This window comes from Staurois parvus, unplaced genomic scaffold (genome assembly GCF_062004578.1).
Source record: "Staurois parvus isolate SC_StPar_1 unplaced genomic scaffold, SC_StPar_1.0 ptg002082l, whole genome shotgun sequence".
In the NCBI taxonomy this organism is placed as follows: domain Eukaryota; kingdom Metazoa; phylum Chordata; class Amphibia; order Anura; family Ranidae; genus Staurois; species Staurois parvus.
Genome location: NW_028319878.1, coordinates 25001 through 75530, shown reverse-complemented (window position 1 = coordinate 75530; position 50530 = coordinate 25001). Strand labels below are relative to the sequence as shown.

General features: G+C 51.0%; 2 protein-coding genes across 2 annotated transcripts in view; one reads left to right on the top strand and one right to left on the bottom strand.

The window, feature by feature from the left end:
* Positions 1-2181: 2181 nt before the first annotated feature.
* On the top strand, positions 2182-38545 carry SPIRE2 (spire type actin nucleation factor 2). The gene is given in 15 exon segments (XM_089664869.1): positions 2182-2233; positions 5947-6291; positions 6864-6932; positions 11049-11213; positions 13898-13984; positions 14071-14194; positions 15975-16138; positions 17980-18193; positions 21568-21683; positions 22194-22328; positions 24200-24267; positions 27236-27263; positions 30998-31040; positions 31043-31112; positions 33161-38545. Coding segments are annotated over 14 exon segments (1836 nt in total). The 5' UTR covers positions 2182-2233; the 3' UTR covers positions 33369-38545.
* A 4253-nt stretch (positions 38546-42798) lies between these two features.
* DEF8 (differentially expressed in FDCP 8 homolog) overlaps positions 42799-50530 on the bottom strand; it is a 32448-nt gene continuing 24716 nt past the window's right edge. Inside the window, exon 10 of the mRNA XM_089664868.1 lies at positions 42799-47738. Within this exon, the coding sequence (XP_089520994.1) occupies positions 47648-47738 (91 nt within the window). The 3' untranslated portion in view covers positions 42799-47647. The remainder of the gene's footprint in view (positions 47739-50530) is intronic.

Here is a 50530-nt window from a genome sequence, read left to right as displayed (position 1 = left end):
TTCAGGGAGGATGCAGTTGGTTCAGGGGAGGATCCAGTTGGTTCAGGGGAGGATGCAGTTGGTTCAGGGGAGGATGCAGTTGGTTCAGGGGAGGATCCAGTTGGTTCAGGGAGGATCCAGTTGGTTCAGGGGAGGATGCAGTTGGTTCAGGGGAGGATCCAGTTGGTTCAGGGGAGGATGCAGTTGGTTCAGGGGAGGATCCAGTTGGTTCAGGGAAGGATGCAGTTGGTTCAGGGGAGGATCCAGTTGGTTCAGGGGAGGATGCAGTTGGTTCAGGGGAGGATGCAGTTGGTTCAGGGGAGGATGCAGTTGGTTCAGGGGAGGATCCAGTTGGTTCAGGGGAGGATCCAGTTGGTTCAGGGGAGGATGCAGTTGGTTCAGGGGAGGATACAGCATTTATACAGCATTTATACAGCATCTTATTGTCCATCAAATTCCTCCCCACAAATGTATTGAGAATCCCGGCTGTCCCGGACGGAGGATAAATATATCGATAGATCCGGTTTTGCCTCATTTGTATTTGTAAAAGTCGCCCCTTTATAAGTCATGTGACCCCCCCCCCGTCTTCTTTTGTATCTCTTTTTTGTGGTCGCACCGGATGACGTATTCAGAGGTTTTCCAGCAAGATACTTCATACTTGTCATTTCTGTGTTGTATTCCGAGATTTCTGTTCATTTTGCTGTGAATGTGACGATGAGAACTCCTGAGGTTCCCTGTGCACTCCGTGCCTGTGCGTAGGGCAGGGAGCTCATTACCAATGCAGGCTCGGCTTGCTGCTCTGCAGGGCTGCACAATGGTTGTACTTCATGTCTTCGTCTTACGATGCAAATCGATGAATCAGCAAATTCACAGAAATCAGCGCGTCCGCGTGCAGCGATCTCATCCAGCGACTGTTACGTGGCGTAAATCAGCAGAAAAGTCAGCGCAAGGAACGATCGTTGGATTTTGCGTGTGTGCGCGACTCTCGGTATCTGATTCGGAAATTTCCGGAGGGACAAACGCCAACATTACTCTCGTACGCGACCAGAACGAACGATTTTCCTGTAATATGTTTGGCGTTATAACGATCGATCAGCTGCAGGCAGGGCTGCGGTTCGAAACCACGGGGGCCCCATATGGCCAACCTGACATGTCCCCCCTCAAAAAAAACACAGATTACTAGGCGTCCGTTATGAAGGCACACAGTAAGTGATTGGTATCAATCACTCATTGTGTTCATTCAGGAAAGGAAGGGTGTGCTTGCAGCCGCTGGTGGAATGGAGAGGAGGGAAGCTGGCTGCACTGGGAGGGGGGGAGCACACAGGGGGAACGTATGGTGCACAGGGAGTGAGGTGGGTATAGCGGGGGGAGGGGGGGGCAATTACTGGAACCGATCCCCTGTATGGATCTCTCTGCAGCAGCTGAAAGCCAGCGGAGGGAGAGGAGAAGAAGCCGGCTACCAGCTGCTGCAGAGAGAACGATACAGGGGATCGGTTCCAGTAATTGCCCCCCCCCCCCATGCAGATCACTGTCCCTGCCCACAACTGCTTGACCCAGCTGCTTGCCTGGGCCCCCCCTACTGGCCAGGGCCCCATACAGGTGGACTGGTGGTACCCCTTCCCCCTCCCCAGTGCATTGTATCCCCTCCCCCCTTCCCCAGGGCATTGCATCCCCCCCATTCCTAGGTAATTGTATCCCCCCCCCTCGCAATGCTCTGTTGGCTTCATGTTCTAGATTCCACGTTTTATGTCAGTACTGTTGCTGTATTTATTACTTTTTGCCCCCCCCCCCCCCCGGCTGTAGTTAGGTAACCATGGCGATAATAACTGCAATATCTTCTCACTAATACAACCAATCAGCGGTCCCTGTAAGAGGGTCTGGTGTAGTCGGGGGATGCGGACGCTCCCTACAGCATAGGGAACAATAGAGTCCTGGTCAACACATCCATGTTCAGGGCCCCCCCCCTCCTCCTCCATCTTCAGGGCCCCCCCTCTTCCATCTTCAGGACCCCCTCCTCCATCTTCAGAGCCCCCCTCCTCCATCTTCAGGGCCACCCCCCACCATCTTCAGGGGCCCCCCCTCCATCTTCAGGGCCCCACCATCTCCAGGCCCCCTCCCTGGGGAATGGAGGGTCCATATGCTGCGTGGCCCCGGGGCGTGGAATGGGCTCAGTGTTCCTCTCTGTAATGTACTTTGTGTTCTCTCTCCAGGGACCCCGGATGGCGCCCCCAATTCATCGCTCACAGAGACGCAGGTAAGAGCCAACATCAGATACCATTGAATAGACGATTTTCGGGGTAATGAGGGGGGCGGGGGTGAGGATGGTGGGGGGGTGGGGGACGGTGGGGGGGTGCTGGTGTTAGTTCCATTCCCCATCTTTATGAATGGATGGGTGTTCTTGGTCTGGTCAGGATTACGCAGCATGTGGATCGATTGCTGTAAATCTTTGGGGTCGGTGAGGACGGTTGGGGGGGGGGGGGGGTGAGGACGGTGGGGGGGGTGTTAGTTCCATTCACCATCTTTATGAATGGATGGGTGTTCTCGGTTGCATGACCTGGTCAGGATTGCACAGCATGTGGATCGATTGCTGTAAATCTTCGGGGTCGGTGGGGGGGGCGGGGGTGAGGACGGTGTGTGTGTGGGGGGGGGGAGCGGTGGGGGGGTGTTAGTTCCATTCCCCATCTTTATGAATGGATGGGTGTTCTTGGTCTGGTCAGGGTTGCACAGCATGTAGATCGATTGCTGTAAATCTTTGGGGTCGGTGGGGGGGGGGGGTGAGGACGGTTGGGGGGGGGGGGGTGATAGTGGGGTGGGGGGTGAGGACGGTGGGGGGGTGTTAGTTCCATTCCCCATCTTTATGAATGGATGGGTGTTCTTGGTCTGGTCAGGGTTGCACAGCATGTGGATCGATTGCTGTAAATCTTTGGGGTCGGTGGGGGGGGGGTGAGGACGGTTGGGGGGGGGGTGATAGTGGGGTGGGGTGGGGGGTGAGGACGGCGGGGGGGTGTTAGTTCCATTCACCATCTTTATGAATGGATGGGTGTTCTTGGTCTGGTCAGGGTTGCGCAGCATGTGGACCGGTTGCTGTAAACCTTCGGGGTCGGGGGGGGGGGGGGGGGTGAGGACGGTTGGGGGGGTGAGGACGGTTGGGGGGGGGGGGAGGGGGTGAGGAAGGTTGGGGGGAGGGGGGGGTGAGGTGCAGTTCATGCGTCTGCAGATACAGAAATGTTCCTTCGATCCGAGCGGCAGAGGAAGGATTCGGTTGCATGCGATGGGACATTATAGGGTGGAGCTGGGCGGTTGGTGATAACATGAGAACACAGAGCCCTGCGACCGTCAGATACTGTGAATCAGGAAAGAGTCTCACTTTGTTACTTTGTTGCGATGAAAGGTTACAATGGAGCGGAATTACGGCGAGAGGACCGGTGGAAGGCAATGCAGGCGACCGCCGAGAAGTGGCTGAGCTACACGGGAGTGTTCAGCAGCTCAGATGTCCTCAGGCTGGTCACATGACCCACTGCGTCTTCTTGCCCTTTGCCAGGGGCCGTCCTCTGTTGATGCCCCTCTAGGGAAAAGGATGATTACCCCCCCCTCCCCCATCCCCCCTCCCCATCCTATTGATTCATAGTGTACCTTCAGCTGAGACTGAGGGCATCTTGTGGCAGAATAGAGGTACTGCATGGACAAGTAATATAATAATAAAACATAAAGCCACTAATAACGCAGAGCGCAGACCACAGAGCGCAGACCACAGAGCACAGACCACAGAGCGCAGACCACAGAGTGCAGAGCACAGACCGCAGAGTGCAGAGCGCAGAGCACAGACCACAGAGTGCAGAGCACAGACCGCAGAGTGCAGAGCGCAGACCGCAGAGTGCAGACCACAGAGCGCAGACCACAGAGCGCAGACCGCAGAGTGCAGACCACAGAGCGCAGACCGCAGAGTGCAGAGCGCAGACCGCAGAGCACAGACCACAGAGCGCAGACCACAGAACACAGACCACAGAGCGCAGACCACAGAGCGCAGACCACAGAGCGCAGACCACAGAGTGCAGAGTGCAGACCACAGAGCGCAGACCACAGAGCGCAGAGTGCAGACCACAGACCGCAGAGTGCAGACCGCAGAGCGCAGACCACAGAGCGCAGACCACAGAGAACAGACCACAGAGAACAGAGTGCAGACCACAGAGTGCAGACCACAGAGCGCAGACTGCAGAGCACGGAGCGCAGAGCACGGAGCGCAGACCACAGAGCACTCAGAGACAGGCGATGGGGGACTTACAGTACTAATACCTAAACCAAGGGAAGGGGTGTCAGAATGCGGCACTTACCTGCAACAGCCTCCCAGACTCTGCCATTATGCACCAATCCCAGGGTGCCCCAATGGGCACAACTCCAATGGTTCAGGGAAGGGTTGAGTTGGCCCCACACTCCTTCCATCTCCCAAACCTCCATTACGGCCCGGCACTATATTGGCTGCCATGCTGGCCATTTGCAGTTTACAAGGAGCACCTCAGTACTCAGGATGCAGGCCTGGCCTGGGGTCCAAGAAAGGTCCTTGGGACAACAAGATCCATAGAAAGTGGTTATAATCCCTCTATACTCCCAGTGAGGTGATAGAGATGTAACTCCTCCTACATAAGTTGTACCTGTTTATCGATAGCCATCTGTCTCCTAATGCCATTTAAAGTACAGAATATATACAGCTTGCCTGAGCTTTCAGAAAGCAGGCAGCGGGGAGCTAAAGTTTCACTCTGCAGAGCTCAGTGAGAGCTGATTGGAGGGAAGGGACATCCCCCCCTCCCCTTCCTCACAAAGGAACAGAGCTGAGGCTGTCAATCACAGGCTGTGTGCTGGAGCTTCATCCCCTGTCACCTTTTTATTTCTTGGTGTCAGAGACGTGACTCACGCAGATAGCAGACAGAAATGACACTGAGTGCTCTGGACTGAGACAAGTACACACTATAGAGGGATGTGCTTTGTTCATATTTCATGTCTGCGGTTTACAACCACTTTAAAGCGGAGCTCCACCCAAAAGGAGAAGTTCCAATTTAATGCTTTGACCCCCGCTCCCCATTAAGGATTGGAACCTTTGGGGAGTGGGGGAGGGGAGCGGGTACCCGAATTTGACAGGCACCCGCTCCCCCCCCCCCCCCCCCCCCGTAGTCTTCTGGGACACGTGACAGGTAAGTGGCTGCATTCTAAGAGTCGGCAGATACAGATTTTGTACAGAGTTTCTAGCTGTTGACTTTTCATTTTTTTTTCAGCTGGAACTCCACTTTACTGTAAAACTTTAATTTCCTTTTTTCATATATTTTTGGGTGGAGTGGAGGGGGATTAGAGCTCCTGTCGGGTTTTTATTGCCGTCTGTGTCCTTGGTGGGGAGAATCACCTTCCCTCTTTTGTCCTTTTTATCAGTTTTATCAAAACTAGAAGAAAATCCCAAATTTTGGGTTGACATCAGAACAGTGATAGAGGGGAGATCTTCCAGCGGGGACACTGGTTCTGGTGGGGATTCCCTCATTTTGGAGGGCTTCCTCTCTCTTCCTGCCTTGGCAATATCACGGGAAGTGACTAAACGCACGGGTGTCAAACTGGCGGCCCTCCAGCTGCTGCCAAACTACAAGTCCCATGAGGCATTGCAAGATTGACAGTTACAAGCATGACTCCCAAAGGCAGAGGCATGATGGGACTTGTAGTTCCACAACAGCTGGATGGCCGCAGGTTGGACACCCCTGGGGGAAGGACTGACATTGGGTTCGCCTGGATAGGGGGCATCAGTGGTTCTTCTTGATGGACAAGTTGAGGATTCCAAGTTGCTGGAGAACACAGAAGTTAGGTGAATGTTCGCTCATGTTTTAGGGGGTGGGGGGCGCCCTGTATGCGAAGTGCGCCTTTTATGCCCCGCTTCAGTCAGAGAGGACCAAGTCGTAGAATATCTCATCGAACATTTCTCTCCTTCCACAGATGGTGCAATGTCTGGGCTTTGTCATCTACCGAGCGCTGGACTGGGGGCTGGATGAGAGCGAGGAACGGGAGCTCAGCCCGCAACTGGAGCAGCTCATTGACCTCATGGCGGCCAGCGACTCGGAAGGCTCCATGGCAGATGAGGGCTATGAGGGCACCGAGGATGAGGATGAAGAAGGACCTCCTCGGGTGGTGCGCAGCTTTTCGGCAGTCATGCGTTTCTGCGCCTCCCACCTTCCAGAGCCCAAGGAGGCGCCGATCCACTACCAGGCGGTTTGCAGGGCTCTGTTCGCAGAAACGATGGAGCTTCAAGCCTTCCTTCATAAAATACGGGAGGCCAAGGAGGTAGGAGAATGGAAAACACTCAACGCCAGATGACACCAGAGGACACCAGATAGCGGCAGATGACACCAGATAGCGGCATGTAGTGCCAGATGACACCAGATTACTCCAGATAGCGGCAGATGACACCAGATAGCGACATGTAGCGGCAGATGACACCAGATAGCGGCAGATTACACCAGATTACTCCAGATGACACCAGATAGCGGCAGATGATACCAGATAGCGGCAGATGATACCAGATAGCGGCAGATGATACCAGATAGCGGCATGTAGTGCCAGATGACACCAGATTACTCCAGATGACACCAGATAGCGGCAGATGACACCAGATAGCGGCAGATGACACCAGATGACACCAGATAGCGGCAGATGACACCAGATAGCGGCAGATGACACCAGATGACACCAGATAGCAGCATGTAGCGGCAGATGACACCAGATAGCGGCAGATGACACCAGATAGCGGCAGATGACACCAGATAGCGGCAGATGACACCAGATAGCGGCAGATGACACCGGGCTTTTCACTTTTTTTAGTGAACACAAAGCTAACGCAGATTTTGCTCCTGCAGATGCTGATGAAGATGAGGGCGGAGGAAGCTGAGCCAGACGGACTGGTGAACCTCCAGAACACGGACTGGGTAAGGAGGAGGGATGGATGTCTGGAACGTGGTGAGATGTGATGGAGCTCTCAGCATGGATTGGCCCCCATTTAGGAACTTGGCACCCGGCACGTCCTCATCACTCCCACTCCGCCATTTCTACGTATTATTGGAGGATAAGAGATCCTTCTGCCACCTCCCTCCCCTCCCTGCCCACCGTGCTGAACTGGCCCCCCCAGATGACAACTGACCTTGCTATCATACCACCAACCCCCATTCACCCACCCAACCCTCCTTGGGCCCTCCACCTCCACTCTCTACCACCAACCCCCATTCATCCCCCAACCCCCCGGGCCCCTCCACCGCCACTGTTCACCATCAACCCCCATTAACACCCCAACCCCCCTGTGCTGCCTCTCCACCACCAACCACCATTCACCCACCAGCCCCCCTCGGTCCCTCTGCCACCACCAAGCCCCATTCACCTCCAACCCCCCCCCCCCCCCAGGCCCTCCACCGCCACTCTCTACCACCAACCCCCATTCATCCCCCAACCCCCCCTGGGCCCCTCCGCCACCACTGTCCACCTTCAATCCCCATTCATCCCCCAACCCCCCGGGCCCCTCCACCGCCACTGTTCACCATCAACCCCCATTAACACCCCAACCCCCCTGTGCTGCCTCTCCACCACCAACCACCATTCACCCACCAGCCCCCCTCGGTCCCTCTGCCACCACTCTCCACCACCAAGCCCCATTCACCTCCAACCCCCCCCCCCCCCCCCCCAGGCCCTCCACCGCCACTCTCTACCACCAACCCCCATTCATCCCCCAACCCCCCCTGGGCCCCTCCGCCACCACTGTCCACCTTCAATCCCCATTCATCCCCCGACCCCCCCGGGCTCCTCTTCCTCCAGTGTCCACCTTCACCCACCAGCCCTCCGCGGGCCCTATGCTGCCACTCTCCACCACCAACCCCCATTCAAACCCCAGGCCCCCCTGGGCCCCTGTGCTGCCACTTTCCATCATCAACTCCCATTCACACCTCAACTTCCCCCGGGCCCCTCCACTGCCACTCTCCACCACCAACCCCCATTCACACCCAACCCCTGCCCCCCCCAGGCCCTACCACCGCCACTCTCCACCACCAACACCCAAACCCCCCCCCCCCCCCCGGACCCTACCATCACCACTCTCCACCACCAACTCCCATTCCCGTTTTCCGTCTATTTACATCCTTTTTTTATCCGGGTTTTGTCCGTTCAAAAAAAATGGATGTTAGTCCATAGAAATACATGGGGGTCCATTCTTCATCCGTAAACAGACATACGGAACACCCGGACCTTAGGGTTCTAGAAGAGCGTCTCGGGGATCTGCCCCCCAGAGTAGGGATTGGCTGTTTGGGAGATTTTGTTGAACTTCCATCCCCAGAAACCCGAGAAGTGAGAAGAAATCCCCTCTCATATACTCGCAGCAAATTGTAGGCAACTCCTGCGGAATCGGCCGAAATTCGTTCCACGGGCGACCCTGTCAGCAGCACCCGGCGTGTTCCAAGTCAGCTCTTCAGAAAGGGGGCTAACCGCACTGCTCCTTGTAGCCGGGGGCCGCTGAGCAGCTGCTGAGGGTGCGGCTCGGATCATCTGGCCCTAATGACAGCTAATTGCTCCATCTGCTTCCACATCATTGATTTGTGGGCCCGACGCACACAGGACGCAAAATAAACTCCTAGAAGTCGTCCTGATAGCAGCGACTTTGCAGAAAAAACGTCACTTGCTCGCAAAAGTATCCAACACGTTTACCAGCGTTTACATGCGTCAAGCCCTTCATTTTATTGGCCGCAATGATCATTTATTCTTGCCATTGAAATGAATTATCGCCACTAGCGTTTAGGCACGTTTGGATGCGTTTAGTGATTCCATTACCAACAAATCAGCATTGCCATCGCCTTCATCTCTGTTGTCACATTTCCCTTCAAGTGCCGGTCATACCGCTGCGATTTCAGGTGCAATTGGCAAATTGAGATCACATCTGGCGAATGTGAATGTCGCTGTCTTCACGCGTGCGATTTGCTGCTGCGCAATTTCTAAAGTAGTTCTCGCGTGACTTTTTCTGCAGTTTTGTTGCGATTTCACATACATAGAATAGAATGGAAATCACGCTGCAAATTATTTATTATTATTATTAATTGCAAGAGATGTTTGAAAATCTTCACAAGTCGCAATAAATTCTATAGAAATCGCGCTGAAATTGCGCACAAATCGCAAGCTTTTAAATCGCAGCGGTGTGACTGGTGACTTAGGGGGGCTGGGGCAATCCATATCCCTGCCAGGGGTGCTGACAATAGCTCAATGCGTTTTTTAGCATTTTTTGCAGAAACGCACTACGGCTCGGTTCATACCTACGCAGTTTGCTTTTGATCCGTTTTTGCATTTCGCTTTGTATTTTTAAATGCATGTTTTTACCGCGTTTTGCGCTTTTTTACAACTTTTCTTTTTTTAAAGGGGAAATGTTTTTCTTGCTGGCAGGCTAAAAGCACAAAACGCAGCAAAAACGCACCACATTCGCTTTGTATTTTTAAGTCTAGGTTCACACCTAAACGTTTTCCATTGCGTTTTGCATTTTGTAGAGACGCACAGCAGTCCACTTAACATGATTTCCTATGGGACGGGTTCACATCTCCGCGTTTTGACCTGCTGCAGTTTTTTGGAAAGGGTCAGGGACTTTTTTTAATGTAAAAAAGTTGTATTTTTGGTTCTATAGACTAAAATGGAAACGTTGCAGAAATGCATGTATTGCGTTTTTTGTGCCTTTTACGTTTTAATCTGCCCAGCAACAAGTTAGCAAAAAACAAACAAACTGCAAAACGTGTCAAAAACGCACCGCAAAAAGCACTGCAGAGACAGATTAAATGCTAGCCCCCAGAAACACCGATCCGACTTTGAAATTGTGCGACTTCCAGTGAAGGGTAGCATTCTGACTTGCGTTACGACTTGGAAGACGCAGATTTCTATGTAAGTCGCACCGGAAGTGGTGTATGCACTACCTTAGACATTGGTGCTGAATTGGAACCGCACCAAAATGATCGCTGTACCTGCAGACAATGGGGTGCTACTTACCATGCGATTTCCAAGTCATATGGCATGCCGCGGCTCCGGCACACCCGTGTGTGATAGTCTGCCCCTCCCCCAGTCTTAGTTTTTTGGACAGCTTGGTGCGCATAGAAATATGCGGGTCAAAATGATAAAGCGATACAACAGTCATTGATGTTGGGAATATTATCACCGCAGTTATTAGACGGATGCAATAATTATGATGCAATGTAGTCCTTTGATCCCGCCCAAAGTTCAGTCCACGCTGGCCCTGCACGGGTTTTAAAGCTCTCTGGCAGCAGATGGTGGAGGAGTTGTGTGGGAGAGTCTCGGTGTGGGAGAGTCTCGGTGTGGGAGATGTTTGACAGCCTGACCTGTAAGATCCTCATAGCCAAGTATGAAGTGAGTGCCCCATAGAGGTGTACATGGAGCACAGCCTGCCCTGCCGACGGTGTACACAGCACTGAGCGCGGTCCTCCCTGCCGGCGGTGTGCACATCGCTGAGCGCGGACAGTCCTGCCGGTGGTGTGCACATCCCTAAACGCGGTCCGTCCTGCCGGTGGTGTGCACATCCCTAAACGCGGTCCGTCCTGCCGGCGGTGTGCACATCCCTAAACGCGGTCCGTCCTGCCGGCGGTGTGCACATTGCTGAGCGCGGACAGTCCTGCCGGTGGTGTGCACATTGCTGAGCGCGGACAGTCCTGCCGGTGGTGTGCACATTGCTGAGCGCGGACAGTCCTGCCGGCGGTGTACGCAGCACTGAGCACGGTCCTCCCTGCCGGCGGTGTGCACATCCCTAAACGCGGTCCGTCCTGCCGGCTGTACACATCGCTGAGTGCGGTCAATCCTGCCGGCTGTACACATCGCTAAGTGCGGTCAATCCTGCACACACCACCATGTCTTGTTGCGTCGCACACACGACGTCTTTCGGTCTCTGTTTTGCCGTGTGTTCCGTGCTCTGCGTCACGCAGTATTTTTTATGTTGCACGTGTATGACGCACATCTGCGCACGCGGGACCATGTACTCGGTGCTGTGCGCGTTACACTTGGTGTCCTGTGCTCTGCAGGCTCGTTTGTGGGTGCAGCTGATGAGAGATCTGCGACATGGGGTGCAGCTGAAGAAGGTGCGGGACAAGACCTTCAACTCTCTGCCCACCGAATACCAACTTACTCCCTTCGAGATGCTGATGCAAGACATCCGGGCGCGCAACTACAAACTGCGCAAGGTCATGGTGAGTGCGACTTCTGTGTTCTGGGGGGGGGCTCGGGGGTGGGGGGCTTGTCCCAGGAAATGTTGATTTATTATCAAAACTGATGGATCGTGCCAAAAAATTCCTCTGTGTGTTCAATGGAAACCTCTACTGAGAGCAACGAGGGAAATCACCACATTGCGGGGGAGGGTCAGCACTGGCCGCCCTGCATTGCTCTCAGTACAGGTTCTCTTTAGAGCTCATCTATCACATGTGAAGGAAGAAGATCTGATACTCCGACATGTCGTCATATTATATAGATGTGTGTGTATATATATATTGTGTGTCACCCTAACACCCGGTGGTTCTTAGTTTCGGGGATTTTGGTTGCCCCCCCACGTCCTGAACCCTAACTTTAAAGGCTGACCCCTCCAGTCCTGCATAGTCGGGGGGGGGGGGGGTCCTGGGAGGTATTCCGCTGTGCAGCTTTTACAAATGCTGAATAATGTTCATGCAATACCTGTAGGCCACCATCTGCATCCCCCAATGACTCTCATGGCGATCTGCGCCCCCCTCCTGTCCCGTTGCTAGGACACTGTAAATGTAGGGGACGCGGCGCATGCACAGCAGAGTGCACACTGGCTCCAGTGGTGGCAGGGGCAGGTTTTCAGTAGCTGGAGTATCCCAGCAACAGGATAGGGTGCAGTTATCCTTGAGAGTTTTTCATCCAGGCTTTTGGGGTGCAAATGGACTGTTGGTATTGCAGTTTTATTACCTCCTAGGGCCCATTGACTGCATCGGATGGTTTCTTTAAAATTGAACTCTTTAAGAGCGGAAATAATCTCATTGATTTAACTGTTTCCCAAAACCACTACAGTCAATGCCGTGAATGTCACAGTTGCTCGTGCATTAAACTGAACTGTCAAACCATCGAATGGCTGGTGTCATAACTGATGTCTTCTGTGCAGCATCATGGCAACTGTAGGTCAACTGAGTCCAAGATGGCCCCTTCCTTGGCTGTATAACAGGAGTGTCAAGCTCAATGGACCACTCAGTCTTTTTCCTGCCATCACTTTTCTATGTTTCTACCAGTCTGGAAAGGGTTACAAAGCCATTTCTAAGACTTTGGGACTCCAGCCAACCACGGTGAGAGCCAAATGGAGAAAACTTGGAAGAGTGGTGAACTTTCCCAGAAGTGGCCAGTCGACCAAAATGACTCCAAAAGCACAACGACGACTCATCCAGGAGGTCATAAAAGAACCCAGAACAACATCTAAAGAACTGCGGGCCTCACCTGCCTCAGTAAGTCCATTGTCATGATTCAACAACAAGAAAGAGACTGGGCAAATATGGCCTCCATGGGAGAGATCCAAAGCCACTGCTGACCACAAACAACACAAGGGCTCGTCTCACATTTGCCAAAAACATCTTGATTATCGCAAGACTTTGGGCTGATGAGACAAAGGTTTAACTTTTTGGAAGGTGTGCGTCCCGTTACATGTGGCGTAAAACTAACAGCATTTCATAAAAAGCACATCGTCCCAACTGTGAAACGTGGTGGTGGTAGTGTGATGGTCAGGACCTGGACGACTTGCCATCATTGATGGAACCATGAATTCTGTGCTCTACCAGAAAACCTGAAGGAGAATGTCCGGCCATCAGTTCCTGACTTCAAGCTCAAGAGCACTTGGGTTATGCCGCAGAAAATGATCCGAAAACGCACCAACAAGTCCACATTCTGAATGGCTCAAGAAATCCAAAATGAAGGTTTTGGAGTGGCCTTGCCAAAGTCTGGACTTCAATCCAATGGAGATGCTGTGGAACAGGCTGTCCATGCTGGAAAACCCTCCAATATGGCTGAATGAGAAAAAATCTGAAAAAAAAAAGTGGGCCAAAATTCCTCGACAGCGATGTTGCCAGTCATGGATCAAACGCTGGATTGCAGTGGTTGCCGCCAAGGGTGCCCAACCAGTTATTCGGTTCAGGGGGCAATTACTTTTTCACATGGGACCAGGCAGGTTTGGACAGCTTTTTTTCCCCTTTAATGAAATCCTCATTTAAAAAAAACTGCATTTTGCATTTCCTCGGGTTATCTTTGTGTCACATTAACATTTGTTTGATGATCGGACCAAAAAAAAAAAAAAAAAATCAGGAAGGGGGCAAATACTTTTTCATAGTACCATACATTGCACATCTACATGGCACCTTGCATTACAGTCCCCTCTGCAATAAAGAGCCGTCTGCTCGCAGGTTTATTTATTTTCCATTTTAGTTTTGGTTCAACACAATTCTTACCTGTGTTTCCTGAAAATAGGATAGTAAATACCTATCTCTTACTTGCCCGAGAGATACTCTGCAGAGTATTGATTTCTTAGCCCCCCCCCCTCCCGCTGTGCTCAGTGGTTCCTTCTGTAGACCTCTATATCACTACAAGACACAGTAGTAATGTAGGGGTCGGCAGATTAAACCACTGTGAGCATCGTGGGGGGGGGAGGAAATCCAAGACTCCAAAAAGTGCATTCTGAGTTTTTTGTTTTATTGTTTTTTGGGGGGGGGAAGGGCAGTTTTTCTTCATTAAAGAATCATTCACTCAGCACAGCATCCCTGCACATACATGCTAATGATCTTGTGGCTGATTATTTATTTTTTTATTATAGGTACTCATAGAGCATAGAGCGCTGTCATTTTACGCGGGGTGTTTAATGATGTATTCTATTATTTGACAGGTAGGGGGAGACATCCCTCCAAAGGTCAAGAAAGATGCACATGAGCTAATCCTGGACTTCATCAGGTCCCGTCCTCCTCTCAAGCCAGTAAGGTCTTCTCTAGTTCTCTCTCCAAATGCATTCTGCACTAAATAGGAACTGTAGATGGGCTTAGCATGTTCTCTTCTCTGTAGGTGTCCAGTAGGAATCTGCCGCCATTACCTCTCCAACAGAGGAGTCTCCACGAAAAGATTTTGGAGGAGATTAAACAAGAGCCAAAGCTGCGCCCTGTGGAGACTCGGCAAAGAGGGCAGAAAGGTAATGTGGTCTGAGAGGGCTGGTCTCCTCTGTGCAGGTAGATATGTCAACCCACGACCAAACCAGTCCATTAGAGGTCATGATGGGGTGGGGCCTAGAGCCCATTAGAAGTCATGATTGGGTTGAATGGGGTCGGGGTCTAGAGCCCATTGGAGGTCCTGATGGGGTGGTGGTCTAGAGCCCGTTGGAGGTCATGATGGGGTGGTGGTCTAGAGCCCGTTGGAGGTCATGATGGGGTGGTGGTCTAGAGCCCGTTGGAGGTCATGATGGGGTGGTGGTCTAGAGCCCGTTGGAGGTCATGATGGGGTGGTGGTCTAGAGCCCGTTGGAGGTCCTGACGGGGTGGTGGTCTAGAGCCCGTTGGAGGTCAATATGGGCTGGTGGTCTAGAGCCCGTTGGAGGTCCTGATGGGGTGGTGGTCTAGAGCCCGTTGGAGGTCCTGATGGGGTGGTGGTCTAGAGCCCGTTGGAGGTCATGATGGGGTGGTGGTCTAGAGCCCGTTGGAGGTCATGATGGGGTGGTGGTCTAGAGCCCGTTGGAGGTCATGATGGGGTGGTGGTCTAGAGCCCGTTGGAGGTCATGATGGGGTGGTGGTCTAGAGCCCGTTGGAGGTCAATATGGGCTGGTGGTCTAGAGCCCGTTGGAGGTCAATATGGGCTGGTGGTCTAGAGCCCGTTGGAGGTCCTGATGGGGTGGTGGTCTAGAGCCCGTTGGAGGTCCTGATGGGGTGGTGGTCTAGAGCCCGTTGGAGGTCATGATGGGCTGGTGGTCTAGAGCCCGTTGGAGGTCATGATGGGGTGGTGGTCTAGAGCCCATTAGAAGTCATGATTGGGTGGGATGGGATGAAGGTCTAGAATCCATTATATGTCAGCAAGTGAAAGCGAACAACACTAACTGAATCATCCATTTTTGGTTTGATTTGCTCCTTGGAAAAGCCATACTTTGTTTTCATTAAAGGTTACTTCGTCCTCATTAACATTTTGCATGAGATACACAATGACCAAACGTTTTGGACATCGCTACAAATTGAGAACTTTCCTTTTGAACGTTGAATGCAGAGACATTTTAGATAATTGTACTCTTCCAGCCTTGTGGTGACAGTTTGGTGAAGACCCTTTTCTGTCCCCCCATGACTGTCCCCCGTGTACAAAGCCAGCTCCATAAAGACATGGATGACTAGCTTGATGTGGAGGAACTCGAGTGTCCTGTACAGAGCCCTGACCTCAACGCTACTGAGGTCTTCTCATAAATACCTGACCTCACAAATTGTTCTTTTGCCTGAAAGGGCTCAAATTCCCACCATCACACTCCAAAATCTTGTGGAAAGCCTTCCCAGAAGAGTGGAGGGTGCTGCAGAGGAGGGGGGACTTCATATTGATGTCCATGGTTTCTGAGTGGACTGTTCAACAAGCTCCTATAGGTGTGATGGTCAGATGCCCAAAAACTCTTGGTCATATAGTGTGTAAGGGATTCCCTTTTTATACTTGAACCCGGGACTATGTGGCTTCTAGTTATACTTATGAGCTTGCATGCTTGGGGCATGGATACGCTTCCGACTCAAGACCCCCGAATGCCGTGTGCTTTTAGGTACCTCCTGGATGCTTTTTCTTGCTTTTTGAATTGTTTAGAAGCAACTGCTTCTGAGTTGCATCAAGCTGCTTCTCCATTCACGTTGTCTCGGGTGGGAAAAGCCGTTCAGAAGCAAAGTCCCATATGCAGAAGTGTTTCCAGTTCAGGATCGCCTTCATTCTAACGCTCTACCCTCATGTACACGTCCTCAGGTTTCGGGTCTCTCCCCTGTATCGTGGATGCGTGTTCCAGTGACCAGAAGTCAACGTCCTGCATTAACCTCTCCGTTCCGGATTCGGGAGCCCCCCGGCCACGCCCTCGTGTTCTGCTAAAAGCCCCGACATTGGCTGAGATGGAGGAGATGAATCTGTCTGAGGTAATACAGATATTTTGAATGGAACTTTAGCTTGGTCCTACCAGATGTAATGCAAATTCCTGCAGGCTTCCCCCTGTGATCATATTTATGTCACTAGTTGTCCCGTGGACGTCTGAAATCCCTCCGAAAGGAAAATGATGAGAATCAGCAGAAGTCTCTGTTTAAAACCATTATTACATCCCTTTTTTTTTTTTTTTTTTTTTTTTTTTTTATACTTACACATTAATATTTTATTTTTATATTATTATAATTTCATTATCTTTATATTCTAATTTCATTATTCATTTTTATATTCTCATTTTGATGTTTTCTGGCTGTTTGATTTTTTTTTTTTTTAATACTTATTAATATTTTATTTTTATATTCTAATTATATATTTCATTATTCTTTTAATATTCTTCTTTGATGTTTTCTGGCTGTTGAGGTCTTTCTTTTTTTTTGTTACATCTGATAAAATGAATACACAAGACAGTTTGTAATGAAATGCCGTCAATGACTTTTCCTATGAAATCTACAGCCAGTTCTGATTTCCTGTAACCGCCAATGAAGAAATGTATCCCCTTTCCTTTTTAATCCTGGTGACAATATGTGGTCTGCAAATCGCATTTCCCAAAATCTTCATCCCCCTGCTCCTGTAATTGACATGCTGCCTTTTTCCTTTTCCAGTACCGTATAAAATGTAAAATCCAACTCCACCTTTTCTACAATACATGTTAAAGCGGAGTTCCACCTTAAACCAAAAAAAAAAAAAGTCAGCAGCTGCAAAAACTGTATCTGCTGACTCTTAAAATACAGCCACTTACCTGTCCCTCGGTCCAGCGGTGTCCTCACCATGGCTGGTTTCACCGGCCGTCTTCTCTCCCTGGCGCCGCCATCTTCAGTGTGGGCACGCGGTGGGGACAGCTTGCGGCTTCACAGCTGGGTGCCTACTGAGCATGTGCGAGAAACGCTGCGCATTATGAATGGTCCTGTAGTCTTCTGTCACGTGTCCCAGAAGACTACGGGGGGGGGGGGGGGGGCAGGAAGGACAACTTCTGCTTCCGATCACCTAGGGCAGGGGTAGGCAACCTGTGGCTCTCCAGCTGTTGCAGGACTACAAGTTCCATCATGCCTCTGCAAGTCATAGCTGTAACTGTCAGTTTGCAATGCCTGTTAATGTTGCAATGCCTCATGGGAAATGTAGTTCCACAACAGCTAGAGAGCCGCAAGTTGCCTACCCCTGGCCTAGGCGATCGAAGTGGGAGCGGGTACCTGTCAAATTTGGGTTCCCCCCTTTTCCCAAAGGTGCCAATGCTTAATGGGGAGCGGGGGACAAAGGCTTAAAGCGGAACTTCCGCTTTTTTGGGTGGAGCTCGTTTTAAACCCGTATATAGGGTGCAACCTGGTGCAGATGGGACCCCCCTTCCCCCATGACAGCGTGCAGGGGTTCTTCTCCCCTGCAGCTGCTACTTTTGAGTCACCGAAAAGGGGAGGAACCAAGAAAATCGGTCGGTGCCATTGACCCACTAACAATGCGAAAATTGGACGATAATTCTTAGGTCCGATTTTCGAACGAAAAATCGGTTGAATTTCGACCCATGTATGGCCGGCATAACTTTCTGCCAGGGTAAGAAGTGGCGGGAAAGACTTTTGTAGTGTTCTGGGATTTCAGGAAATGCACCAGAATTGCCTCCATTGAGATCTATTGTAACGGAGCATTTTAGCTGCCAAAATCCTGATTGGTTTATTGGTCTGAAAGCATCACATGACCTGTGATTTGGCCCCCTGCGCTGAGAATGGGCGGAGTTTTGCTGATCATGATGGAAGCTGTTCGATGTGACACTCCCGGTGTTGTATTGCAGGAGGACGATTCCCCCAACTCTGAGCTGCGGAGGGTAATCAGCGCCCCGCTGCCTCTTAAACGTGACCGATCGTTCTCGGAGCAGGACCTGGCCCAGCTGCAGTGTGAGATGGGACACAAACCTCCACGAAGAGCGCCTCCGGAACCGCAGGAATCGGAAACACGAGCGCGATCCGGCAGCATGAACATCCCACACGGAGCCAATCGAAGTTGCTGTGAGTTGTCCCTGCGTTCTGACCAGTCATTTCCGGGGGTGTCATTACATGCTCAGGCTCTGCTTCCTGCCTTTGTAGTGCTGCACCATGGTTGTGCTTTACTGCTCCTTCTCAAATGGCAGCTCTGAGGCCTCCAACTTCAAGTGTTCCTGAACCCTCAACAGTGACCCCAGTCTGTAGATGCAGCAAAGCATGCTGGGTATACTCACTGTGGGACCTAAGGGGTTAATCCTTTGCATTGTGTAACAAGGCTGTTTGATCCTGTCTTCTCTGATCCTCCTCTTGTTCAAATGTCCACGCTGATAACAGACTGAACCCGCAGCCCTTCTGCACATGCTCAGTTTAGTGTGTATTGCTAGAGAGGTGTTTTTTTTTCTTGTCTTGGGAGAGTGCATATGATCAGCACAGAGCCAATCAGCGCTGTCCAGACAGGTCAGGGGTTCTGCATCCTCCTAGAGCAGAATGAAAACTCCTCCTATAGGCTTTAACCAGTGTTGTGCTGGATACTGATAGAAGTCACAAGAGTGGATATAATGAATGCGGGGTCCGGGGAGAGCGGATATAGTGAATGCAGGGTCCGGGGAGAGCGGATATAGTGAATGCGGGGTCCGGGGAGAGCGGATATAGTGAATGCGGGGTCCGGGGAGAGCGGATATAGTGAATGCGGGGTCCGGGGAGAGCGGATATAGTGAATGCGGGGTCCGGGGAGAGCGGATATAGTGAATGCGGGGTCCGGGGAGAGCGGATATAATGAATGCGGGGTCCGGGGAGAGCGGATATAGTGAATGCGGGGTCCGGGGAGAGCGGATATAGTGAATGCGGGGTCCGGGGAGAGCGGATATAGTGAATGCGGGGTCCGGGGAGAGCGGATATACTGAATGCGGGGTCCGGGGAGAGCGGATACAGTGAATGCGGGGTCCGGGGAGAGCGGATATAGTGAATGCGGGGTCCGGGGAGAGCGGATACAGTGAATGCGGGGTCCGGGGAGAGCGGATACACTGAATGCGGGGTCCGGGGAGAGCGGATATACTGAATGCGGGGTCCGGGGAGAGCGGATATACTGAATGCGGGGTCCGGGGAGAGCGGATATAGTGAATGCGGGGTCCGGGGAGAGCGGATATAGTGAATGCGGGGTCCGGGGAGAGCGGATATAGTGAATGCGGGGTCCGGGGAGAGCGGATATAGTGAATGCGGGGTCCGGGGGGAGCGGATATAGTGAATGCGGGGTCCGGGGAGAGCGGATTTAGTGAATGCGGGGTCCGGGGAGAGCGGATACAGTGAATGCGGGGTCCGGGGGGAGAGGACACAGTGAATGCGGGGTCCGGGGGGAGAGGACATAGTGAATGCGGGGTCCGGGGGGAGCGGACATAGTGAATGCGGGGTCCGGGGGGAGCGGATATGGTGAATGCGGGGTCCGGGGAGAGCGGATACGGTGAATGCGGGGTCCGGGGAGAGCGGATACGGTGAATGCGGGGTCCGGGGAGAGCGGATACGGTGAATGCGGGGTCCGGGGAGAGCGGATACGGTGAATGCGGGGTCCGGGGAGAGCGGATACGGTGAATGCGGGGTCCGGGGAGAGCGGATACGGTGAATGCGGGGTCCGGGGGGAGCGGATACGGTGAATGCGGGGTCCGGGGAGAGCGGATACGGTGAATGCGGGGTCCGGGGAGAGCGGATATGGTGAATGCGGGGTCTGGGGGGAGCGGATATGGTGAATGCGGGGTCCGGGGAGAGCGGATATGGTGAACGCGGGGTCCGGGGAGAGCGGATATGGTGAACGCGGGGTCCGGGGAGAGCGGATACGGTGAACGCGGGGAGACGGGATACGGTGAACGCGGGGAGACGGGATACGGTGAACGCGGGGTCCGGGGAGAGCGGATACGGTGAACGCGGGGAGACGGGATACGGTGAACGCGGGGTCCGGGGAGACGGGATACGGTGAACGCGGGGAGACGGGATACGGTGAACGCGGGGAGACGGGATACGGTGAACGCGGGGTCCGGGGAGAGCGGATACGGTGAACGCGGGGAGACGGGATACGGTGAACGCGGGGAGACGGGATACGGTGAACGCGGGGTCCGGGGAGACGGGATACGGTGAACGCGGGGAGACGGGATACGGTGAACGCGGGGAGACGGGATACGGTGAACGCGGGGAGACGGGATACGGTGAACGCGGGGAGACGGGATACGGTGAACGCGGGGAGACGGGATACGGTGAACGCGGGGAGACGGGATACGGTGAACGCGGGGAGACGGGATACGGTGAACGCGGGGAGACGGGAGACGGTGAACGCGGGGGTCCGGGGAGACGGGATACGGTGAACGCGGGGTCCGGGGAGAGGGGATATGGTGATTGCGGGGAGACGGGATATGGTGAATGCCGGGTCCGGGGAGAGGAGATATGGTGGGTGCGGGGAGAGGGGATATGGTGAACGCGGGGTCCGGGGAGAGCGGATACGGTGAACGCGGGGAGAGGGGATATGGTGATTGCAGGGAGACGGGATATGGTGAACGCGGGGTCCGGGGAGAGGGGATATGGTGATTGCAGGGAGACGGGATATGGTGAACGCGGGGTCCGGGGAGAGGGGATATGGTGATTGCGGGGAGACGGGATACGGTGAACGCGGGGTCCGGGGAGAGGAGATACGGTGGGTCCGGGGAGACGGGATATGGTGAACGCGGGGTCCGGGGATATGGTGATTGCGGGGAGACGGGATACGGTGAACGCGGGGTCCGGGGAGAGGAGATACGGTGGGTGCGGGGAGACGGGATATGGTGAACGCGCGGTCCGGGGAGAGGGGATATGGTGGGTGCGGGGAGACGGGATATGGTGAACGCGGGGTCTGGGAGGAGGAGATATGGTGATTGCGGGGAGACGGGATATGGTGAACGCGGGGTCCGGGGAGCAGAGCAATCTTTACATTTCTGCTATGGATCTGTCCTTTTCTTAGGATGACATGGTTGTCTGCAAACACGATTTTTTTCCCCCAAATCCCTACAATAAAACACACCAAACCTATACAAAACTCCTTTTTTTGGTTAGTGTTTGGTACAAAGTGCACATTTTATTCTGTCATTTCTCGGGTTTATGACGCCGCCGGGCGCTCGCTCATACTGGCTGTGGATTGCCACGACATGCAAGTTTCAAATCGCATATTTTTATTTTTTTTTTCCATAAACGCCCCCCTTTGTGTTTCTGGACATTTTTACAAGAATAGAGTAAGAATTGTGCAGACTGACGGGACAATCGCTGATGTGTATTATGGGATGTTTGATGCTGAAGTTGGGCGGCTCCATCTGTCACGTGGAATCATTTGTGTGTAAAAAATAAAGAAAATTAAAACCTGTCACAATGTTACGTTTTGTCCGCAGTGAGTTACTCGCGATGTGGAAGCTGCGGGACTCCCTCACCCAACCGCAGTACACTCGGCTCTGTGCAGGAGAAGACCGAACCCGACTCGAGTGGAGACAACCGGCACCGCTGGCTGGTAAGATTCCATCTCATACATTCTATAACGCCATCGATTTCCGCAGTGCTTAGATTTTTGTTAAAGCCGAACTCCGAGGGGAAAAAAACTCCCCTTTTTTTTTTTTTTTTATTGTTTGTAACTGTAAGAATAGGTCGCTGCCAATGATGTGTTTGCTGAAGCTCTTCGTTTCATCTCTCCCATACACTACAGTAAGCGTCGAACATCCAGCATGCCGATTTTTTTTTTCTTTCAAAAAGTCACATAACTGAGGTGACGGCGCAGCTGATCCTCCTCCATTCATGACACGAGCCCTGAGCAGCCCACAGAAAGGGCTTTCTATATATTGCCCACAAAGCCGGGATTTTCTTTCCGGAAAAAGAAGATTTTTCATAATGAAGAAAGCTTTGTGCTGATCGTAGAGACTCAGAGCAACCAATCAGAACACACCTTTCACTTTTATGAGTTGCTGCACCCTGCAGGGTGTCTGTTGTATTGCTGCCCATAATGAGCCTCGAAATCTTCCTGCAGGAATTCAGCCATCCGGTGGACACGTTGGCGCTCACCGTGGAGGAGGTGATAAACGTGCGGCGGGTGCTGGTGAAGGCCGAGATGGAGAAGTTCCTGCAGAGCAAAGAGCTGTACAGCAACATGAAGAAGGGGAAGGTACGGGGCCCCGCCGCTGTCAGGGGAGGAGCCTAATGATGTATATACAGCGTATTCTATTGTATACATCCCATATACACTATATTGCCCCAAGTATTATCCCCTATGTTACCCCAAGTATTGGGCCGCTGGCCTTTCCACGCACGTGACCTTTAATGGCCCCCCAGTCTCAGTCCGTAGGGTTCAATATTGAGTTGGCCCCACCCCTTTCCACGCACATGACCTTTAATGGCCCCCCAGTCTTAGTCCGTAGGGTTCAATATTGAGTTGGCCCCACCCCTTTCCACGCACATGACCTTTAATGGCCCCCCAGTCTTGGTCCATAGGGTTCAATATTGAGTTGGCCCCACCCCTTTCCACGCACATGACCTTTAATGGCCCCCCAGTCTTAGTCCGTAGGGTTCAATATTGAGTTGGCCCCGCCCTTCCCACACACATGACCTTTAATGGCCCCCAGTCTTAGTCTGTAGGGTTCAATATCGGGCCACCGGCCTTCCCACCCACATAACCTTCAATGGCCCCCCAGTCTTAGTCCGTAGGGTCCAATATTGGCCCCCCGCCTTCCCACACACATGACCTTTAATGCCCCCCAGTCTTAGTCCATAGGGTTCGATATTGAGTTGGCCCCGCCCTTTCCTCACACATGACCTTTAATGGCCCCCCAGTCTTAGTCCGTAGGGTTCAATATTGAGTTGGCCCCGCCCTTTCCACACACATGACCTTTAATGGCCCCCCCAGTCTTAGTCTGTAGGGTTCAATATTGAGTTGGCCCCGCCCTTTTCACACACATGACCTGTAATGGCCCCCCAGTCTTAGTCCGTAGGGTTCAATATTGAGTTGGCCCCGCCCTTTGCAGCTATAACAGCTTCAACTCTTCTGGGAAGGCCGTCCACAAGGTTTAGGAGGGTGTCTATGGGAAGGTTGGACCATTCTTCCAGAAGCACATTTGTCAGGTCAGGCACTGATGTTGGGGGAGGAGGCCTGGCTCGCAGTCTCCGCTCTAATTCATCCCAAAGGTGTTCTTTGGGGTTGAGGTCAGGACTCTGTGCAGGACAGTCAAGTTCCTCCACCCCAAACTGGCTCCCCCATGTCTTTATGGACCTTGCTTTGTGCCCTCCTAAACCTTGTGGACGGCCTTCCCAGAAGAGTTGAAGCTGTTATAGCTGCAAAGGGCGGGGCCAACTCAATATTGAACCCTACGGACTAAGACTGGGGGGCCATTAAAGGTCAAGTGTGTGGGAAGGGCGGAGCCAACTCAATATTGAACCCTACGGACTAAGACTGGGGCAATCTAGTGTGTCTGTGTCTGTGGGAGAACATGCAAACTCCAGGCAGGTGGTGCTGTGTTTGGAATTCGTACCAACGACCCCAGTACTGCCAGGCGGAAGTGCTAACCACTTAGCCGCTGTGTATACATGTATACAGTGTTTGTTTTACATATAAATGATCAGTTTGAACTGGTTCCCGGGGCTGGCTCTGCTCGCTTTAGGTTCAGTTTGTCTGATTTGAAACTTCAGACAGTCTCTCTGATAAAGAATAAGGGGACTTGCTGCTCTGATGGCTTTTTCAGCTTCATCTATTGAGGTCTGTAATCAATGGACTTGTGTCAGCAAAGCTGAAGATACACAACTATGACTTTGGCTTTTATCGTTCAGCTCAATAGGAGAACACAAAACCTTCATATGTAATATTTAGTATTCGCCTGTTTTTAAAAGTGCGCGTTCCTAATCCTGAACATGATATACACACAAAATACTTTAATTTCCTTTTAAGGGTATGAATACTTTTTGTTCCTTTCCTTCTTCTTACTGGACTTGTACAAACTTCCCCCTGAATATTCCCCATAATACATTGAATGTTCTCATTCTCAGGTTTGCTGCTGTTGCAGATCGAAGTTCCCTCTCTTCTCCTGGCCGGCCAACTGTTTGTTCTGTAAGAGGTGAGTATTGATCGCTCGGTTATATACACTCACCGGCCACTTTATGAGGTCCACCATGCCAGTGCCAAGAAAATCTCCCCCACACCATGACACCACCAGCCTGAACCATTGATACAAGGCAGGAGGAATCCACCACACTATGACACCTCCACCACCAGCCTGAACCGTGGATACAAGGCAGGAGGAATCCACCACACCATGACACCACCACCACCAACCTGAACCATTGATACAAGGCAGGATGGATCCCCCACACCATGACACCACCACCACCAGCCTGAACCATTGATACAAGGCAGGATGGATCCACCACACCATGACACCACCACCAGCCTGAACCATGGATACAAGGCAGGATGGATCCACCACACCATGACACCACCACCACCAGCCTGAACCATGGATACAAGGCAGGATGGATCCCCCCACACCATGACACCACCACCACCAGCCTGAACCATTGATACAAGGCAGGATGGATCCACCACACCATGACACCACCACCACCAGCCTGAACCGTGGATACAAGGCAGGAGGAATCCACCACACCATGACACCACCACCACCAGCCTGAACCATTGATACAAGGCAGGATGGATCCACCACACCATGACACCACCAGCCTGAACCATTGATACAAGGCAGGATGGATCCACCACACCATGACACCACCACCACCAGCCTGAACCATTGATACAAGGCAGGATGGATCCCCCACACCATGACACCACCACCACCCAGCCTGAACCGTGGATACAAGGCAGGAGGAATCCACCACACCATGACACCACCACCAGCCTGAACCGTGGATACAAGGCAGGAGGAATCCACCACACCATGACACCACCACCACCAACCTAAACCATTGATACAAGGCAGGATGGATCCCCCACACCATGACACCACCACCACCAACCTGAACCATTGATACAAGGCAGGATGGATCCCCCACACCATGACACCACCCCCCCCCAGCCTGAACCATTGATACAAGGCAGGATGGATCCCCCACACCATGACACCACCACCACCAGCCTGAACCATTGATACAAGGCAAGATGGATCCTCCACACCATGACACCACCACCACCAGCCTGAACCATTGATACAAGGCAGGATGGATCCATGCTTTCATGCTGTTTACACCAAATTCTAACCCTACCATCTGAATGTCGCAGCTGAAATCCAGACTCATCAGGCCAGGCAACGTTTTTCCAATCTTCTATTGTCCAATTTTGGTGATCCTGTGCGAATTGTAGCCTCCATTTCCTGTTCTTAGCTGACAGGAGTGGCACCCAGTGTAGCCCATCTGCTTCAAGGTTGGACGTGTTGTGCGTTCAGAGATGGTATTCTGCATACCTTGGGTGTAATGAGGGGTTATTGGAGTTCCTGTTGCCTTTCTATCATCTCCAACCAGTCTGCCCATTCTCCTCTGACCTCTGACCTCAACAAGGCATTTTCCTCCACACAACTGCCGCTCGCTGGATATTTTCTATTTTTTTGGACCATTCTCTGTAACCCATAGAGATGGTTGTGCGGGAAAATCCCAGGAGATCAGCAGTTTGTGAAATCCTCAGACCGGCCTGTCTGGCACCAACAACCATGCCACGTTCAGTCACTTAAATCCCCTTTCTTCCCCATTCTGACGCTCGGTTTGAACTTCAACAAGTTTTCTTCACCACATCGAGATGTCTAAATGCATTGAGTTGCTGCCATGTGATTGGCTGATTAGCAATTTGTGTGACGGAGCCATTGAACAGGTGGACCTAATAAAGAGGCCGGGAGTGTACATTGTATAATACATAACCAGGGTGGGAGAGCCATGATTGTGCAGACCAAGCTATTGAATACATTAACGTATCCATTTTGTGCTATGTTGCGTATACCCGGGGCTTTTTTTCAGCGGGAACGCGGGGTAATGCAGTTCCGGCACCCTCATCATGTAATGGCAAGGGGTGTGTTGGGGATCTATTGATACTGAGGGAGTCAGTTCTGTCAGGAAGGGATCTACTGTTGAGGGAGGGGTCTATTTTTTTTGCTGGCTGTTGGAAGGTCTATTGATTCTGGCTGCTGGGAGATCTATTATTGCTGGGGGTTATGTTGCAGGAGGGTTTGTTGTTGCCTGTGGGGGGGTCTACTGTTGGGGGGGGTCTATTTTACTGCTTTTATTGTTAGCAATAACAAATTACTTATCACCACAAAATTATACTTGGTTCTGTATTCTCTAAAAGGGGTGGTACCGGGAGGTGGGTAGGGGGTGGAACCAAGGGAAGGTGCTTGGAGGTGGGTAGGGGGTGGAACCAAGAGATAGGTGGGTAGGGGGTGGAACCAAGAGATAGGTGCTCGGAGGTGAATAGGGGGGGGAACCAAGGGAAGGTGCTTGGAGGTGAATAGGGGGTGGAACAAAGAGATAGGTGGGTAGGGGGTGGAACCAAGAGATAGGTGAATAGGGGGGTGGAACCAAGGGACGGTGCTCGGAGGTGGGTAGGTGGGAGGTGGAACCAAGGGACGGTGCTCGGAGGTGGGTAGGGGGGAGGTGGAACCAAGGGACGGCGCTCGGAGGTGGGTGGGGGGGGGTGGAACCAAGGGACGGCGCTCGGAGGTGGGTAGGGGGCGTAAACAAGGGGTGACTTGAAAGGGGGAGTTTCTGCACCTATTCTCAGAGGAAAAAAAAGCTCTGGATATACTAAATAATCATTGGGAACTGATGCCATATCTGGGAATCCCGGCCGTATCCTACATTCTGCCAACTATCAACTGGCCCCCTTGACTGAGCATCAACACCCATATGGGTACCTTCTCTCTCACCTGGTGGCAGTGGGAGGTATTACACAACAGCCGGATTATTTGGCAGCGAAGTTCGATCCGTTTGCAATATTTTTGATTGGTTGCTATCACTGTTATCCTATGACTGCCACATATTCGTTATAAACCTCTAATGAATGAATTTTCTTTTACTTCCCTTCAGGTCTGCCTGTGGCTCGTGCAGCGTGAAGGTGAGCGTCCATATTGTGACTTCTAGGGAACATTCAGCCTCAGCTTATCCAATCCCCAATTCTAATTGGTTAGCTGGTCATCCACCCAACCAATTAGAGGATGCATTTCAGAGGGATTGTTGCTGGTAGTTATACGGTCGATACAGAACGTTGCTAAAAATAATAAAAAAAAGTGTGTGTGGTCTTCATTAGACTTGTAAAGGTGCATTATATTGCCCCAAGTATTGTCCCCGCCCCCCATATATAAACTATTTTGCCCCAAGTATTGTCCCCACCCCCCCATATATACACTATATTGCCCCAAGTATTGTCCCCGCCCCCCATATATACACTATATTGCCCCAAGTATTGTCCCCCCCGTATATACACTATATTGCCCCAAGTATTGTCCCCACCCCCCCATATATACACTATATTGCCCCAAGTATTGTCCCCACCCCCCCATATATACACTATATTGCCCAAGTATTGTCCCCACCCCCCCATATATACACTATATTGCCCCAAGTATTGTCCCCGCCCCCCATATATACACTATATTGCCCCAAGTATTGTCCCCGCCCCCCATATATACACTATATTGCCCCAAGTATTGTCCCCCCCGTATATACACTATATTGCCCCAAGTATTGTCCCCGCCCCCCGTATATACACTATATTGCCCCAAGTATTGTCCCCACCCCCCCCGTATATATACACTATATTGCCCCAAGTATTGTCCCCGCCCCCCATATATACACTATATTGCCCCAAGTATTGTCCCCACCCCCCGTATATACACTATATTGCTACAAGTATTGGTCCGCTGGCCTCCCCACACACATGACCTTTAATGGCCCCCCAGTCTTGGTCCGTAGGGTTCAATATTGAGTTGGCCCCGCCCTTTCCACACACATGACCTTTAATGGCCCCCCAGTCTTGGTCCGTAGGGTTCAATATTGAGTTGGCCCCGCCCTTTCCACGCACATGACCTTTAATGGCCTCCCAGTCTTAGTCCGTAGGGTTCAATATTGAGTTGGCCCCGCCCTTTGCAGCTATAACAGCTTCAACTCTTCTGGGAAGGCCGTCCACAAGGTTTAGGAGGGTGTCTATGGGAAGGTTGGACCATTCTTCCAGAAGCACATTTGTCAGGTCAGGCACTGATGTCAGGGGAGGGGGCCTGGCTCGCAGTCTCCGCTCTAATTCATCCCAAAGGTGTTCTATGGGGTTGAGGTCAGGACTCTGTGCAGGACAGTCAAGTTCCTCCACCCCAAACTGGCTCCTCCATGTCTTTATGGACCTTGCTTTGTGCACTGGTGGGCAGTCCTGTTGGAACAGGAAGGGGCCATCCCCAAAATCCTCCCACAAAGTTGGGGGCATAAAATTGTCCAAAATGTCGCCTTAAGAGTTCCCTTCACTGGAACTAGGGGGCCAAGCCCAACCCCTGTGAAACAACCCCACACCATAATCCCCCCTCCACCAAACTTTACACTTGGCACAATGCAGTCAGGTAAGTACCGTTCTCCTTGCCACCGCCAAACCCAGACACGTCCATCGGATTGCCAGACAGAGAAGCGTGATTGGTCCCTCCAGAGAACATGTCTTCTCTGCTCTAGAGTCCAGTGGCGGCGTGCTTTACACCACGGCATACGATGCTTTGCATTGCACTTGGTGATGGAAGGCTTGGATGCAGCTGCTCGGCCATGGAAACCCATTCCATGAAGCTCTCTACGCACTGTTGTTGGGCTCATCTGAAGGCCACACCAAGTTTGGAGGTCTTTAGCTATTGACTCTGCAGACAGTTGGCGACTTCTGCGCACTGTGCGCTTCAGCATGCGCTGACCCTGCCCTGTCATGTGACGTGGCCTACCACTTGGTGGCTGAGTGGCTGTTGTTCCCAGTTGCTTCCACTTTGTTATAATCCCACTAACAGTTGAGCGTGGAATATTTAGTAGCCAGGAAATGTCACAGATGGACTTATTGCCCAGGTGGCCACCTATCACGGGACCACGCTTGGAGTCACCGAGCTCCTGAGAGCGACCCGTTCTTTCACCAATGTTTGTAGAAGCCGTCTGCATGCCTAGGGGCTTGATTGTATACACCTGTGTCCATGGAGGGGATTGGAGCACCTGAATCAGATGATATGGAGGGGATTGGAACACCTGAATCAGATGATATGGAGGGGATTGGAACACCTGAATCAGATGATATGGAGGGGATTGGAACACCTGAATCAGATGATATGGAGGGGATTGGAACACCTGAATCAGATGATATGGAGGGGATTGGAACACCTGAATCAGATGATATGGAGGGGATTGGAACACCTGAATCAGATGATATGGAGGGATTGGAACACCTGAATCAGATGATACGGAGGGGATTGGAACACCTGAATCAGATGATATGGAGCGGATTGGAACACCTGAATCACATGATATGGAGGGGATTGGAACACCTGAATCACATGAGATGGAGGGGATTGGAACACCTGAATCACATGATTTAGAGGGCGGGTCTAATACTTTTGGCAATATAGTGCTCAAAGACCACAGAATACCGGCTGTGAAGTCATTGTCCAACCAAACTTCTTCTGTCCTCCTAACTGATTTTCTGTTACTGAGGTCTGACTTTATAGCTAAGCTCTTCCAAATGTCCTTCTGCTGTTCAATGAGACACCTGAGCAGCCAGTGTGGGCACTCCTATTGGACGGTGGACTGGCAGTAGGCGGGGTTTAGTCTGTGAAGGTCATGCCCAAATAAAGTGAAACTAAATGAGAGAGCGGCGTGGCGGAGCCTGTTGTATAGTAAAGGTGATGGCGGACGTCTGTTCTCCTGGGCAGAACTTTTGTTTTAAAAGTTAAAATAAAGTGCAGATTAATTTTGATGATCGACTCGACCGAGACACACCGAGACCGAGACACACCGAGACCGAGACACACCGAGACCGAGACCGAGACACACCGAGACACACCGAGACACACCGAGACACACCGAGACACACCGAGATCTCACATTGTAGTTATGTGTAGTTGTTTATATATGTCAGCCTCTTATATCTCTCGGACTGCATGGGGAGTAATCCCTGCCGGGTCCCCTGGACTCTAGTGGGGGGGGAGATATCTCTGCCGGGTCCCGTGGACTCTAGTGGGGGGGAGTAATCCCTGCCGGGTCCCCTGGACTCTAGTGGGGGGGGGAGATATCTCTGCCGGGTCCCGTGGACTCTAGTGGGGGGGAGATATCTCTGCCGGGTCCCGTGGACTCTAGTGGGGGGGAGATATCTCTGCCGGGTCCCGTGGACTCTAGTGGGGGGGAGATATCTCTGCCGGGTCCCGTGGACTCTAGTGGGGGGGGGGGATATCTCTGCCGGGTCCCGTGGACTCTAGTGGGGGGGGGGGATATCTCTGCCGGGTCCCGTGGACTCTAGTGGGGGGGGGATATCTCTGCCGGGTCCCGTGGACTCTAGTGGGGGGGGGGGATATCTCTGCCGGGTCCCGTGGACTCTAGTGGGGGGGAGATATCTCTGCTGGGTCCCATGGACTCTATTGGGGGGATATCCCTGCCAGGGCCCCCATTTGTATATTGAGGTAAAGATCTCGGGCTCCTCTAGTAATGCTGCCGCAGCAAATCCGGTTTCAGTGACAGATGTTGTACAGCTGCTCATACACTGACAGATTTTTCCACAAACGTTCCTATGAGGTGAACACTTCTGGGTCGTCATTGATTCTAATTACCTGTCATTGATTCTTTCCCCAGATGAAGCTTCCCGCCAAAAAGTTGGGTCACATTCCAGTCTACAGTGTGGGTTTGAGAGCCAATCAGGTGTACTTGGCACAGTCGGACACACCCACAAAAAGAGGGACACCTTCCAGTGAGTATAGCCAGGTTCCCCATAGGAGGGGTTGTAGTAAATTGTTGTGGAGAGCGGATAGCAAATATTTCGCCTGAAATTCCAGGAAAATCCCAATTCTGGTGAACCATTAATGTATCATATAAACTGGACCAGATCCCTGTGTGATGTCATCACTAATGACCATTATCATCTACAGCCAGTTATGACCTAAAACATGAAATAAAAAGTGGATTTCAATAAAATCAACACCACGATGTACAGGGCACCCCAGAATATTGACCAGCCCCTCCCCCACTTGTGTGGATGTGTACTTTTTCTTGGAGTTCAGCGTTCCATTTCAGGCATCCCCGGCAATGTCTTGGGGTTCACTGCGCTGAGCGTTCCATCATTGGTGAGACGTATTCTGAACATCTAGGGGGGCTGGAGGGGGGTGGGGGTGCAGCACCCGGAACATTGTAAGGACGGATCTGCTGCTTTGTATTGTATTCCCGGTATCTACAGAACAGAAGCGGGTGGAGATTTGCATGTCTTGTGCTGAACTCATCACATTGCACAAAGTTAACGTGAAATTTATTAACCCCTCCCCCTCCGGAGGATTCCCCGCCCCTTTCTGACAGGCCACTTTTTGCGCTGCGGCGCCGCGTTACTTTAACTGACGATTGCGCGGTCATGCAACACTGCACCCAAACTAAATTTATATCCTTTTTTTTCCCACAAATTGAGCTTTCTTTAGGTGGTATTTGATCGCCTCTGCGGCTTTTATATTTTTCAAATTTAAACAAAAAAAGACCAACAATTTTGAAAAAAACTATATTTTTTTACTTCTTGCTATAAAACGTGTCCAGTAAGAAAATTTAAATCTAATTTCTTCATAAATTTCGGCCAAAATGTATCCCGCTCCGTGTCTTCGCCGTGACACCCCGCTCCGTGTCTTCGCCGTGACACCCCGCTCCGTGTCTTCGCCGTGACACCCCGCCCCGTGCCTTCGCCGTGACACCCCGCCCCGTGCCTTCGCCGTGACACCCCGCCCCGTGACACCCCGCCCCGTGCCTTCGCCGTGACACCCCGCCCCGTGCCTTCGCCGTGACACCCCGCCCCGTGCCTTCAGCGTGACACCCCGCCCCGTGCCTTCGCCGTGACACCCCGCCCCGTGCCTTCGCCGTGACATACCGATACGTGTAAATTAATTGGTTTACGTGAAAGCTATAGTGTCTACAAATGGCGGGATAAATAATGGGACTTTTTTCTTTTTTAACTAGTAATGGCGATCAATGACTTACAGCGGGACTGCGGCGGGCATTCTGACACTGGGGGGGGGGGGGGTTCTGACTGACTAACTGCCAGTGACACCAATAAAGTGATCAGTGGTAATAAAAAAGCTATATGCTACACTATACTAATGGCACTGGACAGGAAGGGGTTATCATGAGGGGCGATCAAAGGGTTACCTGTGTGCTGGGAGTGTTTTAGTATGTGCTGTGTGTTGGTACTTCACTGTAATCACACTGCTTTTGTATGGCTGTGCTGTGCAGAGCTATCCAAAGCAGTGTGCACGCCCTGATAAATAAGCACTGACACTGTCCTAATGGCACTGGGCAGGAAGGGGTTAACATGTGGGGTCATCAAAGGGTTAACTGTGTGCTGTGTTACTAGGGAGACATGCTGTGCAGAGAGATACAAAGCAGCATGTCCTTGCTGCCAGGAGAGAGGTCTGTATTGTTTACATACAGACCTCTCCGTTAGCTCCACCAACGATCACCAAGTCCCAGACGAGAATTGGCAGCTGGAATCCGGTGATTGACATCCCGAGGAGCCAATAGCGGCGTGGTAGGGAGCACTTTCAGCCCCCTATCCAGAAATACAAAATGATATATATAATGATTTAGCGCAGCCCTGCCGCCCTGTAGCGGTACTTCTTCTATAGGGCGGTCGGGAAGCGGTTACCATTTTGGAAAACGTTGTACAATCATCATTTCGAGGGAAAGTCCACGCGTTGTTTCATCCATGTAGTTCTGCCTCGTCTGCACCACCTCGTGGCTATAATGGGCTGTCTTGTCTTTGTTCAGGTCATGCGGTGGTCTGTCCTGGAAGAATGTGGAGGGCCAGTTCCCCCACATCTATGCTCAGGGTTCCACTCTGAAGGACGTGTGCTTGGACTGCTCCAGTTTCATCCGTGACGTGGTGTGCTCCAGCCGGAAGAGCGTGGACATCCTGAACACCAGGCCCTACGTGGGGACCTCCCAGCCTCAGTATCGGACAGTTAAGAAACTGTGATCTCTGCTGCACTTTCCCTGCCAAAAATCCACCCAGCACCTTACACCCTCCACCCATCCCCATGCTATAAGGTCACACGGGGGCAGAACATGTCATGACCTCATCTAAACCAGGCATTGCAGCTATGTATGTTACTGAATGGGACTAGTGAAGCAGATCATCACCAAATCCTGGGTACCATCCCAGTGTCTGGCCACTTACCCTGGACACTTACCATGGCCATCACTCGTTACATCTACCCAACACTATGGTCAGTTGCTCGTGCACGCTGGTAAACGTGTTGACCTACTGGTTACCTGTAGCTTTTAGTAACTGAAGTGGAGAGGTCTCCCTGCTGCAGCCATTGCGAAAACCATGCAAGTGAGTCTTACTCCTCCTGCGCCATTGCCCCGATTTTGTAATTACAAAAAAAATAGAGGGGGCAACAGCAAGCCCCTTACAAAGGGCGACAGCCAATGGGGAGGTTGGGATTTGGGTGCTGGGCTCTCACGGCTGCAGTTACTGAAAAGCTATACCTAACCAGTGGGGGACACAACTCTCGAGGATTCAAAATGGAAAGATCAGCTTTTAAGTGTTTGTACCTTTTAAAGAGGACCTTTCATGCTGTCGGGGGTATGTACAGATCTCTAGAGGAACATTCATTCCTTGATTCGTATCTGTCCTTAAAAGAGGATCTGTCATGGCATTTGATGTTTTGTACCCTTTAAATGGGCCTATCATTCCTTTGGGTTTGTAGACCTTCTGAGGACCAGTTATGCCTGGACTAAAGTCTGCTTTACAGAGGGACCCCAGCATTATGGACCTGGATGTGGTAGATGCAGATTTTTGGTTTGTTTTTTTTTTTACAAGTTTGTGTTTCCTCCTGGGAGAATTCCCCTTTTCCTTTGGGAAGAATTTCATGCCAAGAATGCGGTAGTCTTGGCTGCCTCTAGTATTCAGATCTGCCCTGTATTGCTCCTTGACCTTTCTTGTTCAGGCCATGGTGCAGCACTTCAGAAGAATGAGCTCATTTATGACAGGTCCTCTTTAAAGTTTTGGGAATGTTTCTGTATCAAAGACCACTTGTAATGTAGTTACCAACATAATGCTGTGAAGGAGAGAGGGGGAGGTAGATGGTTCTATCAATAATGAAGGTTTTAGTGTATTGTGGGAATGTCCTGTTGAAGGCCAACTCTGACCTATCATGGTGCCTCCTACAGCAGCCCCAGCAACCTCGATTACAAAGAGTTTGCTCTGCCTCCCTCATCTGTCCTTCCCCACCTCGAAATATTACTGTGATTGAAAAAGGACATGCGACCTTTTGACTTCAGAGCTCAGAAATGGTGGTGGCAGCCATCATGTGAACCATGAATTTCAAAACCTTCAGCAACCCGGACAGGAAAGAGATGGCAGTGCAGCCCTCAGATCGGGGAAATCCAAAACTTCACAAACACAGAGAAGGCGCAATCTCCTCGGGCATTATCTTCAGCACTTTATTAAAGGGTATAAGAAAACAATGTTCATCTACGTGCCTATCGCTCACTTGGCTTGTGGCTGTAACAAGGGCAAAATCAGGAAGTCCGCTCTCCAACCTCAATTAGAGAAAGGATGACTATGCCAGCTTACGTGTTTCGGGGTACTAACCCCTTCCTCAAAGCTATAGAACTAATTCAGATAAAGGGGGTTAGTTCCTCAAAAGGATGACTGTGCCAGCTTATGTGTTTCGGGAAACTCACCCCCTTTCTCAAAGCTGTGTTCAGAGGAAGGGGGTTAGTTCCCTGAAAGGATGACTGTGCTATCTAGCATGTCTCGAGGAACTATCTCCCTTCCTGAAAGCTATAGAAATAGCCCTGAGGAAGGGGGTTAGTTCCCCGAAACGTGTAAGCTGCCGTTGTCATCCTTTCTCCAGTTGGAGAGTGGACTTCCTGATTTTGTGCTTTGTACATCTCCATGCCTATAGCTTACTTGGCTTGTGCGTAGATAACGTATTTTTTGTGTGCCGTTTAATAACATGCTTAAGATGAGGCGCTAGGCATTTGTGTCCTCTCTGTGTTCTATTAATGTAATGGACACCAAGATCTTCCACAAGCTCACCTTCTTTCAGCTTCGCCTGTGCAGAAACGGTGAGGATCAAAGGAAAATTCACACAAGAGTCACCCAAGCTCTACTGTTAATAGGAAACATTTGAGTGGAGAGCCGGTGCTCAGCCTCGAGCGTTCACTTCACAATATGTAATAATGTAGCCGGCAACTCGGTCCCTTCTTCAAAGAATCGTTATTGCCACACAATGGAAAATATATGATCCAAAAACCTAACCAAAGCCTTCCTCATAGCATACCAGATCCAAGGAAGCCTTTCATAATGGACACGTGCTCTAACCTGACTGATCTGCAGGCTTGTTCCGTGTCCATACTAAAGCCAGAGGATCGGCTTAACAGCCAGGCAATCCAGAGTTCTGAATAAAAAGGTTTACTATGGGCAGTTGGGTTAATGGTCTGGGAGCCAATGAGTAACATTAACCTCCCAAAATACCCTACAACCTTTACAAGTAGACCAAGAACCAGGCCAGTGTTGCCACCTACCTCCTTTACAGCATATCCAGGAATACAGGTCCACTTTCCCAGTATTAGAGCAATGTGCAACACTGAACTTCCACTTTGATGTTTGTAATGTTCTGTGAGATCTACTCTATGATGGAAATCTTCTAAAATGGGAGCACTTTTCACCCTTGTGTGGAATCAGTGGGGACCTAGCTGGATCACTGGATCCCTCACACACAGGACGTTCCTCCACGGATGATGTCATAAGAACTTCTGTATTCTCACTTTGTTGGGTTCCTCCCGTCATCGGCTTACAAGGAACAAAACGCTCAGACCTTTGACTTTGGTGGATGAAAGACACTGACTGGATCTTGTGTCACAGTCCAAATTCATAACCAATGGCCAGTTAGACTTAATGGTGAACAGCTAAAGATCTGCAACCCGGTTGACCAAACTGTTGTCCTGAAGATGCCTTTAAGGTCGAGTACACCTGAGTATGTTTATTGTTAACGTGTCAATGTTCGGTTGAAGTGCATCATACATGTAGACATGTACTGAGGATTCTGCAAGCAGCTCAGCCTAGGAGAAACTCAGAACCTTCTAAGCACCTGCTGTAGCCAAATGGCTCATGAAAGATGGAACCAGCACATGGTCTCTACACGGCATTTAGACCGGAGCTGGAGGGTGTTTAGAGGGTTTCTGTGTAAGTTGCTTGGAAAATCTAAAAGGGCCCCAGTGCTCAGACAGAGGTACTCTCAATGGTGGTGTTACCTGTAATGCTTCTTCGGATGCAGCCCTCCTCAGATCGGGAAATCTGCAAAAAAACAGAGGAGGGTGCAAATTCCTAGTGCATTACCACCATTCACATTTCTTAGATCCCAAAAACAAATGGATACTCACAAACCTAAAAACCAGGCAATGTCAGCTGTCCATAAATCATGTGGTTGGAAGGCTGAGACGTTTCGGGGGACATGTTCCCTTCATCAGCGCTAAACCATCCTCAAACAATGTCACAACTTCAATGGTTGCATGTCGGAGACAGCCCTCCTCCATAACAAGCGAGTGGGCGGGGCTAGGGTCACAAGGGCAATAAACACCCCCCTCCCCCATCACCATACTGGCAAAGCACTGCACTGCAAATCCCACCTAGGAAATCTCCAAAAAAAAGCAACAAAGCTACCATGATATTGGTGTCCAAGCCAGAAAGACAATAAATGACAAGAGCCATACATTCCATCCCTGTACAAGCTCTCTCATACGTTAGCCCATGAAAAAAACAGGAAACCAGTACCATTGGTAATACATTTTGGAGATTTCCAGGCTGGGAGTTGTAGTGCAGTGCTTTGCCAGTATGGTGGGGGGGGGGGGTTATTGCTCTTATTGCCTTTGTAATCCTAGCCATGCCCACTTGCTCATGGAGGAGGAGGACTGTCTACAACGTGCGACCATTTAAGTTGAGACATTGAGGTTGGTTTAGCTCTGAGGAAGGGGGCATGTCCCCGGAACCCGTCAGCCTTCCAACCATGTGGTTTATGGACAGATGACCCCGCCTACGGCTGGACCTGTGTGATGCCTGATGTGAGGATCCGTTTGTTTTTGGAATTGAAGACATTTTATATGGTGGTTATGCACTAGCCATTTGTTCTTTTAAATTGCTTGGGTCTGAGGGGATAAAAGGTCCCCCTCTCAGGTGATTTGGCAGAGGTGTCCTTGGGATTCAGTTCCAGAGGGAAGAGAACTAAAGGAAAAACTGAGGAAGACCATTTACACTCGCATTTCATGGCACATCTATCTAGACAGTTCTTCAGGCCTGGTGCTAGAGATGTTCTTAAAGCTGCTATGATCCAGATCTCTACAAGAACGTCTCCAGTGCTAATCCTGACGCAGTGGCTTGGTGCCCCACAATATCATAAATATGTTCTTCAATAAAGCTTTGTTCTTTCCAGAGCTGGTCCTCCTGTCTCTTGAGAACCTGAAGACCCTTTTTAATGCTCTTCTCTTCATCCAGAGCACCTACAAGCCAGTCTCTACAAATGCCTTCATGTACTTAGCCTTAGGAAAGCCATAGACTGGACTGTTCCCGTTATTATCTGAATCACATGTTGCAGTGCTGGGGTATATATGGCACCTTTAGTGTGTTAGCGCACACGGGAGGTCACCAACGCTCACATTCTGCTCCCAAGCTTGGAATTGTATCCCTTTTGCATGTGAGAACCAACAATTTACTCTCCCAGAATCCCCTTTGGCAGTAGACTTCTTAGATGGGCAAGCACCCAGTAACCATAGTCCTCTTGTATTGACCCATGACCTTCACTCCCCTCGATGCATCACTATGGATCTCTGCTAACATATTGCATTACGGGCACAAGACCTCAATATGGAGAAGTGCGGGCGACCCGAATGAGATTTAACCCCTTAGGACTGGGGCAGCTGACTGCTTGTTGCAGGGCAACAATTCCCAGTCGCCCTCCAGACCTGCGGTGGTTCAACTCTTCCTATTTTTGTAAGAAAACAAAGAAAATACCAAAAAATGTAGAGTGGATGATTGTGTAAATATATAAATATGCTGTATATGTATATGAGATAATTGCTTCTCCTGAGCTGCACTCTGACTCATCCCGGAACATCTCACTGCAGTAAAGATTGTTTTTCTATAAACGCCGTTTTGTCTGGTTATTGCCGGCGTCACGCCTGTCTTCTGCACATTCCACCCAAATATAGAACGTTCATATGTCACAGAGAGGGAGGGTGACTTTTATCCTGGTATGGAGTTCATGTAGGCGGCCAAGTCTCTAAACCAAGATCTGTCCCCATTCTTCCTTTCTGAATGGCGTTTTGCTGGAGAAAATACAAAAATATTAGATGGGGTGGTTGCAAGCATCACGCCAACCAATCCCTAAATCAGGGAGGGGTCTCCAAACTTCCTTCGCAAAGGGCGACTTTACCGTCCTTCAGGCACCAGGGGGCACCAAATTCATAACCAGTGGCCAGGTAGACTTCATGGTGAACATCCAAAGATCTGCAACCTGGTTGACCAAAATGTTATCCTGAAGATGTCTTTAACCATCTCCTGTCTGGCCGTGATATATAAACGGCCTCCCCGCACCCTGCTTGCCAGCACCGCGATCCTCCGGACACAGTGGAACACCAATCGCTGTACGGGACCTCTGTGCGAGGTCCCAATCATGTGATCTCTGATTGGCCAATCAGTGATCACATGAAGAGTAGTAAGCAAGATGTCACTTCTGACATCATTGCTTACTACGTGTGAAATCTGTGAATGATCACAGAGATCACATGGTACCGGGCTATTCACAACAGCCTTGTACCATGTGACAAGCTGTGACCAATCACAGCTCACTCAGTAGTTCTCAAAGGCTGCAAGGATGCAGCCAGAGAGAAGGAGAAATAATTGCTTTTACATCCTTTATGGGTGTAAAAGCAATCAGTGTAAAAAAAAAAAAAAAAAAAAAATCTTCATCACCCCCCACAAGTAGTACAGTGTCACCATGGTGAGGGTGACAGTATGTAGAAAATAAATAATATTAAAAAAAAAAAAATGTTTCATAATTATAATTTTTGGTTATAAACTAATTTTGGTTATATTTTTTTTTAATAAAAAGATAATGGAATAAATTTTGGCCGAGATTTATGATGAAATATTATTTATTTGCAAAATTTTATAAGAAAAACACTTTTTTTCAAAATTTGGAAGGGGGGGGAAAGCGTCCGGACTGGAAGGGGGGGAAAGCGTCCGGACTGGAAGGGGGTGAAAGCGTCCGGACTGGAAGGGGGTGAAAGTGTCCGGACTGGAAGGGGGGGGAGTGTCCGGACTGGAAGGGGGGGGGAGTGTCCGGACTGGAAGGGGGGGGGGGGAAGTCTCCGGACTGGAAGGGGGTGAAAGTGTCCGGACTGGAAGGGGGTGAAAGTGTCCGGACTGGAAGGGGGGGAGTGTCCGGACTGGAAGGGGGGGGGGGAGTGTCCGGACTGGAAGGGGGGGGGGGGAAGTCTCCGGACTGGAAGGGGGGGGGGGGGGGAGTGTCCGGACTGGAAGGGGGGGGGGGGAGTGTTCGGACTGGAAGGGGGGGGGGGGAAAGTCTCCGGACTGGAAGTGGTTAAGGTCGAGTACACCTGAGTATGTTTATTCTTACCGTGTCTTTGGCCAGTGGGGGTAGACAATGCCCCGACATCGATGCCCCATTGTTGGGTTTTAATGGGAGGAATAGTGCCCATTGATGGTGGCCAGGGGCGGACTGACCATTTGGAAACTCGGGCACTGCCCGAGGGCCCGGGGTCAGTAGGGGGCCCCATGAGATGCCCCTGGTACCTTTTTCATAGGCTTTTTTGAGTTTGGGCAAGGACACAGGGGCCCCATGATCCCCTATTGCCCGGAGGCCCCATGAGTTGTTAGTCTGCCCCTGGCCCCGCCCCCTCTAGGGGGCGGGGCCAGGGGCAGGGATTGTAACACATTTTGTAGCAGATTCCTCCCTTTTGTTATCCTGAAGAAATATCTGTTTGTTTCTCAGTGTCCATGTGCAGAGTGCATGTGAATGGGAGGGGCTTTATAATAATCAATCAGCTGCTGCACCTACAGGGCTCTGAGGAAAGTGGCGGGGTCTGCATCCTTTTAGACGTGACTTCCCTTTGGGAGCATATCACCGAAAATTACATTTTGGTTGCAGGGGATGCCCAAAATCTGACGTGTATCTTAGTGCAGACTTCCGGGAAAATCAGTCAGCCAATCACACAAGCAGGAAATGACATTTCTGGGGGGAGCTCTGTATACCATCTGTGTACACAACACCTCCAGGCGGCCATATTGCATTTTACAGAAACTGACAGCGACCGCAGATTGAAAAGGAAAGATCATTTATAACATTCAGTTACAATGGGACTTGTGCCGCCATTGTATATGCGAATAATTTTTTCCCATGAAAGTGGAGTTACCCTTAAATGCGCCCATGGAAAGGATGAAACTGAAGAGCTGCAGAACCGCGTAAGAGAAGAAAGAGCCGTAGATGTTTTACGGTCCTTCACACACGGTTCCTGAACACATAGGACCCTACATGTGAATACCGTGTGGTATGTCATTCAGCCTGCCAGGCAGCTGGGTTGGATGCCACGCCTGTACCTCCTGGGTGCACTAAACCCCGGGATTGGATATGCAGGCGCTCGTCACCCAGTGTGCAATGGGCCTAAGGAGTAGCTGTTGTCCACTAAATAATGAACTGACACCTTTGCTATGATGGACTTTTGGCACCAGGTCTGACTTGACCGAAAACTCCAGACTGAGTCATTATGGAGAAAACCATTGCCAATCACCTTCTAAAAAAGCTACTTTCCTGGTTGGTATACTGATCTGATTGGTTCAATACCTTCTCTGTCACTGACCCTGACCAAGTCTGTAGATCAGATGTTCTTCACTTACAACATGCTTGTCATTGACTCTGTAATGAAGCCAGAGACAGCAACACAACTGGCCTTTTCAGGTAGTCCTTGTAGGCCTTGATGTGAATCTTTAAATAGAGCATTGTTATATGATTAATAGAAGTTATTTGTAATCACTTGGGGCTAGATTCAGGTTTTGGATGTATGCTGGTGTCATGGCACCCACAGGTTCCCCACACCTCTTCTGCATTGGTGGTTCCAGGGCCTGATATAATCGTTACAAGGCGAACCTGTCAAATTTCTGTTATGCCGTACACGGCTTAAGGTTTGAGACTTTGCTTGCCACAATTAGAGACTTCATAGTGCCAGGAGGTCCCAAAGGTAGATCTCAACATTGGGGTCAGAAAGAACATAAACGTCATATAGGTAGATCTTTTTAGATAATCAGAATTGGCCAGTTTCCCGTAGAATGTTTTTGGAGAGAAAATGTGTTGGTAGATACTGCTTTGTATACAAATTATTGGGTTCCAGTGAAGGGTACTGGTAATACTACAGTATACAAAGACATTTTGGATAATTGTGTGTCAGCAGTTTGGTGAAGACCCTTTTCTGTTCCAACATGACTGTACCTCTGTCGGCAAAGCTAGTTCCACAAAGACATGGTTTGATGAATGTGGCATGGAGGAGACAGAAGATCTCCTCCCCACTGAATGCATTTAGGATGAACTGGTGTGGTCTACACTGAGCCTTGACCTCAACCCTACTGAGCAACTTTGGGATAAACTGGTGTGGTCTACACTGAGCCTTGACCTCAACCCTACTGAACACCTTTGGGATGAATTGGAGTGGTCTACACTGAACCTGGACCTCAACCCTACTGAACAAATCTGAGATAAAATTTAGTGGTCTACACCAAGACTTGACCTCAACCTTACTGAACACCTTTGGGATGAACTGGTGTGGCCTATACCGAGCCTTGATCTGGACCCTACTGAACACCTTTGGGGTGAAATGGAGTGGCCTACACCGAGCCTTGACCTGAACACCTCTGGATGAAGTGGAATGGTCTCCATAGAGCCTTGACTTCAACCCTACTGAAATTATCTGGGAAAAACTGGAGTGCTCTACACAATGCCTTGACGTCAACCCTACTGAACATCTTTTGAAACAACTGAACCACCGATTGCGAGACGTATCTTCTCATCCAGCATCAGTATCTGACCTCACAAATGATCTTTTGGCTGAATGGACCCAAACTCCCCCAGACACACTCCAAAATTTATTGGAAAGCCTTCCCAGAAGAGTGGAGACTATGATGACTGGAAAAGAAAGGTCAACTCTATATTCTTGTCCATGGTTTTGGAATGAGATGTCCATCAAACTCATATAGAGATGACAGTCAGATGTCCACAGATTGACCATGTAGTGTAAATAGTAAGAGAGACAGATGGACAAACAATCAGATAATGGCAGTGAAAGGTCAGATCATGTTGGGAACAATAAAAACCCATCAGAATATGCTGTAGTGTTTCAGCCGTTATATTTTTTGACAATAAATACAATTAATGTACAAAAGAAATGATCATTTCCAGTCTTAGTAGAAATAAAACATACACGGGTCTCATGGAGGATCAGACAGGACATTTCTCTCATTCTCTAATAAAGTCACGGATTAAATAAATAAAAAGGCCAGCTCAACAAATTGCACAATGAAAGGCGTAAAACTGGTCTAATTGTGTATGTAAAAGTCCCCGAACTTCCAGAACAGGAGGTCATGTACATTGGGTTTGTCATAAATCATCGTTGTGGTGGAAGCAGCGTTGTCCCATCTATAGGTTGTTCTCTGGTTTCCAGGGTAATGACATCACTCGCAGCGATGCGGACCAGGAATTGTCACAATAATGCGAATCAGGTAAAGCAGAACTTTCAGTAACTACAAGTCTATGAATAATCCCCGAGATGCCACGATGTACATTAGAAGCATCATTTCTCAGGAGAGCTCCACCTTTAACCATTGAGAAGCCATCTTTGATCTCCAGTCCATACCCGGCTACAGTACCGATGGTTCTGTATTCATTGTCACCATTTCAGACAAGTTCATTGAGACTGATGCGATATACACGAGCAGGAGGTCACCTTCATCTAAATCTACTGATAGAATATCTTGAGCTGTGCGACCTCCACAAAGAGCTGAACAATTAATGGGACATACAGAAGAAGGACTTTTATACCAACTCCCCCTGAACACCTTCGCTCCTGTAATACACCCGGTTGGATCAAGCAACCGTTTACCTTGTTTGTTTCTCCTGCCGTCCCTGGCAGCCATGCAGGATTCCGTACTCTTCGGCCAGCTTGGACTGGGCTGTGTGAAGATACGGGTATACAGGCAGCAGAGATCGAAAGTCAAACCCCTATGAGCTTTAGAATGGGTGTGCAAGTTAAACCAATCTGCCCAAATCGACCACAATTGGAGCTGTGGGAGGCCCTGTCCATACCAGCCGGCTCGAAAAAAGCTGAATTTTATCAAAGGAGCAGAAAATCACCGGCCAAACGGTAACCACATCCAATCAGGTTCGATCACTGGTCGGGTATTTAGCATCGATGGGTCCCATTGGTTGATGAATGTAATAGCCAGCAGGGGAGATTCCTTTATCCATGTGTATAGAGGAAGGAATCCGATAGATTTTTCTCATTCCTCTCGTGTGGCTAGCCTAATTCTACACAAACTAGCACCCCCCCCCCCCCCGATTCTCACCCGTGGTCCTTCAGAAATAACCTATTCCCATCCCTCCCCCCCAGCCCCTTGGAAGCAGTGCGTGTCGGCGTGGCGTATGACGGAAGGCCATATAGGTCAGAATGATCTTCTCCAATCCCGCCGAGTAGTGCTCAGTAGAACCACAAAGCATCATGGTACATAGAACACAATTACGGAAGGCTCAGACGTTCGGAAATAGCACCTCGGCAATGTCTCCAGGACAGCTGTACATTGAGCGGTTGCCTTGGGCATTGTCCATGAAGGAAAGGACTGGGATTGGTTTATTGCCGCCATTATCAGCAGCACAAACTCTCCCCCACAGTTCCAGTTAGCGGTCAGCAGCAAGGACAACACCCAACATTTCTGGATCTGGTTACAGCATTGCCGTATGTGCTGGTGGAAGGAGTGTGGGACAGAACGGACCCTGGTACCTTGTCCTGCATGGGCAACACACAAGTGCACGGTACAACTACACTCACCGGCCTCTTTATTGGTCCACCTGTTCAATGGCTCGGTAACACAATTGGGTAATCAGCCAATCACATGGCAGCAACTCAATGCATTTAGGCATCTAGACGTGGTGAAGACGACTTGCTGACGTTCAAACCAAGCATCAGAATGGGGAAGAAAGGGGACTTTGAACGTGGCATGGTTGTTGGTTGCCGGACAAGCTGGTCTATGCCTTTCAAAAACTGCTGATCTCCTGAGATTTTCCATCTCCAGGGTTTACAGAGAATGGTCCAAAAAAAAAGAAAATATCCAGTGAGTGGCAGTTGTGTGGAGGAAAATGCCTTGTTGAGGTCAGAGGAGAATGGGCAGACTGGTTGGAGATGATAGAAAGGCAACAGGAACTCCAATAACCCCTCGTTACACCCAAGGTATGCAGAATACCATCTCTGAACGCACGACACATCCAACCTTGAAGCAGATGGACTACAGCAGCAGAAGACCAGACCGGGGGCCACTCCTGTCAGCTAAGAACAGGAAACGGAGGTTACAATTCACACATTGACATTTTTTTCATTGTGCAGATATCCCCGGAACCAGAAAACATTTTTTGGAGAATAGGAAATGTTGGGGGAAAACCTGAGAGAGGACTTCTTCCCTGGACTGGTCAGACGAGGACATAGATCCTCCAGGACTTGTTTACTGTTCAATCCAACCAGCCGGGAGGAGCAGCAAACATCTCGCTGTACAGGTATCTTAAAGGGTCCTCAATAGATCAGTTTGGGTAGATGCTGGAGAGTTCAACCACCTGACAAGTTCTTGTATATCTCAGGGACTCTGTTGGTGAGATCTCCCAGGTCTGTACACCTCTTGTGTCCATTATGAGGGGTTTCCTCATCCCTGTGCCAAGTTCCTGGGTCTGTACACCCGTTGCACCCATTATGAGGGGTTCCCACCATCCCTGTGCTGAGTTCTCGGGTCTGTGCACCTGCTGCCCCCATTATGCGGGGTTCGTACCATCCCTGCATGGATTTTCCAGGTCTGTACACCCGCTGTGCCCATTATGAGGGGTTTCCACCTTTCCTGTGCCGAGCTCCCGGGTCTGTACACCCGCTGTGCCCATTATGGGGGGTTTCCCCACCATCCCTGTGTGGATTTTCCAGGTCTGTACACCCGCTGTGCCCATTATGAGGGGTTTCCACCATCCCTGTGCTGAGTTCTCAGGTCTGTGCACCTGCTGCCCCCATTATGCGGGGTTAATACCATCCCTGCATGGATTTTCCAGGTCTGTACACCCGCTGTGCCCATTATGGGGGGTTTCCCACCATCCCTGTGTGGATTTTCCAGGTCTGTACACATGCTGTTCCCGTAAGGAGAGGTTTCCACTCTGATACTGGATTCTACATTTAGTTTTTATGATGAAGAACCAGACAATCTAGAACCTGCAGAGACACCGAGGTGGACCAGAACAGGTGGGAACATCTCACAGAGGATTCAAGACATAACAAGCCAGGAGATGACTTCACCCACCAGACTCCACCCATAGCCAAGCTTCATTTGTGGGTGGACTGACTCTTGAGAGCCAGTTCAGAAAAGCCGACATGAATGTGTGCAGGACACAGCGGGGACCATAACCTGCCAACACTCACTTCCTGTCCAGCCCTCCACCATGTCCCTGGAGTCTCCGGGCCGGTGATTTTACTGCAAACACTGAGACTATGGCCTCTCCCAATATGTACTGCTGGAGACCTTCTGAAAGGCAGGGCCACTGGGATGCAAAGACGAGGAACAGGCACACCAATGGTCAGCTTTGGGAAAGAGGATATGTGATAGGACAGCCAAGGTGGAGGAGGTTCTTAGGACCTGTGTTGATTGGCCGGCTGTTCCTTCCTTGTCACAGACAAGTCTTAGGCAAACCTGCGACGAGCAGAACAGTCAGGAGGCCAAATGCAGCCGATTGGAAACGGACGTCAAATCGATGCCAACAACACGAACCCAACGTCATGCGGTGCCAGTAGATACTTTCAACTGGATGTAATCGTTGGCACCCCATGTCCTCTCTGCACACAGGAGGGGTTCACTAGGACACGTCTACGCAGGTTCAAAGGTTACGGGGTTCACCAGAGTCCTCCTTGGCAGTGCAGGAAAGAACCTCCAACCACCGCCTGCAGCAGAGGCCAGAAGTGGAAGGAAGAAGAAAGTCTTGGATTTGCCCTCACAGCAAATTCTGCTACTGGATTACCACTAATGTGGTGGCATTAAGGCACCTCTGAAGACGCGCATACGCAACCGCCGCGACCGTCGTGCACACGCAACCGCCGCGACCGTCGTGCACACGCAACCGCCGCGACCGTCGTGCACACGCAACCGCCGCGACCGTCGTGCACACGCAACCGCCGCGACCGTCGTGCACACACAACCGCCGCGACCGTCGTGCACACACAACCGCCGCGACCGTCCTGTACCGTCATGTACATACAACTGCCGTGACCTTCGTGCATACACAACCGCCGCGACCGTCGTGCACACACAACCGCCGCGACCGTCATGTATATACAACCGCCGCGACCTTCGTGCACACACAACCGCCGCGACCGTCATGTACACACAACCGCCGCGACCGTCATGTACACACAACCGCCGCGACCGTCATGTACACACAACCGCCGCGACCGTCATGTACACACAACCGCCGCGACTGTCATGTATATACAACCGCCGCGATCTTCGTGCATACACAACCGCCGCGATCGTCATGTACATACAACCGCCGCGACCGTCATGTACATACAAACGCCGCGACCGTCATGTACATACAAACGCCGCGACCGTCATGTACATACAAACGCCGCGACCGTCATGTACATACAAACGCCGCGACCGTCATGTACATACAAACGCCGCGACCTTCGTGCATACACAACCACCGTGACCGTCATGTACATACAACCGCCATGACCGCCATGTAGTCGAAGTGTGAAGACGTCCAGAGGGGTCTCCGAGGGGTCGTGTGTCAATGGAGGTGACCAAAGTGCCTCAGTCTGGAATGTGTCATCGGCCACCCAACGAGGAGATGCTGAGCGATCAATGGATTCATCTCCATGGTGATGAAATGGTTCCAGCCAGGGATGTACATGGAGGTACGGCCTCCAGCCAATGATGTCCCTTGGTCACGGCTCCTCCCCCACCTCCTGCACCTGTTTGCGAAGGTTTAGCCTCGAGCACCGCGGACAGCTGGTGGAGTTGTCGTAATAGCAGTCTCTGTGATAAAAGAGAAGATTTGTTTAGCCTCTTCCTCTCTCATCCCTCCTCTGTCCCTATGGAGCCATTCTGAAGCCCCGATGATCAGAAAATCACACAAAAAATGCCGCATTCAAAGAGATCGTATGATAATCTGATCATTAGATTGTAAACTCCTAGGATCAGCCCCTCCCTCTTAGATTGTAAACTCCCAGGATCAGGCCCCTCCCTCTCAGATTGTAAACTCCCAGGATCAGCCCCTCCCTCTCAGATTGTAAACTCCCAGGATCAGCCCCTCCCTCTTAGATTGTAAACTCCCAGGATCAGGCCCCTCCCTCTCAGACTGTAAATTGCCAGGATCAGGCCCCTCCCTCTTGGATTGTACGCTCCCAGGATCAGGCCCCTCCCTCTCAGACTGTAAATTCCCAGGATCAGGCCCCTCCCTCTTGGATTGTAAGCTCCCAGGATCAGCCCCTCCCTCCTAGATTGTAAGCTCCCAGGATCAGCCCCTCCTCACCCTCTTGTATTGAACTGTATTGTCTCCCGTTATATTGTACTGCGCTCAGCACACTGTTGGCGCCATAAATCCTGTATAATAATGATAATGATAATAATAGACAGCAATCGTTTGAAATTACACGCACAAGTTTTTTTTCCATGGAACTAGTACAGATTTCATCTGAAAATACAAATGTGTGACGTCACTTGCGTACAAATGTGTGACGTCACTTGCGTACAAATGTGTGACGTCACTTGCGTACAAATGTGTGACGTCACTTGCGTACAAATGTGTGACGTCACTTGCGTACAAATGTGTGACGTCACTTGCGTACAAATGTGTGACATCACTTCCCTACAAATGTGTGACGTTACTTCCCTACAAATGTGTGACGTCACTTCCCTACAAATGTGTGACATCACTTCCCTACAAATGTGTGACATCACTTCCCTACAAATGTGTGACATCACTTCCCTACAAATGTGTGACATCACTTCTGTACCAGAGTTTTCCTAACTTTAGTAACCCCTTCGCTTCCAGCTCCGCCTTCTGGTGTGGGAGGTGCCGGCACAAAGGGGATAAAGCAGTGATTGTCAACAAACTACAGGGATCCTGAAATACAGACCCCGGCATCACCAAAGGGCCACGCATTGGGGGAGATCGACTAAACCTGGAGCACTCAGAATCCGGTGCAGCCCTGCATGGCGGCCAATCAGCTTCTAGCTTCAGTTTGTTCCATGAAGCTTTGACAATAAAACCTGGAAGCTGATTGGTTGTATGCAGAGCTGCACCAGATTTTGCACCCTTTAGTTTTAGTAAATCTCCCCCTGGAACGTTTGATTCATGTAATGCTGGAGAGGACGGTCAGAGACTGCAGACCGAATATTATTATTATACAGGATTTATATGGCGCCAACAGTGTGCGCAGCGCTGTACAACATGAAGGCAGACATTACAGCTACAATACAATCTGGTACAAGAGGAAACTGAGGGCCCTGATCCTGGGAGCTTACAATCTAGGAGGAGGGGCTGAGTGATACAAAGGTAATAGCTGTGGGGGGATGGGCTGATGGAGGAAATAAATGGCGGCTTACTAGGTAGAAACAGGACAGGCTTCATTATAGAGAAAGGTTTTCGTCTGGATAGATTAGGAGACAGCCGGACAGATTGGGGTAGGGAGTTCCACAGGATGGGGAGAAGTCCTGGAGGCGAGAATGGGAGGAGGTGCCATGGGAACTAGAGAGCAGGAGGTCTTGGGAGGATCAAAGAGAGCGGTTTGGTTGATATGTTGAGGCCAGGTTGGTGATGTAGCAGAGTGGGGGGGGGTTGGTGATGTAGCGGAGTGGGGGGGGGGGTTGGTGATGTAGCGGAGTGGGGGGGGGGGGGTTGGTGATGTAGCGGAGTGGGGGGGGGGGTTGGTGATGCAGCGGAGTGGGGGGGGGTTGGTGATGCAGCGGAGTGGGGGGGTGGTTGGTGATGTAGCAGGGTGGGGGGGGGGGGGGGGGGGGGAGAGCTGTGGATGGCTAAAAGAGGACATGAGGGTCAGAGAGTGAGGACATAAAGGAGGGTATGGAGGGGTGTTGAAGAGGGGGACTGTAGGGGGAGGGGATGGGTATGGAGGGGGGAGGGGTGTTGAAGAGGGGGACGGAAGGGGGAGGGGATGGGTATTGAAGAGGGGGACGGAAGGGGAAGGGGATGGGTATGGAGGGGGGAGGGGTTTTGAAGAGGGGGACGGTAGGGGGAGGGGATGGGTATGGAGGGGGAGGGGTGTTGAAGAGGGGGACGGTAGGGGGAGGGGATGGGTATGGAGGAGGGAGGGGTGTTGAAGAGGGGGACGGTAAGGGGAGGGGATGGGTATGGAGGGGGGAGGGGTGTTGAAGAGGGGGACGGTAGGGGGAGGGGATGGGTATGGAGGGGGGAGGGGTGTTGAAGAGGGGGACGGTAGGGGGAGGGGATGGGTATGGAGGGGGGAGGGGTGTTGAAGAGGGGGACGGTAGGGGGAGGGGATGGGTATGGAGGGGGGAGGGGTGTTGAAGAGGGGGATGGTAGGGGGAGGGGAATGGAGGGGGGAGGGGTGTTGAAGAGGGGGATGGTAGGGGGAGGGGTTGGGTATGGAGGGGGGAGGGGTGTTGAAGAGGGGGACTGTAGGGGGAGGGGTTGGGTATGGAGGGGGGAGGGGTGTTGAAAAGGGGGACGGTAGGGGGAGGGGAATGGAGGGGGGAGGGGTGTTGAAGAGGGGGATGGTAGGGGGGAGGGGTGTTGAAGAGGGGGACGGTAGGGGGAGGGGAATGGAGGGGGGAGGGGTGTTGAAGAG